The 62,129-nt window shown below is 43.2% G+C and overlaps 12 protein-coding genes, 1 long non-coding RNA gene and 1 pseudogene across 13 annotated transcripts; 8 read left to right on the forward strand and 6 right to left on the reverse strand.

Annotated features, from left to right (window-relative positions):
• The first annotated feature begins 454 nt into the window (after positions 1-454).
• LOC115560093 (histone H2A-like) lies at positions 455-838 on the forward strand (annotated as a pseudogene).
• Positions 839-13,152: 12,314 nt separating this feature from the next.
• LOC115559948 (G2/M phase-specific E3 ubiquitin-protein ligase-like) lies at positions 13,153-16,111 on the reverse strand. Its single transcript, XM_030379170.1, has 5 exons — positions 15,707-16,111; positions 15,351-15,529; positions 14,959-15,131; positions 13,855-14,069; positions 13,153-13,524 (listed from the first exon to the last, which is right to left on the reverse strand). Exons 1-5 carry the CDS (start codon positions 16,008-16,010, stop codon positions 13,259-13,261), a joined length of 1,137 nt encoding a protein of 378 aa, XP_030235030.1. The 5' UTR covers positions 16,011-16,111; the 3' UTR covers positions 13,153-13,258.
• A 13,480-nt stretch (positions 16,112-29,591) lies between these two features.
• LOC115559913 (uncharacterized) lies at positions 29,592-32,959 on the forward strand. The gene is made up of 6 exons (XM_030379110.1): positions 29,592-29,977; positions 30,536-30,976; positions 31,461-31,616; positions 31,763-31,974; positions 32,148-32,461; positions 32,554-32,959. Exons 1-6 carry the CDS (start codon positions 29,970-29,972, stop codon positions 32,770-32,772), a joined length of 1,350 nt encoding a protein of 449 aa, XP_030234970.1. The 5' UTR covers positions 29,592-29,969; the 3' UTR covers positions 32,773-32,959.
• Positions 32,960-33,087: 128 nt separating this feature from the next.
• On the reverse strand, positions 33,088-35,220 carry LOC115560191 (uncharacterized). The gene is made up of 2 exons (XR_003979707.1): positions 35,129-35,220; positions 33,088-34,086 (listed from the first exon to the last, which is right to left on the reverse strand). It is a non-coding gene; the product is annotated as an uncharacterized LOC115560191 (long non-coding RNA).
• A 1,062-nt stretch (positions 35,221-36,282) lies between these two features.
• LOC115560114 (histone H2B 1/2) lies at positions 36,283-37,307 on the forward strand. The gene has a single exon (XM_030379439.1). It carries the CDS (start codon positions 36,307-36,309, stop codon positions 36,682-36,684), a length of 378 nt encoding a protein of 125 aa, XP_030235299.1. The 5' UTR covers positions 36,283-36,306; the 3' UTR covers positions 36,685-37,307.
• Positions 37,308-37,995: 688 nt separating this feature from the next.
• Positions 37,996-38,441, forward strand: LOC115560006 (histone H2B 1/2-like). The gene has a single exon (XM_030379273.1). It carries the CDS (start codon positions 38,016-38,018, stop codon positions 38,391-38,393), a length of 378 nt encoding a protein of 125 aa, XP_030235133.1. The 5' UTR covers positions 37,996-38,015; the 3' UTR covers positions 38,394-38,441.
• Positions 38,442-39,456: 1,015 nt separating this feature from the next.
• LOC115560044 (histone H2A) lies at positions 39,457-39,909 on the forward strand. The gene has a single exon (XM_030379331.1). The coding sequence runs from the start codon at positions 39,487-39,489 to the stop codon at positions 39,868-39,870; it is 384 nt and encodes a 127-aa protein (XP_030235191.1). The 5' UTR covers positions 39,457-39,486; the 3' UTR covers positions 39,871-39,909.
• Positions 39,910-43,042: 3,133 nt separating this feature from the next.
• Positions 43,043-43,470, forward strand: LOC115560168 (histone H4). The gene has a single exon (XM_030379498.1). The coding sequence runs from the start codon at positions 43,057-43,059 to the stop codon at positions 43,372-43,374; it is 318 nt and encodes a 105-aa protein (XP_030235358.1). The 5' UTR covers positions 43,043-43,056; the 3' UTR covers positions 43,375-43,470.
• A 4,065-nt stretch (positions 43,471-47,535) lies between these two features.
• LOC115560013 (histone H2B 1/2-like) lies at positions 47,536-48,122 on the forward strand. The gene has a single exon (XM_030379286.1). It carries the CDS (start codon positions 47,562-47,564, stop codon positions 48,015-48,017), a length of 456 nt encoding a protein of 151 aa, XP_030235146.1. The 5' UTR covers positions 47,536-47,561; the 3' UTR covers positions 48,018-48,122.
• Positions 48,123-49,695: 1,573 nt separating this feature from the next.
• Positions 49,696-50,975, forward strand: LOC115559991 (histone H1). Its single transcript, XM_030379247.1, has one exon. The coding sequence runs from the start codon at positions 49,751-49,753 to the stop codon at positions 50,411-50,413; it is 663 nt and encodes a 220-aa protein (XP_030235107.1). The 5' UTR covers positions 49,696-49,750; the 3' UTR covers positions 50,414-50,975.
• Positions 50,976-50,988: 13 nt separating this feature from the next.
• LOC115560098 (histone H2B 1/2-like) lies at positions 50,989-51,629 on the reverse strand. Its single transcript, XM_030379416.1, has one exon. It carries the CDS (start codon positions 51,619-51,621, stop codon positions 51,244-51,246), a length of 378 nt encoding a protein of 125 aa, XP_030235276.1. The 5' UTR covers positions 51,622-51,629; the 3' UTR covers positions 50,989-51,243.
• Positions 51,630-54,353: 2,724 nt separating this feature from the next.
• Positions 54,354-54,590, reverse strand: LOC115557207 (histone H4-like; the record flags this gene model as incomplete). The annotated part of the gene is made up of 1 exon (XM_030374833.1): positions 54,354-54,590. A coding segment is annotated over exon 1 (237 nt), but the record flags the coding sequence as incomplete, so codon positions are not given.
• Positions 54,591-60,102: 5,512 nt separating this feature from the next.
• Positions 60,103-60,700, reverse strand: LOC115560124 (histone H4). Its single transcript, XM_030379449.1, has one exon. The coding sequence runs from the start codon at positions 60,654-60,656 to the stop codon at positions 60,345-60,347; it is 312 nt and encodes a 103-aa protein (XP_030235309.1). The 5' UTR covers positions 60,657-60,700; the 3' UTR covers positions 60,103-60,344.
• Positions 60,701-61,323: 623 nt separating this feature from the next.
• On the reverse strand, positions 61,324-62,062 carry LOC115560060 (histone H2A). The gene has a single exon (XM_030379356.1). It carries the CDS (start codon positions 62,039-62,041, stop codon positions 61,658-61,660), a length of 384 nt encoding a protein of 127 aa, XP_030235216.1. The 5' UTR covers positions 62,042-62,062; the 3' UTR covers positions 61,324-61,657.
• Between the last annotated feature and the right edge of the window lie 67 nt (positions 62,063-62,129).

The following is a 62,129-nucleotide window of genomic DNA, read 5'->3' on the forward strand; positions in this document are numbered from 1 at the left end:
GTCATAGCGGCTGTAGTTGCACTCTGTAAAGCGCCGCAAAAAACCTTTATCGATCATCCAACATATGTATTAAATTACATTTGCAACTAAGAGAACACACATGTGAGTTGTTTCACATGTTGAAATTATTTGTATGTGTAACGTCATCTTTGAAAAAGACGTTTAAAGTGTTTCAATCGACCCTGCTCTCCCTATTCCTTTTTTTATCAGCTTGGTTCAGGCGTTGGTTTTCGCTACTGATATAAATTATTTTAATCTGTTACTTTTAATTTAGGACCTTGTCTTTCTGTCCACACTGCCACCTTAAGGGCGTGTCACATATTTTAGTTTTACCGTGATTGGTCTATTTTACGGAAGTTTGAGCTGGCCAATGAGCAAAGACCTTGGTCTCTATATATTCCAGTCGGACCCTGATGTGAGCACTTTGGAACTTCAATTGAACTACTTATTCAACATGTCTGGAAGATGAAAGACCGGAGGTAAAGCAAGGGCGAAGGCCAAGACCAGGTCATCCCGTGCCGGGCTCCAGTTCCCCGTTGGCCGTGTGCACAGACTTCTTCGCAAAGGCAACTATGCTCATCGTGTCGGAGCAGGTGCTCCAGTCTACCTGGCGGCCGTGCTTGAGTATCTGAACGCTGAGATGCTGGAGTTGGCCGGCAATGCTGCCCGCGACAACAAGAAGACCCGTATCATCCCCCGCCATCTGCAGCTGGCTGTGCGTAATGATGAGGAGCTCAACAAACTCCTCGGTGGAGTGACCATAGCTCAGGGCGGTGTGCTGCCTAACATCCAGGCCGTCCTTCTGCCCAAGAAAACTGAGAAGCCTGCCAAGAAGTAAATCAGAAACCCAGCAACCCAATGGCTCTTTTAAGAGCCAACCACATATTCTCTTAAGAGCTAATCACTCAGTGGTATTAAGGTAGTCCCACAGCAGTTCAACTAAAATCAAGTGGACATTGAAATATAAGCCCTGTTTTGCAACAAAGTTTCAGTGATACTAATCCAGTAAGGAATTAATATCTGAGTCGCTAGTAGGCCTATTTGTGTCGATGGCCATAAGGCTAATCTGCATTCAATCAAACCATGTGAAATGCTAATTTCAGATATTTGGGTTACACACCAATTGGAGTGACCAATGTCCATCAGGCCCCCCTGTATATTAAACGTTGGCTCCTTCACTTTTAATAACTGACTAATTTAGATACCTATAGTAATAGAGTTCATGCATATCATTTAATTGTAGATAGAACTTTACACAAACAGAAACATGATCATGTTGAAAGGATATTTTCCCCAACAATCTCCATTATTTTAATTCTGAAATGCGTTCTTAAGAGTCAATGGGAGTGGCCTGTTCTGGATTCCACGCCTTCACCTCTCTCGGGTCCTCAGTAAGCCTTTAAATTTGGCTGGGTGCACCAACTACCTCATTGTACTGTTAAACTAACAGCTGAACTTGTCTGGACGCGGAAAGGGAGGAAGGCCCCCTCCTCTAGGCCCTCTCCCTGGCCCCTCCTCTAGGGCCTGTTAGCCCCTCCTCTGGGCCCTCTCCCTAGCCCCTTCTCTAGGCCTGTTAGCCCCTCCTCTAGGGCCTGTTCTCCCTAGCCCCTTCTCTAGGCCCTGTTATCCCCTCCTCCAGGCCCTGTTAGCCCCTCCTCTAGGCCCTGTTAGCCCCTTCTCTAGGCCATAGCCCCTCCTCTAAGCCTCTCCCTGGTGCCTCCTCACCAGCGCAATCAGTGAGTTATGCTAATAGATGTTTTCCAGTCATCTATTGTTGGAGACTTTGTGCTTAAACAGAACGACGTGAATGAAGTGTAGCGTTTCCACAGAAACAAGCGGTCTGCTGTAAATACAAAACAAACGACGCATGCTAGCCTTCTTTACAATGTGCTCTGGACTCTTAGCTCTGAGCTAAACGTGAATAAGTTAAAGGTTATTCTAAAAACATAAACTCTAGAATGTGCCTTAGACATGCTTCAGCTTTTGCTTTTAAAACGTGTACTTTTCAATTAGAATGATATGTGTTGAACCGGCTGTAACTGGTGAGGCACATTGTTTGTTTCATTGCACCAGTAAGCAATCTGAGAACTTTCTCAAATCTTTTGTTCTGGTTTATCTAAGTAAGAAGCCTGTGGACAATTCTAATTATGGTATCTCAAACACCAAGAAATCCGTCGATAAGACGGCAGTAAAGGGCGGCAAGAAGCGCAGAAAGACCATCAGGAGGGCTATGCCATCTACATAACATTTACATTTACATTGAGGGCATTTAGCAGACGCTTTTAACCCAAGCGACTTCAATAAGTACAAAAAACGATGACTTTCACAGAAGCAACAACACAACCTGAGTTGGTTTGCAGAGAACTCCTGATCAGGCTTCAAGTTATATACCTTAATTGTGTGGCTTCCCCCTACATGCAGTACAACGCTCTTTACTACGGGCAACCCGGCTGACAGTGTCTGACTAACCAGAGTATTGACCATTTAACTCTGTCCTCTAAGTTAGTGTAAAAGTACAATGAGACAGGGAAACCTGTCTCATTCCGTCACAAAGGGAGACCGCAGGGGGGGGGGGTCACCATTTGAAAGGAAAATGGTGTGAATGAGTGACACGTGTGAATGCCCCTCAGGATGTAGGCATTTGTTGACCTGTCCTTCAAAGATAATATATTAATAATACAGTGTTTAATGTTTAGCTTGAATTGTAGCAATGCTTACCTTATATACTTATATACTTATATACTCTATACTTAACCTATTTACCTAAGTGAACTGACTGAATTCATTGACTACAGAGGGATAACTGCTACACTGGCCATCTTCACCCTTGGGCCAGCTCTGATCTAGACATGAGGTAAGGGGCTCATGGCAGAGGGATATCTGGAGGTGTAATAAACGACACATGGAATTCCCTTTAAACAGGGCCCTTTGTTAACTCTGCCTTTATCAACACTGGTTTCACGATTGCAAGATGGCAAGATGTTTCTCATACTTAATTTAAAGTAATTTCCTTACATTCACACAACGATTCTCTACCCCCTGGGTTTTTGAAAGCCTTTCCCTGTAAGACTATAAAGAGGTTCTATGTCGTATAGGCTTCGCCTTTTAAGGCTATCGCTATTGGGTTATCCCAAGGCCAGTGTTGCCAACTCTCGCGACACAAATAAGCAACTCTCACATCAAAAAGAAGCCCAATGCCTAAAAAGGCCCCCAAAGCCGCCTATATGTATAATGAGTGAAATAATTACTTTTCCAAAGCCAAAACTTACTTTATTTTTCAAGTTTTACAAAAAAGTTACCTAAAAATCATGGTACAGACATGGATGACATTGATGCGAATACCTTTAGAAGAAGACTTTTAGATGAAGGCCTGGTTTGGTTACAAGTAATGAGGTTTGAAACTGAAAAAATATGGATTAGCTAGAATATTAACATAAAGATCAGACATAGGCTACTTATATCAAATTATACTTCATTAAAATAATCCATCTAAAGAATTATGAAAACTTTAACAGCATCCATCCACATGAGAATTAACAGCATCTATCAGAAGAAATAAACAGCATCCATCCAAAGAATGATGAGAACCATGAGAATGCTTTAAATCTTGAACCAATGTTTCGGTGCACACAGCCATCTCTGGAACACTAGCCTGCTGCACTACTGTACAAAGGATCCTTAATCCTGTCCTCTATCCATCTCTGACTGCAGCATAGAATGTGGCCTTAAGAGAAGAAGACAAGGACAGTACTGAGTGATAGCCTAACATACAGGACCACATATTTCTCTCTCTCCTAAATATAGGTTAATATGGCCTAAATGCACCCGAAAATCAATGCCCCCGTTTAGCCTACCTTAAAGAAGGAAATCACTCGCTTAGTCTGCTTCACTCGTCCCCGGAGTCTGCTCTCCATCGCTGTACATTCCTACATTGAACCTCTGAAGCATCTACGCTGTTGGGGCGAAGCCTTTGCAGCATATTCCCACTCGTCGCAGGCCGTAGCGAATGCTTAGGATGCTACTCAATGTTTTCTGGCCCATGCGGTTTCTGAGTTTGGATTTCACCTGATTCATTTGGGAAAAAAACCTTTCCACGTCGGCGTTACTGAGGGGCATTGCGAGGAATGAAAGTGCAAATAGTGCAAGGTCTTTGAAACATTGCTCCCCGCTGCTGTCCCGATAATTTAGGACATCGGCCCAGAACTCTTCCGCTTGGTGGTCTCCTTTTATGTCCCACTCATGGAAGTGTACAGCCTGATATTGGGTGTCCAGCTTTCCTAAATCTCCAGTATACAGCTTTAAAACTGCGACGGTGGATAGCGGTGGCTTGCTCTGAGATAGCATCACTGATGGGCTGAACACTGCCATGGACCTCCACAGGTTTATGTTGGCTGGCAGCCTGTTCTGAACCTGTCTCGCAGACTCGAAAAGAAAATCCCGACATATGGTCTTCATTCCCATCTCTAAAGCACTATAAACATTGGCCTCTCCAAGGGCGATGGGGAACTGCACCCCGAAGTTCACCCCAGACAGGGGCATATGATTGCTTGTGTCATCCAAATTAACATCAATCAGACGTAAACCGGACGGCGGGATGGCGTTGGGAGTCAGGATTTTTGACACCAAGGGACGGAAAAAAGTCTGCAAGCAGTCGAGCATTTTGAAGGCGTTTCCGATCTCCAACTGAAAAAGTTTGTTTACTCTTGAGAACTCCTGCAAGATAGGCATGAGGAACTGCAAATACAGCTTATTGATAGGGTCGCAGTACATCTGGTGCAGGTGCTCGGCTTCATAGCAGTGTTACGCGTCCTTGCACAATTGAAAATGCAACTTTAGGTCATCCCACTGACCCAACAATTGCACACAACAGTTGTAGAAGGAAAGCCACCTTGTGCCAGAGAGCTGTGCAAGTTTCAATGGTGTTTCTCCAGGGTTAATGGTTTCGTATATTCTGGCAAACTCTCGGAGTCTCTTCGCACTGTGAGAAAACCACCTGTGCGACTGAGAAATCAGGAACTCCAGATTTCTGGGCAGTGTTTTGACAGCGTTGCTTGCGCAGAGTGACAGACACACTTAACTAGTTGAAGCTTCTCATTTTTTGCACGGAGGTGTTTGTAGACGGAGTTATTATTCCCGACCATTACACTGCAGCCGTCTGTTCCTTGGCCCACACACCGCATGAAATCGATTCCCACGCTTTCTAGGAACGTAGTCAGAGTGGAAGCTATGGCCACGGCATTTTCTCCCTGCAAATCGATTAAACCTAAATAGGTGGAAACAATCTTCTTCAGAGAGGTGGTGAATTACCTGATGGCAGCACACAGCTGCTTAATACTACTGATGTCAGTGCTTACATCTATGATGAGAGAGTAGCGAGACTCCCCGATATCTTTCAGTAGGTCGTTGAACATGCACGGGGCAACAACGTTTTTAATTAGTGCTGCACATTTTGTTCGGTGAATGCTCATGTCCATGTCACAATCTGTGCCAATTATTTCCCCCAAGAAATCAATGCAGCATTTAGACGTGTGACATGCCACATAGGTTTGCGAGCCGAAGCTCTGTCACTTGGCTTTTGGTTGATGGTTTTACTACTGAGAATCCAAGATCCGTTAATCTTGATGATGAGAATGGTTTAGCATTCCTTCTATGCTTTTCTGTGCTAGCATGCTGCTTAAGGTCTGCATGGAGAGCCTTACTGTTATCCCCTGTAACGGGACGAATCCAATCTTTGAGCTCTCTCTCCCTCTCCCAGTCAGGATTGTATTTTTTTCCATACTTCGACCACTTTGTGGCCATTACACCAATTCCCACTATGAACCACTATCGCTAAAACAATCTCTGTAACTTGCATGCTATGCCAGCCAGCTTGACTTTTTTTGTTGTTGGGATTTACCCGCGTCACGTTAGGTATCATGCACGACGAGTTTGCGTGCGCATCAGTTTCATTCGCGCGTTACTACGCGCAAATGAGAACTGATTAGATAGATATATACTTTATTGATCCCCAAGGGATTAAATCCTAACGTAATAAATATGCCTATAAACATGCCATATTTTTGGTTTTAAGCAACCAAGTTTCTAAAAATAAGCCCAAAAAAACGCAACCCGCAACTCCACATTTTTCCAAGCGACTTCTTGTAAATACAAGCCCAAAGTCGCGTATTATAACCGGACTTGGCAACTATGCCCTAGGCGTGAGCCGTAGCACTGAAAAATTTGTAGTCCCCGCCCACCAACAGCGTGGGCCTCAATCACGGCCGCAGGTCGCAGATATACGCGGGCCCCGGCGGACGTTCTGTTAACATTCTCTTCAGGACGATCCTGTAGCATACTGAAGTAAAAAAAATATATCTGCAAGACATGCAACACGTGTTACATCTTGCCGTATGGCGGCCATGAGGTGTGCGAGGGCTGCCTTGGGCATGAACATGCCGTCTTGGCGCTCTCGCCGCTCTGTCTGTGTCGGCATTGTGCGGCGCTGCCGTTGGACGTCAGACAGCGCAGAGCCGACACTGCCGCCGCCATTGCTGAATGGGCCGACGACTTTACTGTTCCGCTCGACGATGTCCTCTCTCTCCTAGTGAGCTCGGAGATGGACGACTCCGACCGTGACGAGGAGGGGGCGTCTCCCCCGGCTTCCCCTCTCCGAATGGAGAGGCCCCGGGCAGCAGCATTGCCCGTCTCTGCCGCCACCTCACTTCCAGTGGTTGGTGCTTTGGTGGCAGAGCTAACTAGGGCAGCCGCAAACCTTGGCCTTGCGGTGCCCATGCCTCCGGCCCCCCAACGCCTGGACAAGCTGCATGGCATCTGGGGGCTCCAGGCTGCGACACACCCCGCCCGTCTCGACCCGATCTGGCCGATGTTTCCCGCCATCAGACCGTACTTCAATGGGCCTGCGGCGGAGCCCGGGAAGCACAGGGCCCCGGGGAAAACATTTATCCAGGTCACGAAGACGGAGGGTCTGACAGACCGAGGTTACAGGGCAGTACCGCCGCTGGATCCCGCTCTGTGTGCTGTCTTTGGAGTGAAGCCGGGGCTCAGCGACCGCTGCCCCACTCCCAAAGACCAGCTGATGGCCAAGCTTACAGACAGAGCGCATCAGTGTATGATGCAGCAAGAGGTTGTTATGAATAACATCGCCCTGCTGGAACATAACATGGTGGCTGACCCTCATCGTCTGGCCGAACAGGCAGTCGACGTGGCGAAAACCACCCGGGCAGCAGCGCTCCGCTCCAGGCTCCCCTCGCCGCCATAGGCACCCGACAGCCACTGTCACGGAGCCGCCGGCAGATCCTCCTCCTGGCCCCCAGGCTTACCAGCCCTGCCCGCCTCCATCGCAGGCTACGGCGAGCGGCCCGCGGGCAGTGGGCTCATGGGGCTATGTCCCGCCCAACAAGCGCCGGCTATTACGGGGCGAGGGAGGAGCGTGTGACAGCGAGAAACACCTCTGTACTAAAGACGGCTGTTTTCTCCCCACACAGTTAACGCCGGAGCCTATCGGCCCGGCCATAACTGTTTCACATGCATCTCCCACCACAAATAGGCAGTAAGTAAGTAAGTAAAGTAAGTAAGTAAAATTTATTTATAAAGCACATTTCACACAACTTTCACTGACCAAAGTGCTGTAGGCAGGCCGTCAATAAACCTCGTATTATTGATCGAGCCAGCCCTACATTACTTTCCCCTCACCACATCATGCCTGGCATGACATGTTGCGAGACGGCCGCTAAAACGAGCTCTCTGTCTACGAATGACAGCTCGTTCACTGTGTCAACACTCTGCTGCCCAGTCACATTGTTATTCCTCTTCGCGTCCAAACGCTCAGGAGAGAGGAGGCTCTTGTCACAAGCTGAGCAGGCAGGGCATGCCTCTGCTAATGACACACAAACCCAGCCCTTTCGGGCAGAGCTCCCCATGGGCTGCGAGGAGGACTCCTCCCCTCGCAGCGGCTACAGGGGCTAAGGCGTGGCTTGTTTCCATGACAGCCGCATCAAAACAAGAGACTGCACAGCCGTTTTCAGAGCATTACTCAGAATGGCTGAACGCATGCACCCTGGCCAAATGGATGGGTGGGCTGATCAGCAAGGGTCACACCCTGCAGTTCAGCTGCGTCCCGCCAAGATTCAACGGGATTGTGGAAACAACGATGTCATCCATGGATCAACAGCTGTCACTTTTGGCAGAGCTCCAGCAACTTCTAGCGTAAAAAGTGATTTCCACTGTCCCGAAGGGAGAGGAAATGCAGGGATTCTATTCCCGTTATTTCCTGGGACCCAAGAAAACAGGAGGGCTGAGACCGATTCTCGATCTAGCCCTATTCAACAAATGCATCGCGGAGAGGCCGTTTCACATGTTAACAATCAGACACGTGTTACAGTGTGTAAAACCGGGCGACTGGTTCACCTCAATAGATTTGAAGGACGCCTACTTCCACGTCACAGTGATCCCCAAACACAGGAAATTCCTGCGTTTCTCATTCCAAGGGTCACAGTACCAGCACAACCGTCTCCCGTTTGGCTATTCTCTAGCCCCACAAACGTTTTCCAAATGCGTAGAGACGGCTCTCCGGCCGCTGCACACAACAGGAATGAGAGTACTGTTCTACTTGGACAATCTGCTTTTGATGGCTCGCTCCAAGGGGGAAGCAGCTATTCAAACAAAAAAGCTGGTAATTCACCTGTCGAATATAGGCTTCGCCATAAATTGGAAGAAAAGCTCCCCCTTCCCATCACAGAGTGTGATCTATTCGGGGGGAGAGCTGGATTCAGCTGTAATGAGAGCACGGCTCTCACAGCAGAGGATGGAGACGCTGTGATCTCTTCTCCGCCGCTGTTCCCCAGGCAGCGTTGTGACAGCCCTCTCTGTCATGAGGCTGCTGGGCATGATGTCAGCCACTCACACGGTGGTGCCGCTGGGACTGCTTCACATGAGGCGGCTGCAGAGATGGTTGTCTTGCCTGCGCATCGACCCGGTGCGCCAACGGCGGCGCAAAGTGACCATTCCCCTATCAGTGGGCCCCGAATTGACCCACTGGGGGCCCCGATTTGACCCAATGCACCATGCGTGACGTTGAGCAGAGCAACGTCACGCATGTCAGTGTTCACAGATGCTTCTCTGTCGGGCTGGGGAGGAACATGCAAGTTTCACGTAATGGGCGGCGTTTGGCCGCCCCCCGTGACCAAGCATATAAACTAGAGCTGACAGTTAAACGCGTTATTAACGGCGTTAACGCAAACCAAATTTAACGGCGTTAAAAAATTTATCGCGCGATTAACGCAATTATTTTATATTAAAAAAAAAAAAAAAAAAAATAAAATTCTTTGGCTCAAATCAAAGAAGCAGTAGCCTGACTGCTATGTTCAAAGCAGTCGTTTAATTGCACTATAGGCTCTTTTTTTGTATCGTCCTGTTTTGAGTGTATATGCCAATGTTGTTATCAATAAAAAATCATTTGCACAAGGCAAGCCGATGCACTTCACCATGTTGATAAGAGAATTAAAATGAGAAGAATTATGGGACAAAAAAATCAAGGGATATTTAGCATAGAAATAAAATTTGCGATTAATCGCGATTAATTAGAGTTAACTATGACATTAATGCGATTAATCACGATTAAATATTTCAATCGCTTGACAGCTCTAATATAAACGCATTGGAGCTCCTCACTGTGTTGAAAGTGATCCAACACTTTGCCCCAATGCTGACGAATCAACACGTAATGATTCGCACAGACAACAAGGCGACAGCAGCATACATAAATCTCCAAGGGGGCGTGCGCTCGGCACAGCTGCTGAGCATAGCGACACAGCTGTTATACTGGCCGCACACAAACTTGCTCTCCATCAGAGCAGCGTAGATCCCCGGTGTCCTGAACAGAGGGGCCGACATAATGTCGAGGGGGGGTCCCCAACCAGGAGACTGGACGCTGCAACACGATCTGACCAATAAGATATGGAGCGAGTTTGGGAAGGCGGAGGTCGACCTATTCGTCACGCGGGAGAGCTGTGATTCTCCCTCAGCGCGAAGGACAATCCCCCACTCGGGGTGGATGCGTTCGCACACAGACCGTGGCCGAACACACTCCTGTACGCTTTCCCACCCGTCCCTCTGATTCCCCAAGTCTTGGACCGAGTCCAAGAGGAGCGGCTGTGTATGATTCTCGTAGCACCACAACGCACGAGTGCACCGTGGTTCCCCTGCCTCCAGCGTCTGCCCTCGGGGCCGCCGAAAGGACCCCCTTGGCGGCGAGACGGTCTCTCACAGGCAGGGGGAGCAATCAGAGTGCCGCATATGGCGAGTGGATAGTGCCAAACCTTAGGATTCCCTGGAAGAGGCGAAGGAGCAGCCTACCCTACGTCGCCGTGGGAACGTGTGAAATTTTGAATGGGATTGATTGGGACTGCAGACGAGAGACCAGCAGCGACGTCACGGCGACGGCATGGAAGATCCGCCCACCGGCGGCGGTGTCACGGCGACGTACATAAGGAAATTGTGACAAAATATACGTCTACTCTCGACGTGTGGATAAGTTCGTCGCCACTAAGACGCCTGCTACCCTACGTCGCCGTGAGAACGCCTGAACTAGAGAGAAGGCTATTTAAATATATTAAAGATTTGCGTGAGAATCGGTATCTCTCCAGCAAAAAGTCATCCGAATATAGCCGTGGTCTTACAAATCTCTCCCGGTGGATTGCACGAATAATTGGCGCTCCGGTATCAACAGGGCATGCCATTGTGAACACATGGACTCTGCGGTGAACGCAGCTTTAAATCCCCAAAACCGTTATGTTCCAAACTTAACCTGCACAAAACCTGGTCCGACCAGGTTTGATTCAGAGCATATGTTGCTATAGTAACTAACATACCGTGTCCCTTTTGGAACGGAAACCCTAGGGTTACCGCAAACCCTGGGTTAATTTGCCCGGTTATGTGATAAAACCGGCTTTGTGGAATACCCCTCTGCATCAATCATCAAAACATTTTTGAGATCTGTTTTAAAACAGTTTGTCTTTTTGACACATAAAAACTAACGTTTTTTATAAAATGTCATCAACTTATTCATCAACAAGTCATTTGATACATTAATATCAGAAAATAATGAAGAAAAAATTATATATAGAGACTGGGAATCGATCCCCAGTCCCAACGGCGGCGGCGTGCATATCCTCTCCACACGGCGGCGGCGTAGCTTCTCCACACGTTCATTTCACACGTTGTCACGGCGACGTACATAAGGAAATTCAGACAAAATGTACGTCTACTCTCGACGTGTGGATAAGTTCGTCGCCACTAAGACGCCTGCTACCCTACGTCGCCGTGAGAACTCCTGAACTAGAGAGAAGGCTATTTAAATATATTAAAGATTTGCGTGAGAATCTGTATCTCTCCAGCAAAAAGTCATCCGGATATAGCCGTGGTCTCTCTCCCGGTGGATTGCACGAATAATTGGCGCTCCGGTATCAAAAGGGCATGCCATTGTGAACACATGGACTCTGCGGTGAACGCAGCTTTAAATCCCCAAAACCGGGTTATGTTCCAAACTTAACCTGCACAAAACCTGGTCCGACCAGGTTTGATTCAGAGCATATGTTGCTATAGTAACTAACATACCGTGTTCATTTTGGAACGGAAACCCTAGGGTTACCGCAAACCCTGGGTTAATTTGCCCGGTTATATGATAAAACCGGCTTTGTGGAATACCCCTCTGCATCAATCATCAAAACATTTTTGAGATCTGTTTTAAAACAGTTTGTCTTTTTGACACATAAAAACTAACGTTTTTTATAAAATGTCATCAACTTATTCATCAACAAGTCATTGGATATATTAATATCAGAAAATAATGAAGAAAAAATTATATATAGAGACTGGGAATCGATCCCCAGTCCCAACGGCGGCGGCGTGCATATCCTCTCCACACGGCGGCGGCGTAGCTTCTCCACACGTTCATTTCACACGTTGTTATCCTTCTCCAGGGAATCCTGGCACTATCCACTTATGGCGAGTGGATAGTGCCAGGATTCCCTGGAGAAGGATAACAACGTGTGAAATGAACGTGTGGAGCTGCTACGCCGCCGCCGTGTGGAGAGGATATGCACGCCGCCGCCGTTGGGACTGGGGTTCGATTCCCATATATATATAATTTTTTTCTTCATTATTTTCTGGTATTAATATATCTAATGACTTGTTGATGAATAAGTTGATGACATTTTTATAAAAAACGTTCGTTTTTATGTGTTAAAAAGACAAACTGTTTTAAAACAGATCTCGCCAATTATTCGTGCAATCCACCGGGAGAGATTTATAAGACCACGGCTATATCCGGATGACTTTTTGCTGGAGAGATGGATTCTCACGCAAATCTTTAATATATTTAAATAGCCTTCTCCACAGTAGCGTGCAGTGAATACATTAACGCCTCGACATGTTTCGATTGGTAGTGATTTTCACCTCTTGATATTGATTTATTTTCATTTTGAAAGAAACGACACATCTCTCGCACATCTCAACGCCATCTCTCGTTCGGTTGTTTAGAACTGAAAATCCGGTTCCCAGGACAACATGACATTTTCACTTTCAAGCGGCCCGTTTCCCCATTTCGATCAGGGTTTCCATGATCCATAAATCACTTCTTTATAGGTTTGGCGTGGACGCGCACAACCCTGTGTTAACCAACCCTGTGTTGATTGAACTAATGCATAACCGGTGCCGTGGAACCGACAGCTCTGGTTTAGTTGGCACAGGCTCACTCAACCTAGAGTTCAGCGTTAACTCTGTTTGTTAAACGTCCGTTCGTGGAATACCCCCCAGGCCTATACCCCCTAGGCTATATTATTCACTTACCCTTTTTCAAAAGTTGTAGTTAATATATAAATCAATGTAACAATGTAAATGATCACAATGGAATTTCTTTGATGAAACAGAAAACATTTGTGAATTAACAACCGCATTTATCTGTGTTTCAAAGTAAATTTTAAGCATCAACCATACAAATGTTGAATTTGAGAAGGCAAGAAAGAAGAAAAACATTATCGGGCAGATAGAAGACTTAATTGTAGTCACTAGTTGTAAGCCAACATGTATTATTTTGGCAGACGGCCAAACAAAAGCTTTGATTGTAGTCATCCAATAAGGGTCTGGCAAAGCATAAAAACGTGGAACTGGAACATTGTTTATTTAAAGATGCAGAACATGCATAACAACATATTTAAAGATGCAAAACATGCAAAAAAAAAGTTTAAATAGCAGCAAAAAATTAGGCATAACCAAAACAGGGGGACTGGATGATTCCTGATATCATCGAATCAGAGAAGGATTCAAATGTGTTGTGTAGCGGCAACTTTAGAATCATAGCACAGGTGTTTGCTTCCGGGAAGACCGTGACAGTGTGCAAAAAGTTTATAGTTGGCTCTCCTGGGAATCCCAGGGGAGGAACTCTGTCTGCCCCAGTGACGAACATGAGGAGCTGGTTCAGCGTCACTCTGTTCTCCGTGTCCTCCACCACCAAAACAGCATCTCCAGCTGCAATGTAAAAGATAAGACTTCAGTCAATATAATTACTCAAGGCAAATGTTGGGATTTCTGTGACCTACATTTTTTATTGTGGACCAAAATGTCTGACGGGATAAAAGAAAGTCAGAAGTCTGTACACCGCTAGGCTCCCTATGAACAACTCAGTTAAGAAGGCAATCTATCGGGCGTAGTGGATAGAGCGCGTACCATATTGGCTCCGGTGTTCGTTGCAGTGGGCGCAACGTTTGATGAAACTTAAACGTCCTCAGGCACAGTTGGTTGCCATGCCCTATTTCATCAATTCCCATTTTTCATTTCAAGTTACCAAAGTATGCATACCTTCAACATCGATGAGCCAGTCCCTCCAGTAGCCAACTGCCCGCTCCTCCTCTGACCTGCGTGAGCTCCCTCGAACCGAGTAGTTGACTGCAAACATATGCATCACCTGCTCTGCTGTCAGTGGGGCAGGGGGTCCACCTGAAAACAGCCTTCTAAAAGCAGTGCTCCCTACTGCCGCCTGCAGCACCCCCAAGCACTCCAAACCTTGCCGCAATCTTTGAAAGAAATTCCAAAAGATTGTATTAGTGACATTACTACTTGAATAGGAAAACAGTGCCTTTTTAGGTTTAAAACATTATTTTAAAAGATTAGGGTCGTGGAATAATTACATTTGGCATTGTTTTAACAAATCCCATGAAAACCTACCTTACTCAAAGTAACAAAGGAAAAATTAATGTCAGCAGTAGGGGAGCGATCTGGTAAGTGATCTCCTGTATAACACTGTTAAGACTGTGGCCGTAGTTTTTGCATTCTGTTGCGTTTGTGTGTGTGGCTTTGTGTTTCTTGTCGATCTCCTATGTAAATAGGAGTGTGCCATTCCTGGGTGGGGATTGGGCCACTCATTTCGGCCGGGGACGGTGATTGGCCGAGGCAGGAAACCCCAACAGGAATAAAAGGAGTCAAGATGGCCACCGTGGCAGCCAACACTTCCATCCTCCTCCAACAAGCCACATGTTTACTAAGTCCTGTATTTCAGTTTAGAAGTTTCTCTGTGAAATAGTAGGGTTGGGCTGCTATATCGGTGTGTATTGTTTTCTCTTGTTATTATTAGAAAGGGAGCTGAGTTGATTGTTGATTGTCCATTTTGTTTCAGATAGGGAAGTTTGGTTTGTTATTTTGGACTGGCCCCACTCTGAAGCCTACCTTACTTACGTTGATAATATTGTGTGAAAAAATCCTGTTTTCGGTTAAAACTGAATAACGTGTGTGCTCGTGGCTACTTGGGAGTTGGGGAAGGTGGGGGTTTTTCATGTTGCGTCCTAGGCCCCTAGAATGGGGCGTAACACCCTGCCTACCTGCTTGACCTGGTTTATGCAGTGCATTAAGCAGACACTTTTCATATTAAATGAATCTACATATTGGGCTAAAATGATAAACACTTACTGTTGGAGAGGGACATGTAGTCGGTTGTCCAAATAGAACTTTAGCGCAGACTCCACAACCTCATCCCTGTCTGTCATCGTTCTGATAACCGTCAGGGATCCCAATAGCGCCAGATTTGAGGCTGCACTGGCTATAGCAGCATGGACCTCCAGTATGGATGATGCCTGTTTGATCTGTAAGGAAAAGATAGTTATTGAGTCCTTAAGAAATAATGACACAACTCTATGACCATTAAGTTCCATCAAATGTGTTAAAATATATTAGACAACCAGTATGTTCAAATAACTTGACATATTTTTGAAGGTGGATCCATTAATGATCTGAACTGTGCAAGCAAATTATTATATGGTCTTCAAAAGGAGGAATATTTCTTTCATTCATTTGTAACTTGCCCTCAGGATCTGACTCCTCAGTTCCTCGTCATCGATCTCCATCACATCAACAGGGGGAGCTGGTTCCCCTGTGAGCTGGCAGAGCAGTCTCGCTGAAAAGACATGGGGCCCCACTCCTCCATGGACAATACAAATGGAGATCATCTTGCCAATGGTGACATAGGTCCCCCGGTTAAGTCCTGAAAGTACAAACAACATTTTAAATATTGTAGGAAAGTTTCAAAGTTTTTTAATGTACTGGTACCTGAGGTTGAAAACCAATATAACTTTGCTAGGATATCTTATTACCTTGTACATGTTTGGGCCATTTTTTTTATATACGTTTGTGTGTCTGCAATGTCCTGTCATCAACATACCAATGGAATCCAGGCTTAGGTGCTTGCTGTCTTCTGGTCCAACGAAGAATCTGGATGCCAGAATTGCCCTCATAAGAAGGGTTAGGAACTCCCTTGTTGGTCCCCCAGTGTCGACGGAACCTTCTCTGGACCCGTCTAGTGTGTCCATGAACACCACATCTATTTTACATGTCGGGTTAAATGCCCTCCTCTGTACTGTTCTAATTGCACTCTGCAAAATGTCTGACCTAACTACGTTAAAACAGTTTGCAGTTGGGGTCAGCTCGGCTACATTTGCACGTAGTGCCTGCAAGATATTTTTCATGCCTTGCAGGGAATCTGATCTGGGTGGAGAAGGGGATCTGGGTGGGGAAGGGGATCTCGGTGGAGAAGGGGATCTGGGTGGAGAAGGGGATCTGGGTTGTGGAGAGGAGCCGGGTGGAGAAGGGGATCTGGGTGGAGAAGGGGATCTGGGTTGTGGAGAGGAGCCGGGTGGAGAAGGGGATCTGGGTGGAGAAGGGGATCTGGGTTGTGGAGAGGAGCTGGGTGGAGAAGGGGATCTGGGTTGTGGAGAGGAGCCGGGTGGAGAAGGGGATCTGGGTTGTGGAGAGGAGCCGGGTGGAGAAGGGGATGCAGCCACCCTCGTTACTGCAATGGGTGAATGCTATAAACATAAAATAATAGTGTGTGGTCAGCAAAATCAGTCACATATATTTGAACAAACAAACCAACTACAGACACATGCAGCGTTGTATTTTTAGGTATATATACTGTATATGCTGTATATTACGGCTGTCAAACAATTAATAATTAATTAATCTGATTAATCACAGGGTAGCTGTGGATTAATCATGATTCATAATGATTAATCACCATTCAATATACAGCTCTGGAAAAAATTGAGACCACTGACCACTCCCTGACCACTCAAATGTTCAGTGTCTCGTTTTGCTATTTATCGGCATATGTTTGAGTAGAATGAACATTTTGGTTTTATACTATAAACTACCGAAAACATGTCTACCAAATTCGCATTAAGAATATAATCATTAAGAGCATTTCCATTAAGTAATGTAGAGATGAAGATTTAAGAAAAATCCAGACTGGTCTCTTAATGTTTAACAGAGCTGTATGCCCAAAACATTCAAATTTTCTCTATACATTGGTGTAGGAACCGAAAACAGAATAAAAGGGGGTGGATATATCACTCTATCTATAAATCAAGGAAAGACCTTGATTGGCCCTTCAGTATATACCTGGCCAGAGATTGACAGTCATTTTTCTCATTTGTCATTGCAATTTTTCTTTCTTTTTTTGATTTGTGTGTTGTATTTGTGCTACGATCACTGCCGAAAATCAAACAAAGCAGACAATGTTTCTCCTCCTGTTGCTCAAGGTCAGTATGGTTGTAATTACTATGGCTTTCTTCTTGTAGCACTTTAACTACCATTCCTATGCATTAGATTTAATTTGAATAACTCTTAGATCTCGCTTGCTTTACCGTTTGCTCTTCATCCTGGGTCAGGTCTACTTCTCCATCAGACAAGTCCTGTAAACATATCTAGAGTTAAAAAAATGCTGGACCTTGTTAACTGGGGTGCACACAGTTAAGTATACTTTCCAATCTGTTAACCCTTCAGAAGTTTTAGTGAATTAAATACATATGCCTTCTAATCATAAATGATGTATGTTGGCTATGGAGAGAAAATAATTTTGATTTACTGGATAAATTTGTCATCCTTACTATAAGGTGGTATCTAATTTACTATTTGCCAGTTTATTGTACTATTTCATTTACTGTATGTCACGGATAATAACAGCTTAGTTAAGTAAACTTACCAGCATTCCTTCATCCTCATCACTTGTCTGATTTGATGTTCCAGATGCATAAAGGGTGAGATTACACACAAAACAATAGTTATAATTTATTTGTATTGTGCACTTCAAATACATCACTAAGTGCATGACAATTTCTCATGTATGCTTTTGTGCAGAGAAAGGGAAAACACCATTAATTATTTTCTCTTGGAACTCACTCTCTATCTATCTAATCTATTTTGTACAACAACAGAAAAATTCAATAAAGAACAATACTTAACCTCAGGGCGAATATATAGAGCCGAACGACCCAACACTCCACTGGAACGTAATTGTTCAGGGGTTTTCTCCTCAAGGGAGATCAGGACCCTGTGGCGGTTAACTTTGCAGAACTGAAAGTTTCTCCTCTCCATTTGGGGGTAAACTGACTTTAAGTAGGCGACAAAGCCAGCAGCAGTCAGGCCCTTTGGAACCTGCCATGTTTTAACAGGTTCAGCTGAAAAACACATGAAAAACAACAACAAAGTCAAATGGATTCTGGTTTAATAATACAATGAGCCTTCATCTAATAGAACATGAAAGACTAATTTGTTTATTACCTTGCCGGCAGTTGAAAAGCAACTGATGATTCTGCAACAGGCAAATCCTCATGGACCATGTGCTCTGCTGCTGAATAGTCCTTAATGACACAAAAAAGAGAACAAGCACACAACATAGTACAGTTCAAATCTTGTTTTTAAAAAGAACACATTTCATGTGATATTAATCATAATCAGTCCTTTGATTCTTCACTGTATTATAATAATTAGGGCTGTCAAATTAATGTGTTAATTTAGATTAATAATGATTTGACCTGTTGTTGGACTTTCTGTCCTGTGAAACCTACACATGTTCTAGTGTGGTACTGAGATGGTTGGCGGATAGACACAAGGGGAAAGAGAAATATTGTTGTTGTTTTTTGTGGAGGTGAGGTGTAAGAGTAGCCTTGATAACCTTGTTAGTTAAACCTTGTTAGCTATTTCATTTGCATTACCTCAGGAACCTCTGCACATTGGCACATTTACATTTATACTCAAAGTCATATTTTTTTTTTAATAGACAAGTCACTAAAAAACGGAGAGTTACATGTAGTATAGTATGTTATCTTTATTCTAATAGTTTAATTATATTTTATTTCAAATTGGTACATTTATTGTATGCATACTCTTGTAGCACTCTCTTTTCCCACTGTACTGCTGGTCACTGCGAATTTCTCCTAAGGGGGATTAATAAAGGAATATCTTATCTTATCAAAAAAATGAATGTTTGCTGACAATTCCAAAGAATTGGTTCACTGGGCACCGGTTCTGAATAGGAACCGGCGCTCGATTCTCATCCCTAATGACCTCTCTTATGTTTTCTGTGACGTTGTAATCTATCTTGAGCAAAAAATAATATGTAGATCACATTTTTACTCACGTCCTGCTGGAGTCGGTCCCCATTGTTCCAATGCTACAGAACATAACAAAGATGTAGATTAACATAAATATGACAGGTTATGTATGAAAAGTTGTGTTAAAAGAGATGTACTGTATAAATATACATGGCTGTGTAAATGTTATCAAGCAAAACATTTTATTTTTGTATTCTTCTTAAGGGTGGAGTCAGCTATTGTGGAGAACGTTTCTTGTGAAGATCACTTTGTCAGAATCTGTGAATATCTCCTCATGAGCCGCTACCTGTCCTTACTGTGTGTGTGTGCTAAACAAAACAACATTGTTATTACGACACCTTGGCTCTGTAAACTTGCATGTTAACAGGCATGTTGCCAGCTATGGTGGGCCCCTTTGTTTACATACCCTTTGTCTACATACAAGTTTACAGAGCCTTGGCTGTGTATTAACAACATTAGATTTTCTTGGTCACAGCAGTCAACACTATCAGAGTGCATAATAATAAGAACCACCAACCAAGATGATTGATAGTCATTTAATCAACTATACGTAGGAAAAGTTTAGCTTTGGCTCACATATGCTCACTAAAAAAAATCTGTACTGGAACTGAAAAAGTAACGGAATAGTGACATTTGCTTACCTGCTGGTGCAGTTCTGCAGGTGGCTCTGCAAAAGATGCAACGGAACTGCAGAGTTACACCTGCAGCACATCTCCTGAGGGTAGAGATGCCCCACGTCGTCCTCCTTAAATGTAATGTACAGAAATGATGGTGTATCACAGCTAAATTTAACATGTAAACAAAAGAGAGATTATAAGGTATTTCTTACATTTTCAACCTCCTTTAAAGTGATGTTATGCTGCATGGGGACTATATAGGCCACTGCCTTATTTAGGCTGCTGTTGTTTTTCAGAAAGCTCACTGTATAGCCCCCTGCAGGCATAGGAATGTCAATCAGATCCCTGCTGCGGCAGCTCCTCATGATCTTGAATCCTCCCGCTAGTTTTAGGGGTGGAAAAACATCTTCTAAGACTGCAATGAATTGCCCAGATGTGCATCGCACATCTGGGAAGATGACTTGTTTTGTTCCAAGGCCAGCTGCCTGGAGGCTGGAGGTCTCCTCTACCGTTGGAATTTGAATTTGGACTGTAGAGGCACAACAAAAAAACCTATGCCCCCATGGTTGTGCAAAATCTTTTTTCTTTTTTTTGTAGGGCTGAAAAAGCCTTCCAAGACCCGCCCTAACAGTGTCAGGGCGGTTGAGTTGATGAAGGGAGGGGAATGAGGGGAAGGCAGGTGGGGTGGCTTGAGGCAGGGAGGGGAAGGCAGGTGGGTAGGCTTGAGGCAGGGAGGGGAAGGCAGGTGGGGTGGCTTGAGGCAGGGAGGGGAAGGCAGGTGGGTAGGCTTGAGGCAGGGAGGGGAAGGCAGGTGGGGTGGCTTGAGGCAGGGAGGGGAAGGCAGGTGGGGTGGCTTGAGGCAGTGAGGGGAAGGCAGGTGGGGTGGCTTGAGGCAGTGAGGGGAAGGCAGGTGGGGTGGCTTGAGGCAGTGAGGGGAAGGCAGGTGGGGTGGCTTGAGGCAGGGAGGGGAAGGCAGGTGGGGTGGCCTGAGGCAGGGAGGGGGCAGGAGGTGGTCCATACTGCTGCAGGAGCTGGCTCAGCTCCGCCATCAATGTTCTCGCCCTGTTTTGAAGAAAATAAAACGGCGGGACCCACATTAAATATTTGTAGTTAATTTTTTAGTTATATATTAATAGGTTTTATTAATGCACACCACTGACAAAGAAAAAAAAAAAAAGACTGTGGGGGTTCCCGACTGATCGAATCATCGACTTTCAGGTGGCAGCCCTAATGTGCACGCAAAATACTTTTGCATCATGGGGTATGCTTTTTAACTGGTAATATCTTTTCTAAATAAATACATGATCTCATGATAGCAGCTAGTAGCCTGACATCTTTATTGGCATATTTAACCTTTATATTTATATCAATAATATATATTGATATATATATATTTACATTTAACCAGTGCATTCTTTAAAAAGTCACACTCAATTTTTTTTTTTACTTCAGCCCTTCCTAGCCATAACATAGGCCTATTCATCTAAATGTAAAATGGTTAAAACTTCTGAAGTTATTGAGCCAAAAAGTTACGGAATAAGATGAAAAACTTTAATAATGATATGAATTGCAATAGTGTAAATTACGACGGAGTAGTAGGGCCACACATGAAGAAAATAAATATTTTTGCCGTGACGAGATTAAAGTCGACACGTCGACTTTAAACTCGAAATGTCGAGAATAAAATTGTAATGTCATGTCGACCATAATCTCGACATTTCGAGATTAAACTCGAAATGTCGAGAATAAAGTTGAAATATTATGTCGACTTTAATCTCGATTGGTCGATTTTAAAGTAAACTCGAAATGTTGAGGATAGTTGAGGCCCTGTGCAGGTCCCGCTCCACAGGGCCTGCACTGAATCCAATGGATGTGTGGATAACTTGGTAAAATTGTATTTCAGAATCGGGTTTAACAATAAAGAGATCCTCGCTGTTTTAGGGCAGAGCCAGTGTGGTGATTAGTGTTGAAAAGCTGAAAAAGTTGTGCGGAAAAATGCGTCTGTTCAGCAGGGGGCCCTGAACAGACGTGTTAATTTACTAGTCGATGTGTCAAAAATATTTTTTTCTTTAATACTCCGTCGTAGTAAATGCTGACTCACCATTCAAAGTCAATTTTATAATATATAGGACAAACTTACCGCTGATCTGAATCTTGTGAATCCGCCATTGCCGTCAATTGCGTGCAGTGCAACAGTCAATGTGAACCTATAAGATGTCTATGATGTGAACGGTCATGTGGGGGGAGGGGGGGGATGCTTCCTTCCTGCAGGCCTACTCATCTGCATAGATGTATTTACAGTAGCCTATCTCCGATTACGAGCACATCATTTTTAATTGTGAATTGGAAATTGCTGCTGTAACAAAAATGAGCTCTGCAGTAGATACGATACAAATCCTAAATGGAGAAAAAACTTTGTATCGTCCATTGAGGTTTTTTTATTTACGACCAGAGCACTTGAATGCGACAAGTCGTAATAACGGGAGCGTGTCTTCCCCGGGTCCTATGTTCCCCGGGTCCTATGTTCCCCTCTTTGTATGAGACTGGGGAACATAGGACCCTTTTTTTTAAAAAAGGGTCCTATGTTCCCCGCTTTTCCCAAAAAGGGTCCTATGTTCCCCGATGTAACTGTCTCAGAGACAGTCTGGACATTACAGAGATTTAAATATGTATTTAACTTAATTGTTTAATTCATGATTTTGTTATTTGTTGAATTCATGATTTTATTATTTGGTTAAAAATGATTGAAGTTGTACTGTTAAAAATAGATATTGTGTCATTGCTTTGTGTTAAGTTTGTTTAAATATCTATCCCAGGGAATTATGGGAAAACGCGCCATCAGAGATATAAAACCAGTCACGGACTCATGGGTTTCAGAAGAAGATGGACTCTGTATTAGGTTTATGGCGCTAACGTTGTCACAGCGTTTTTTCTGTTTATTAAAGTTTACTGTTTTTCAGAGAGAGTTTAAAAGAAAATAAATATTCAAAAAGACATCAGTCAACCCAGTCTCACCAATATGCGTACAGATCGCACGGTTTGACACTTTCAAAATGCGTACAGTACATACGCCAAATGACCTTTTCGCGTGCATACGCAAAACCCAGCATTAACTGAATGGGAAATGCAATATTTTAGGACAGATTCACCATTAAACGTGTTTCTAATGACATTTCTAGCGAGAAATATACTTTTTCCTTGAATAATCTTCAGTCAGTGAATGTGTATGATCTTTATTAATCTTTATTATCTGAATGGGAAATGCAATATTTTAGGACCGATTCACCGTTAAACGTGTTTCCAATAACATTTCTAGCGAGAAATCTACTTTTTACTTGCATAATCTTCAGTCAGTGATTGTGTCTGATCTTTAGTTTTATAGTTATTAGGAAGATTTTATCGGCTCGCATGTTTCAACGACGTCAGGTTGTTAGGGACGCTGCTTTCGCTAAACTATCAGCTCACGTGTTTCCTGCGTTTGTGTTATTAAACCGTTACTTTATGTAACTTTTAATGATATCATCTTGTTAGAAACACGTATATCTGAGAGAGCCAACCCAGTTGCCAAAAGCATACGTTGACGGTGTACGTTTTCGTGAACACTGGATTACGTCGCATTTCAACATAAAATAGCGTTTTATACACACACACACACACACACACACACACACACACACACACACACACACACACACACACACACACACACACACACACACACACACACACACACACACACACACACACACACAATGCATTTCGCTGCTAAATAAATAAATAAATACTAAGGCAGAATAAAGAATAAATTCATTCATCATCATTCAACTTGAACATGTGTTATTACAGTATAGAGTGGTGGAGGGATGACGTATGTTGGCCAACCCGGAAGTGAGCGTCGCCCTGGGTTCCCTTGACAAAAAGCCAACGGGTTTTTCCATTGGATTTTGGATTATTGCAGAAAAATTTGCATCTTTGAAGCACCTCCTCAAAAACTGAAAATAAATAAAAATGACCGTGCTCCAAAGAACGAAATGTAAACCAATGCATTCTGAATGGGAGTGTTTCTCCGATTTTTCCATGCTACACAGAACAAAATGTAAACCCATGCAAAAAAAGACTTCATGGTCATAATAATTTAAATATCATTATTCTCCTCAGTGTGTAGGGTGGTATTCTATTTTTTTCAACGGGGCTGCATCCAGTCACTTGACCGTTATGGTTGCTATGGTGGTTGCTATCGATCGCCCCCTCTAATCTTTACATGGCTCTAAAAATCACGCAGCAAAGGAGCTGCCCTCAATTGTGTGTTTTTTGTCGTAAACTAGGGTCCGATGGTTAAAAAAGAGACAGATATTCCAAGGTATCCTTAAAAGGCAGCTTGGATGGGTTTTTTCTGCAGTTTAGTCTTCTTCTATAACCTATTTTCTAAAGCAAAACACCAAGCTCATTGATTAAACGAGGCAGGGTTATTTGAAACAATTTATTCAATAAATATTTGTGAGAGGTCATTCCTTCTCCTGAGTTTGCTTCCTATTTATGTCTAGTGTACAACCCTACTGTCCACAAGCATCACCCCCCCCTCCCCATATGGATTTGGAGAATTGTTGCCACGTCCCAGTGGTGGAGGTATCATATATATGAAAGACGGCATTCAATTATACTACAATGATCAATTAGGAGGCCGAAGCCCTAAAGGAAGTGATGCAATAGGTGACTGGGTCGACAACATTTAAGTAAGCTGAACCTTGAGGTCTATTATACATCAAAGGGGGTCTCAAAGGACGCATACGCTTCAACCTGTGGCTCCAGCCCTACAGGAAATGACTCAGCAAGTGCTCCATCTCGTTGCACCTGCACCCAGCGGCTCGCTTGCAAGATTTTGGCCTGAAGTTCTTCCCAGACCTATACCCTAGCCATCCAACATGCATATCTGAGAATCAGGCGTCTCTTTAATAATGACAACAATTTAGGAGAGAAATGAACATTCACTTTTTGTTGTCTCATAAGCAGCGTGGTGCCGGCTCCTTTGGACCTTTTGACCCCAGACTTCAAAAACTTGGCCACAGGCCAGCTGTGTCTACACATCTTAAAGCCCATGGTGCAGGTTAACCGGAAGTTTCAATTAATGGGTACATAAAGCACTCAAAATATGTATATAAAGTTAGAAATGTCTCCAAAATGGTGTTAAAGTCCAGTTTTTGTCGTTTTTGGTTAGTAACGGTTATTTTTTACGCAATTCGGCGATGATGTCACATGAGCAGTGTTGTATAGTAGCGAAGTAGAAATACTTCGTTACTGTACTTAAGTAGTTTTTTTGGATATTTGTACTTTACTTTACTACTTATATTTCTCTGTACTTTTACTTTTACTTCGCTACATTTTGCGAAGAAAACGGATACTTTTACTCCGCTACATTTCGCTTGAAACCTTCGTTACTCGTTACAAAATCAACTCATCTTTAGAAAAAAAAAAAAGAATCATGAGAGATATGAGAATAACGTCGGGGACTGTGGTAGAACACAGACTGCGAGCCTGTTTGGCGAATCAGCTGTCCCAGCGCACGTTCGCAAAGCCCCCTTGCTTAGTTACTGTTGCTACGTCGATCAAAACTCCTACGACTGTCAACACACAAATGCATGGCTAGGACGAGGGCAAGGGCTATCAAAATTCTACTATTTGTATCAGGCTGGTTTGTACACGCAGTATTACAACACTATCTTATACACTTCACACTCTACTTGCTGCTGACTGAGCACAGTAGATCAATACGCCGCTTGTATCGTTTTCTATCACATACATTTCAAACATGAGGTCCGTTGTAAAAATAAACCAAGGAGTGCATGTTTGATCGATCGTCATTAAAGCTGACTTGATACGAATGTAACAACGTTGTTAAACTAGTGAGATCAGATCCAGCCTTGTTTGGTTGCTATAGAAACGCGTTACCTACAGTTGAGCTAACGTTATTCACCGAAGTTCTAAAGGGAACTACTTTTCGAGGGAGATGAACTTAAGCAGAGCATACATTTAATAAGCATGCAATACGAATAAGAAAAAGGCTAATTATTAAAGTATTTGAATTGTTTTATTATGTTGGCCGGCGCGAAGTAGAATAAACGGAATAATCACCTCAAGGCAGGGCAATAAACAGTTTGATATGCCCGGCTCGCGGAAGGTTACCGCCCTCGACTTCGTCTCGGGCGGTAAGCCGTCCACGAGCCGGGCATATCAAACTGTTTATTGCCCGGCCTCTCGGTGATTATTCCTTACTTATTCTCAAAATTCTGACCCTTTGCTTTTTTATTAACAGCGGTTACTTGTACTTTTACTTTCAGTACTTAAGTACATTTAATATCAGAAAAGTACTTTTGATACTTAAGTACAGTAAAGATCAGATACTTTAATACTTTTACTTAAGTACTATTCTAAAAGGTGACTTTTACTTTTACTTAAGTAATTTTCCAGTAAGGTATCTGTACTTTTACTTAAGTATGGCTTTTGAGTACTTTATACACCACTGCACATGAGGTAGACGCATACTAGCACTAGCACTATGGCGTCTGACGGGGATGAGACAGTGATTATGTTGATTATGTCGATCTAGAAATAGAAGGCATATTATGCGTTCTATTTCTTCTAAATATGGGCTAGCTTGACAGTCCCACCTGTGAACCCCTAGTGTTTATTTCTAAGCTTTAACCTCTTTCTCCGGTGAAAACGTTGTTTGCATCAGGCCTCTCTTTAATAATGACTAAAAGTTATCAGAGAAATACACATTAACTTTTGTCTCATAAGCGGGGTGGTGCCGTCTCCTTTTGACCTTTTGACCCCAGACTTCTGGGGGAATAGCTGAATCAATTCATTAGTCAATCAGAAGCATGTAAATATCTTCCCGGTGGTGTAAGAGGATGAACAAGGTGTCCTTCAACATCTACGCTTCCAGGCGATTGCAACGGTGCCACACATGAGCATATTCGAACATGTTTAATGGTAGTAATTAGCTGTCGAAATTGGAGGCCTTAATCAATAAGGAGCAGCTATTGATTTGCTTCCCGATATAAATTTGTGACAAATGACATGTTATTTAGCATCTACACATTGAGCTGAGTCCAATGACACCAAGCATGACACTCTGTGGGCAAATTGTAACATGTATTTTACATGGTACACCTATGGTCTAGGTCTCTAGGACATGATCTCGGTGTGGCAAGAGGGCGAGCTTGATCTCATTGGAGTCAGCTCAACGTGTAGATGCTAAATAACATGTAATTTGTCAAAAATCTCCATCGGGAAGCAAATCTATAAATGGTCATTATTGATAAAGGCCTCCAAAATCGACAGCTAATTACTACCCCGAAACGTATTCAAATATGATCATAGGTGGCACTGTTGCAATCGCCTCGAAATGTAGATGTCAAAGGACACCTTGTTTGCCCCGTTACGCCTCCGGGAAGATATTTTCATACTTCTAATGGATTGATTCATATTTTAAGGTTCTCGGAGTGAGACTTTAAGCGGCTGCAGCAGAAGTGTTGAGACGAAAGGTGATATAAAGACATTTATAGAATATTCCCATTCACATTATGATTCTTTGTCATAACATCCGACCAAACATCCTTTACATTCACCGAGCGAAGATTATGAAAGTCCAGGCCCCCCCTTCCTGCACTCGGGGTCCGACTGGGCCAAGTTTCGGGAAGGAAGGGCCCCCCCTTCCTGCTCTCGGGGTCCGACCGGGCCAAGTTTCGGTGCGGGGGTCCCAGTTAGGCCCTAGAATAAGGTATTCAAATTTCAGGGCGGTAGGACCTTCCTATCTCAAAAACTGTTTTTCCACCACATCCGCCTTAATGAGTGCCCTTATAGTCCCCTTCTGCCCGTCTGGTGCCCTTTTAGTGCCCCCTTTAGTACCCTGATAGTGCCCTTCTGCCCATCTGGTGTCCTTCTAGTGCCCTGTTAGTCCCCTTCTGCCCCTCTGGTCCTTCAAGTGCCCCTCTGCCCATCTGGTGCCTTTCTAGTACCCTGATAGTGCCCTTCTAGTAACCTGATAGTGCCCTTCTAGAACCCTGATAGTGCCCTTCTAGAACCCTGATAGTTCCCTTCTAGAACCCTGATAATGCCCTTCTGCCTGTCTGGTCCTTCTAGTCCCCTTCTAGTGCCTTTCTAGTACCCTAATAGTACCCTTCAGCCGTCTGGTCTTTCTATTGCCCTTCCAGTGCCCTACCAATGCCCTTCTAGTGCCTTTCTAGTGCCCTGATAGTGCCCTTCTACTCGTCTGGTCCTTATTCAATTCAATTCAATTCAAAGTGTTTATTGTCATATGCATAAATGAGACGTTCTCAGTTGTGCAGTGAAATTCTTCCTTTGTTTCCACAGACTGAATGCCAAGATTTGTTTTACAAGATAGATAGAACAAATAATACATTTAAGTTAAAATAAATAAATAAATAAATAAATAAATAAATAAATAAATAAATAAATAAATAAATAAAAAATAAAAATAGTGCCCTTCTTGTGCCCTGATAGTGCTCTTCTGCCGTCCGATGCCCTTCTAGTGCCCTTCTGCCAGTATGGTGCCCCCATGTTTGAAAAAGTGTGCTAAAGTGCCCTCTATGGTGGTGAAAATTAGAGAAAGTGCCTTATTGGCTGCCCTTTACACGTGACCAAAAATTAAGGAGTGCCCTAGGTTGCCCCTGATGATGATGTGCCCTCTGGAGCAAGAATATGGCAAACCGAAAAAAACATTTTGTGGTTATCCATTGAGGTGCAGACGTTCCTCTCTTTGGTAGCTGACGAACGGGGAATGCGAGGCGTTGCTTTCATGTGGCGTCGCCATGACAAACAGCTACATCGAGTGGTACTTAAATCTCCACTGGATAACGGAGCAAAAAGCGGATAAGAGTCAGTACCCATAGTGGAAAAGCGCAATTAGATGCCAAGTTAGAAAAACGCAATATTTTCAGTTTGCATAATCCGTTCAAAATGTATATACATTTTTTGAGCGTTCAAGATCATTCAAGTGTAGGTTTTTTCATGCAAGAGAGACGATAATGGTCAGCTATCACCTCAACCTGAAGGAAAACTTCCTTAAATGTTTCCGTAGCTGGCTTTCAGCGGTCAAAGACTGTATGGTAGCGGCACATTGAATTTTCTCCGGTCAAATTTAAATGTTAGTAAAGATGAAATCAGTAAGGCATCCTCCTTTCTTTGGCCAAAATGGAAAGTGCACAATGATGTGAACAACTAATTTTGGTGTTTATAAAGTCGCTAGAATAAGGGAAAACAGTGTCTTTGAAGCTATTTTTTTTCTGAGATCCCCCAGACCTCCCGTTTAAATTATGAGCCCAACTATTCTTTTAAGTGCTACATGGAGATGTAACAAGTGCCCCGAATGGGACCTTCAAGGCAGCGCTTGCTAAGGTTAGGGGATAGGACCTTCCAGGCAGCGCTGTCTTTAAGGCTCCATTGGGGGAACCAAATACCATCAAGTTAGAAAAGCCACTGTGTCCGCTGGTGGGGCCCCTTGTTGTCCAGAATGTGCCCTTTTTATTTTTTCGCCCCTGCCCTTCAAACAGGCTGAGTCCTCCACTGTATCATATAAAGAGCTACGGGAGTCGTAAACGGCAACAATCACTTTCTCTTCCATGCTGCAGTTCACCCCGGATATCTAACTGATTTGTTTTGTCTTGTTTTTGTTTTATTTATTTTTTATTTTTTATGTTTATTTATTTCCAGAATGTCTTGTTTTTTAAACGATTTATGATGACTATATGCTCTGTAAGGTGACCTTGGGTGTCTTGAAAGGCGCCTCTAAATTAAATGTATTATTATTATTATTATTATTATTATTATTATTACTGCACTGAGTTGGCCGGTTGAACGCTGATTGGCTGTTACGTTACACATGTCACTCAGTGGCCACGCTGTTGAACGCCGATTGGCTGTCATCACGCGAATATCGCGTCAAAATTTAAATATTTTTAAAGATTGATAGATTGCGGGGAAAATAGGACCCATTTTTCCCAGAAAAGGGTCCTATGTTCCCTGCTTTTCCGAAAAGGGTCCTATGCTCCCCGGTATGTATGGCTACAGGGAAAAATAGGACCCTTCTTGGGAAAAACGGCGAACATAGGACCTATTTTTTTTTAAAAAAGGGTCCTAACATAGAACCCGGGGAACATAGGACCCGGCGGGGAACATAGGGATGACCCCGTAATAACGACTGCACAAATGGGAATACCCTTACTTCCACGGAGCACATGAAGCGAATGCTTCTAAAACAGTGTGTTTGACGGGCCTTTATTATGCAGTAATAAAGGCCCTTTAAAATAAACAACTAAATTTGCTGTTGCCTACGTTGCGTGGCGGTGTGACTAGCCTACTTGGAACAGACTTGGAAGCATTGGAAGGCATCGACAAAATGGCCGGGTGAGTTTCAGACCGAGTTTGTTAGCCGCGGGACGAAAACGGTAGTCTCCCGGCAATATCGGGAGTGTCCCGGGAAAATCGGGAGGGTTGGCAAATATGACATCAGCTGCTGATGTCACCCTAGTAGGTGGAAGACGTATCTTAAAACTGGATGGATGGATGATCTACTGTCTTGTTTGCACTTGGTTGGCCTATTCAATTCAGTGTGTCCTAGAACTGGAGGTGCTACAACTGCTGGCTTTGGTAGGCTACTGCAGCTAGTTAGCATCTATCTATTATAGGCTATTTAGCCTATTATTGTAAGGGTGGGTTCATATCATAGGCGTAGCCTATTATAAGGACACCGGGGAAATGTCCCAAAGATATCCATTGAAAAGCTGCTCATTGGCGCACGGTTGCATTGGTACATGGACCTATTAAAAGGACACCGGATTGAAACATGGCGTCCTTTACATTTCTATGGAATGGGATGCACAGACATTTTCAACTCTTGCAAATCAGTAGAAAGAATAAAAATAATAAAGTAATGCTGGCTAATGTCATGATTTATTTTTTCAGCCTGGCCCACATCGCAGATGCTATAGATGAAATCCTGAGGACTGAAGTTGGGACCGATCACCTTCTCCTATTTCTCGAAAACATTAGCCATGTGCTGACAATTGAAGCAGCCGAAGGGGATTTGCCCGATGAGCAACGGGTCTGTCAGCTTTTATCCATGGCCATTCATGAGCTCGATGGAGCACGTATGCAAGCCATGTCAAGGGAGCAGCTGCTTTATCTCCTGGAGAGCCACTTCAAAGTTGGAGACATTGCGAAACAGCTTGGAGTAAGCAAGCGGACCATTCGAAGGAGGATGACTGAATATGGTCTGTCTGTGAGACAGACATATTCAAACATTACAGATGAAGAACTCTGCAGAGTTATATTCCAGTTCATCTCAAATTGCCCAAATGCAGGTATAAGGACTGTGACTGGACATCTGAATTCTCTGGGAATAAGGTGAGGACACGTATTGTTGAACTCATTCAACATTCATCCGACATGCTTATGTAAATGTGCTCACAAATCAAATAATTGATGCAACCTCATTGAAAAAGAGACTATTACAGGACAATTGATTGGAAGGTAAACACAATAGGCTACTACCTTGTAGAGCCCGATCCATTAATATGCCGGCCGATTTTAGTTTATCTCAGAATAATCGTCATCGGCCAAAAAAATTTTTTATCAAGCAATAGTGTTTCGTGAAATGCATTGCTGCCATGGATGTAGCATAATGAATAGCATTAATGCTATAGCCTACTTACAGCAGCAGCAGGTGTGTTGTAATACATTTGATTCATTTACACTACATTGAGAGTTAGTTCCCCCTGCAACCAATAGAAGAGGCATTGGTCATCTCTTGACTGTTATTGATTTGCAAATTATATAATAAAGTACACTTTGTAAACTGCTATGTAAACAAGTATCTGTCCTCCTCAAGAGTCACACAGCACAGGGTTCGTCAGGGTCTGAAAGCTGTTGATCCGGTTGGTAATTTTCTCCGTGGGCTTCAGTTAAACACGGTTCCAAGGGTTCCATACAGCGTTCCGGGTCCTCTCTCCCTGTGGCACATTGATGGGAATCATAAACTGATACGGTATGACCTTTAATGAGGCATTTTACAAATATTATTTATTAATTTATTTATTATTAATTTATTATTGTGGTTTTGCAAGAATGTAGTGCCAACATTGTATTACCCATATTCCCACATCAGATAAGTGTTTTCGTAACTCTTCACAGGTGGAAAATTGTAATACATGGAGGTATTGATGGATACAGCCGGCGGATTATGTTTCTCAGTGCCAATACCAACAACAGGGCTTCCACTGTACTCCAGTGTTTTCTGACTGCTGTCGCTGAACATGGTTTGCCACAACGCGTACGAAGTGACAAGGGAGGAGAAAATGTTGAGGTGGCCAGGTTCATGCTTGAACATCCAGAACGGGGCCCTGGTAGGAATTTATTTCATACTGGTTGTATACTTGTGATTTCGTTGAAACATTTATATAAAGCTGTTTAATCAATAATGCAGGGACAAACAAATGATGAAACTTTACCGTGACAAAACAAACCCCAAAAAGTATTTTTCTCTTTCTTGCCCATCCGTCCAACTGATATAAATCAGACAGACGTAGCCACATCACAGGGAAGAGTGTCCACAATCAGAGGATTGAAAGGCTGTGGCGTGATGTGTGGGTCATGGTGGTGTCAAACTACTACCACACCTTCAGGTACCTGGAAGAGGTTGGATTGTTGAATCCCGATGAAGATAGCCACATCATCTGTCTCCACTACATCTTCCTACCAAGACTGAACTGGCATCTGAGGGAGTTCATCAGGATGTGGGACAGGCATCCCCTTTCAACAGAGGGAAACAGGTCCCCACAACAACTATGGGTGGCTGGCTTGCTTTTGGAGCCACAACAGGATCTTCATCTGGTAACACTGATTTCATTGTAAAACACCTGATCATAAAAAACAAACATATCCAATATTACGATTCTTACAACATGTGGTCCATATTTCCACAGGCTGATGCTACAAACTGGGGCATTGACTGGGAAGGACCTGTTGCAGAACCTGACCCAGTGGCTGTGGTTCAGGTTTTACCAGTCCATTCAGACCTGCAGCAGACAATTGAGGAGCATTTAAGGGGTACGATTGATCCATACATGACCAGTGACGTCTTCGGCATGGACCTTTACTGGCAAGCTTTGTCACTTGTTGCACAGCTTCACTTACCGGACTAGTTCTGCTATTTTGTGCCATAAGTGAGCAAACTATTTATGTGACAGTTTGGGTTGATGCATCCAATTTGGGGTTGGCTCATTTATGCATTTGCAAAAAAAAAAGAAGCCTTTTTTATATTTCCAGTTTTATAAATGCATTGTCTTATTATTGTTTGGTATTTGTGAAAAATAAATGACATCAAATAACTGTTCAAGTTCTTCATTTTTAAATAATAGAAACTAGAAAATAATTACATTAATATTCTCAGCCCTCGTGTCGTTCATATATGCCACCGAAACACTGTGAATGTATCACACTTGAATAATGAAAGTCAGTGCTTTGAAGAGTTTCTCTTTACTTACATTTCTGCAAATATACACGGACAAAGACGACACATTAATAACGACACTTTTTTGATAAACATTCATGTCAGTACTGAACTACAAAGTGTTAAGGTTTCAGAGGACAGAAAGGTCAAATCCACCCTGTGGTACTACACAAATCAATACTATGCCTGTGTAAAAATAAGTGGAGCACAATGTATACTGCACAATGAAATCAAACAACAAGAAAAAATGACTTAAACAATTAATGGCAAAAATAATGACTAGACAATACAATTATGTAAGTTTCTGTAGGGGTGTACTTGTCTAAAATACACTTCTCACATGAATATGCTCAACATTCAGAATTAATTATGCACTTATACACTCTGGCCCCTAGAGTAATTCCTCTCTATTTTGCCAGTCTTCTCCTTGCCTCCTGTCTTTCATTTTTGTGGTAGCGCTGGGTGGTGTAAGGGACATCAGAGACGCTTCTGCAGGTTTAGAACCGGAACCACAGGAACCAGAATCTGGGAGGCAGGCAGGAGAAGTGGAGGTGTGGGCAAGTGGTTGAAGAGCTGGTTTGGTTGACTGGAGAGGAAGCTCAGGAGCAGGCCTCAGAACAGAAGATGGAGCCTCTATGGGCTCGCGACAGTTCTCCCTGTGCAGTGCCTAAAAGTATTACCTTTTTTGTATAACAAAGCATAATATCAGATGACAACATGGCTACACAGGAAATGGCACAGATACTAGGTTATTACTGGCTGGGTAAAGTGTTTATAAACTCAACATCTTGTGATTGTCGCAGTATTTATCACTTGGAGCCGGGTGGTGCTTTTCTCCATCACCATGATATTAATAATAATGACTTGCCGGATGTGGGGGTATGGCTCAAACAATGGTGCCTGACTCCACATACGCGCCTTGATCCACAGTACTGCTCGTAGAGTTGGATGAAAAGTGCCTCAAACACACGATTGCAGTCAGGTCACTGTGCTGGGCTTCTCCCTCCTGCAAAGTATTTGCAAAGGTATTGAGTAGCATTAGTGTAGTACAAGACATGATGTAATGGCTTGCCTTGCAGTATTGTCATGCTTGCTCAGAGTATTCATTTAGAATATATTTGTTTGTGAATGTGAGCTTAATTCAAATTGTATTCATGATTGTAATCATATACTCGTGAAAATCTGTTTATTCTTGGTATTGTACGGATAATAAATTGTTGTGTTGGTAGATCTATAGTCTCCTGTGTGTACAAGGAAATATGAAAACAGGCAAGAGAGGAGATTTAACGCTGGTTATGTTGGCTGCCATTGTCATCTCCTTTATTTTACACCACATCAGATATTCTTAGCATTGTTATCTCAATCAATGAATAATCTACACAATTTCTTCTGTATGACTCTGATTAAATAAACCCAATAACCAATAACCAAAATAAACCTTCAAATCAAATTCATTTATCTAATTACATTAATATAAATATTAAGTATAAATGTGACTCTTAACAGATATACTGTAGTAAAAGATAACACTTTCAGTGGTGTTTAATGCCAAGTCTGTAGACCTACCCATTTTAATTACAGTAAATTACCCAAACAAATTAGCAATTCATTATCTCAACTAAAACAATAATAGGTCTACTTTGAGAGTGAATAACCGTATCAAAACAGGCACCATCAAAATAGCCTACATTTAAACAACACTTTATCCGTCCTACAACATTATACATTGCTGTTCCAAGTGATATAAATGTGCTGGTTGTATAAAACACTAGTAAATCCTAAACTAAGTCATAAAATCACACGGAAGCGCTTTACCCAAACAAATGAGCAATTCATTATCTCAACTAAAACAATAATAGGTCTACTTTGAGAGTGAATAACCGTATCAAAACAGGCACCATCAAAATGGCCTACATTTAAACAACAGTTTATCTGTCCTACATTATACATTGCTGTTCCAAGTGATATAAATGTGCTGGTTGTATAAAACACTAGTTAATCGTAAACTACGTCATAAAATCACACTGAAGCGCTTTGTGGGCACATACCAAGTTCAGGCGTTCCCACGGCGACGTAGGGTAGCAGGCGTCTGAGTGGCGACGAACTTATCCACACGTCGAGAGTAGACGTACATTTTGTCTGAATTTCCTTCTGTACGTCGCCGTGACACCGCCGCCGGTGGGCGGATCTTCCATGCCGTCGCCGTGACGTCGCTGCTGGTCTCTCGTCTGCAGTCCCAATCAATCCCATTCAAAATTTCACACGTTCCCACGGCGACGTAGGGTAGGCTGCTCCTTCGCCTTTTCCAGGGAATCCTTAGGTTTGGCACTATCCACTCGCCATATCCACTCGCCATAGGCCAGCGCTTGTGGGCCTGGCTGCTGAACGCCAGCGCCTAGAGCAGGGGTGCCCAAATTCTTCCCAGTGGAGAGCCCAAATTTATTCGGGTGGAGGCTCGTGGGCCAAAATTTAAATTTTTCAGTATATTAAGTTAAATATGGGTATAAATATTATGCGTGTGCAAAATCAACACTATCACAATGTCATTTTGAAAAATGTATGATAATGTTTATTGTGATTCACATTAATGTTCAAAAAATAATAAATAAATCATAAATCTGTCTTCTTTAAATTAGAACAATACAATACGTAGGCCTAACTATCGATTTGATTGTTGAATTTAAAAAAACCCGCGCGCGGTTAATTTGTTCCTCCGTCAACTGAGACGTAATCGAGACGGAACAGAGCTGGCAAGAATCAATGAAGTAATAGCCTACATAAATGGTTTGACTGATGCGTCTTTTTGGAGGATGGGATCAATGTAAATTGTTAATGAGAGATGTCATATGTATGTGCTGTATATATACTCATGATTTGAGTGGCTTCCATACATAGTAATGATTGATGTATTGGATTAGACTATTGAACCGTAGGAAGGTAGGCCTACCTCCTGAATCGGCTTCTTACGAGTTGTATATTAAAAGAGATATAAAATATAACCTATACAAATATGTATAAAGCTTTTAACGTATGATACGGAAGGTTCTCTCTCTCCTCGGATACTGAACTCTGCTTTAATGCTACAATGATAGGTAACTTAACCAATAGCAGATACCCAGGAGTCTTGTATTCTAGCCAATCGCACACATGGACTGCCCCTTGTTGATTTGCATGCTCCTCCTATAAATGTGGCAGTCGAACGTGGTTACTTCATTCGACTGACAGCATGCCTGCTGACGTTGCCAAACCCGCTCCCAAGAAGGGCTCCAAGAAAGCCGTTTCTAAGACCGCAGTCAAGGGCGGTAAGAAGCGTCGTAAGACCAGGAAGGAGAGCTATGCCATCTACGTGTACAAGGTGCTGAAGCAGGTCCACCCCGACACCGGTATCTCCTCTAAGGCGATGGGAATCATGAACTCCTTCGTCAACGACATCTTCGAGCGCATCGCCGGTGAGGCCTCTCGTTTGGCTCACTACAACAAGCGCTCCACCATCACCTCCAGGGAGATCCAGACCGCCGTCCGCCTGCTGCTCCCCGGTGAGCTGGCCAAGCACGCCGTGTCTGAGGGCACCAAGGCTGTGACCAAATACACCAGCTCCAAGTAGATTCGACCTCTTTTAACTCAAACGGTCCTTTTCAGGACCACTGAAATACGTCTAAAAGAGCTATACCTTTAACTATGCAGACGCTGTCCATATTTCAAGCAGTATTTTGGGGGTACGGAATGCATTTAAACCAAGCTTAGAAACGACGGGCTTTGGACAGGACTTATCTGAAACTGAACACACACTCACGGTACAGTTTGAATGCTTCGGAATAAAAAGCCTTTTTGAGGATTTTTTTTTTTTTTGTATAGGGGTAGCCTACCGGCAATTCAGCGGCGTTAAACTCACTCCCCACACACAATCAAACGAGTCTCTGCTCTGCTCCTTGGTTGGGAAGTCTTTCCCCGCTCCTTATTTTTCTAAGACCATCCGTCTTTTGAAACAAATGCATTTGAAGTGTTTGAATCTGATAACCTCACTTTGAGTTTGTCTTATTTGATTATGTTTATTGTTTTCATGGGGATGCCAAGTTGGGTTGTTATCGAAGTCTCCATAATGCTGCCGGCATGCTGTCAGCAACAACTGGCAAGCCAGTACATCTTCTATTTCATTTCTTTATCTTTTTTGTTTTTGTAAAAGACCAATAATACTAAAGATCCGTGTAAACGGTGTGTTTCAATAATTATTGCCTATGAACTTTATTTAATGAACTGTTGATTACGTTACATAGGCCTATGTATAGGGTATTCTGATTGATTCTACTGACTGATGATAAATAGTCTGATGACTATCCGTGGGGAGACTGTAGGCCTACATAGCCTACTCCTTGCTCGATCGAAAACATGCTCGAAACTCAAGAACAGGGAGAGAAAACAGCAGAATAACTGCTTGATATGCATGTTCATAATTCATAATTCATGTTTCTGAGTTTAGTCGACCAAATGTATTTCCTTTTTTAAGCCCAGTGTATGTGTGTGTGCCTATATGGCCATACCTATATGGCGATTAACTGTGACCAAAAATATTTGAATTTAACGAACTCAAAAATTAATTAATTAATTTAATTCAAAGCAGACCGGGTTTTTAGCTACGGCAACGTAAAATATTCGAACAAGGCAGATAGCTCTTGATATTCTTATTAAAGCAAACACAACCGTAATGAGCAACTATGAATGCGTATAAACCACCAATAACTCACACAAAAAGAGATGGCCCATACAATCGCTGAATTCAAAAAAGCCCGCGCGCGGTCACATCGTTGCGCGTTTAAAGAATCTTTGCCTCAAGGGTCCTGTATTCTAGCCAATCGCACAGATGCCACTGCCCTTGTTGATTTGCATGCGCCTCCTATAAAAATGGCAGTCGCGCGCTGGTATTCATCCTCAGCCATCATGCCTGCTGACGTTGCGAAACCCGCTCCCAAGAAGGGCTCCAAGAAAGCCGTTTCGAAGACCGCTGTTAAAGGCGGCAAGAAGCGCCGTAAGACCAGGAAGGAGAGCTATGCCATCTACGTGTACAAGGTGCTGAAGCAGGTCCACCCCGACACCGGTATCTCCTCCAAGGCGATGGGAATCATGAACTCCTTCGTCAACGACATCTTTGAACGCATCGCCGGTGAGGCCTCTCGTCTGGCTCACTACAACAAGCGCTCCACCATCACCTCCAGGGAGATCCAGACCGCCGTCCGCCTGCTGCTCCCCGGTGAGCTGGCCAAGCACGCCGTGTCTGAGGGCACCAAGGCTGTGACCAAGTACACCAGCTCCAAGTAGACTCCACCACCTGGTCTCAAACAAACGGTCCTTTTAAGGGCCACCCAACTGCACTACAAGAGCGTTTCCTTATTTGCATCAAAAACATTTTATTTTCGTGTTATTTGCTTGTTAAAGCAAGATTATGTCATGATTGTTACTACCCCTCTAAAAAGTAGATATTCTATACTGAACTCAGAAAACACGACTCGATGCCGAAGAATAGATGTGCAGTCTAGCCGTGAAATATTTCCAGATTACCTCCTAAACTGCCTATTAAGTTATTTCGCGTTTGCTGCACCGCTTGCATATTCCATGAGGCTCGACAGATCGATTGGAAAATGTAAGCACTTAGATTATTTTAATAGCTTGTCATACACCTTCCAGATCCTTGTTAGGCCCTTACATCTGGTGGAAATGAAAAAGGGAATAAGTATTGTGTTTCCTTCACCTGTTTCCAATTTGCTCTATCGCAGCCTATTCATAATCAAGTGCTGCAATGATAACATTTTTGATACTGATACACTATCGAGTAAACACTGTTCCGTCACAAATGGGAGGAAATGTTGATTATTGACATCACAAATCAATATTGACCATCCATCTCCTTTATTATTTAAGTTGTCTTTGGACCTATTTTCCAAACTGCGAAAATGCCAACTGAATGTAAATTTAAACATGTCATGCTGTGTTGGTTAACACAATGGATTCAGTTAATAGTGTGAGTGCGAGAGGCCTTGCATGCTGATATTCTTCTTCTTGACACGTAGCCTACTTATGTTAATTATTGTAAGTCACTTGGGATAAAAGTTACTGCGAAATGCCCTTAATAAAAATGTACTATTCTGGCTGCACACAGGAAATAGTAAACACTTGATCGCTCCAGCTGAAAAGGAAAGAAAGGGGCGGGCACCATTGCGAGAGCGGGACTTCAGCCCCGCAGAGAGCGGGACTTACTGCTACCCGGGCATGGGGAAAAAAGCCCGGGTGGTACGTGATTGGTCCGTTTTATAACGTGTGATCTGGCCAATGAGGAAAGACATTGTTGGGTATATTAACCAGTTGGCCGTCGATTCTATGTCACTGCAACTTCTGAATTCAAACCTTGATAATCATGTCTGGACGAGGAAAGACCGGAGGAAAAGCCAGGGCGAAGGCCAAGACCAGGTCATCCCGTGCCGGGCTCCAGTTCCCCGTTGGTCGTGTGCACAGACTTCTTCGCAAAGGCAACTATGCCCATCGCGTCGGAGCCGGAGCTCCGGTCTACCTGGCTGCCGTGCTTGAGTATCTGACCGCTGAGATCCTCGAGTTGGCCGGTAATGCCGCCCGTGACAACAAGAAGACCCGAATCATCCCCCGCCATCTGCAGCTGGCCGTGCGTAACGACGAAGAGCTCAACAAACTCCTCGGTGGAGTGACCATCGCTCAGGGCGGTGTGTTGCCTAACATCCAGGCCGTCCTTCTGCCCAAGAAGACCGAGAAGCCCGCCAAGAAGTAAACTGAAAACCCATCTACAATCCACGAAAAGGCTCTTTTAAGAGCCACTCAAATCTACTAAAAGATATTCCGTCCAAGTCAACTGAAATGTTTATCTCAAATGTTAGAAGCAGGAGGCCCCATTCAGATCATCTTTAAATCTTTACATTGACCTAACTGTTTATTAGGGTAGTTTAAGTAAAGGCGGGAAATAATGCATCAAAACAAGATAAAAGCAATCATCTGAAAATTCAAGTGGCCAATAATAACGTTGATATGGTCCCTGAGGTTTGCTCAAGAGCATCACTGTTAAGAGAATTATTTTCTCAAAATGTAAACCCTTTTTTGTGCTCAACATGATGAATAGCATAACATTTGCTACAATGAGCTTTCAATGTCTTACGTCTCCAGTAAAAGCAAGAGGTGCAAAAACGCCCGTTGTGAAAGGGTAATGTTTAATGGGGTAAAGCTTTGCTAGGTATTTATGTTTATTGATTCATTTCTATTTATTTATTTTTATGCAATGCAAGTATGCTAGATTCCTCCCCCCCACTACGACGGCATGTAGCCAACTGTTTCAATCGATTTAGTAGCCTAATTCCAACTATAATTTGTAAACTCTCCAAAATTACGAAACTATGGCCTATTATGAATTTGATAGCATCATTTTCTTTCTTCATGCACCCACTAGGATACATTGCTTGATTACCAAAAACAAAAACCTTAAAAACTGAAACTGGTTCAGGTGAAATAACTTTATTTTTTGTTTCTTTGTAAAATGCCGGAAGATTTGTTTTAGACACTCCACGAATATGCCAAATGAATCTCATCACACTAATTAGGAAACCCTTATCTTATTCTTCATATAATTTAGAAATAGGCCTATTCACTAAACAGTTATTTTGTATATGCTGTTTTATCGATATGCTACGAAAGCCATCGCCCGCTCCAAGTTATATTGATAAGTGGGTCATGACTTTATTTTTAATCTAGTTGTGTAAAGGGATGGTTCTGTGCTGAATAAAGGGCAATGGGAGGGGCCTGTAGAGAATGGGAGGGATCTGTAACAGTACCCAGATAGCAAAATGACATTGAATCAACGTTGAAACATGGTCATGGAGGTTGATTATTGGTTGTGGTTGGTTAAGGTTGAAAAATCAACATTGAATCAACATTGTTTTATGGTTGAAATTGCACATTGAAATGCCAACGGTGGATCAACATTGAATCAACATTGTTTTATGGTTGAAATTGACCATTGAAATTGACATGAAATGCCGACGTTAAATCAACGTTATTTCAATGATTGTTATCTTTTGTTTTGTTATGTGATTTTGTTTAAAACTAACGAAAATGTAAAAGAAATGAATGCATGTGTACATCTGTTCTTGTTCTAGTGATGTTACATTGTATGAAAAAAAAAAAGAACATTCACTGTGATTTAGCAATTGGAGAAGTCTATGATGTGGCAGGGTTTGGAAGGGGGGAATGTAGGTGTACACGTGCATATATTTCTTGATATGTAGCCCCTACGATAACCTTTCCCTCAAAATAGCCTCACCCAATCGCACCTCTGAACTTGGCCATAGGCTCGGCCAATCAATGACTAGCATGCAGGTGCCCTGGCGAATGGGAGGAGAGGAGAGGGCGGGACTAGAGGAGGTCGGCGGGAAACACGGAGAGGAAGACGGCGGTTGGGCGCGGTGCCATGGCGGACGGAGATTTCGAGATAATAGATCAGTTAAAGAACAGTTTAGCTCTTAGTTATTGCGTGTGCCTGTGCGACATATTTTTATCTGAGCAACGGAACCTTTACGGCTTGAGTGGCGAGTGGAAGAGTGGAAGACTCCACGCCATCAGTGCTGAAGATTCATCTGGTGTTAACCAGTATAGTTCGCATAGTGCGAGGCGACCGTCCTTGCTAGGTATTGCAGTTTGTTTATTCACCACTCGTTTTTCAACTGTTACACTATTGCTTTTATTTTTCCATCTTCTCTGAAGTAGGGGCGTCTCATCCTCTGTCCATAAAGTATAGTTAGGGGGAATACAGGGTAAGACACACCGATACCTTCTGATATTCCGTCCTTTAGGTCTTCACCGTGAGAGGTTAAAATCCTAAAGCCTAAGCTATTGTATTTCAACTGAGCAGGTAGAGCAGACACGAGACCATAGGTCTGGGGGTTAGGGACCTAGATCCTCTAACTTCCAGCCATTCAGGGAAGAGTGATTTACCCCTACCAAGCGGACGTAGGTCCCGTCCGCTACACATATCTTGTTATGTTACTGTACAGACGAGTGGTAGGCTAGGCCTATATTGTGTTTTCTACTGTAGCCTAAGTCTTTTATTTACTTGTAGGCTATAAATAAGAGAACGTTTTATTTATCTTTTATTCATTTAGTTTCTTGTCTCTTTCAGCCGCTGCAAGACAGTACGATAAAAAAAATTCTCATTTGGACTTCTCCAATACTGTAAAACGGTGGCTACGGTACGCTCCTGAGCGGGTGGGAGGGGTGAAGAGGACTACTATCTACTTCACCGGTGGAAATATGAATTTGAAAAGGCAGAAAGAGTGTTTTATGGTCTCACTGTCTAAATAAAGTTTAAATTAATTAATGAAAGTGTGATTGGTCTTATTTGATTTGATTGTTGCCATTCGTGTGGCCGAGAACCGTGAATAAAATGAATACATTTTTGAAAAAAACATGCTTACCAACTTTCAGGTTTCCCTGCATTTCGTTTCAGTCTTCTTCGCCTCAAATAAAGCAGCTGACAAATGTTTAAATTATGGTTGAATCAGTAACATTGTTTCAATATTAAATCAACCTAAATTAGATGCTTACCATTGTTTAGATTATGGTTGAATGATGGTTGAATCAGTAACACTGTTTCAATATTAAATCAACTAAAAATCAACCTTATTAACAGTGTTTAGATTATGGTTGAATGATGGTTGAATCTCCGTCAGTTATGGTTGAAAATCCGACGTTGATACGATGTCGGACGTAACGAGCGCTTTCAACATCGAAACAATGTCGGGCTTCAACGTCTTTTCAACGTCAGTGCCTGATCATATTTCAACGTTGATTCAACGTCATTTTGCTATCTGGGTAGGCTGCCCTGAATCTCTCGAAGGTCCTCAGGAAGCCTTTTTAAAGTCAGAGCGCTCGTTCAGTGGCACATTGAATAGACTACCAAAGCTTCTGGAAAATGTCCGGACGCGGGAAAGGAGGAAAGGGGCTCGGAAAAGGAGGCGCCAAGCGTCACCGTAAAGTTCTCCGTGATAACATCCAGGGAATCACCAAGCCCGCAATTCGCCGTCTGGCTCGTCGTGGCGGTGTGAAGCGTATCTCCGGCCTCATCTACGAGGAGACCCGCGGTGTCCTCAAGGTGTTCCTTGAGAACGTGATCCGTGATGCCGTCACCTACACCGAGCACGCCAAGAGGAAGACCGTCACCGCCATGGATGTTGTCTATGCCCTGAAGAGGCAGGGACGTAGGCCTACCCTGTACGGCTTCGGCGGTTAAACCAGACTCAACAAACTATGACCCCAATGGCTCTTTTAAGAGCCACTCAAATCTTTCTAAGAGTCTCCTACCTTGATCTAGGTATAGCCTTTAAGTCCTACTCAGCATTTGCTTGGCTTTGAAAATGCCACAATATCAATAAAGTAGGCCTAGTATAAACGGTCAATCCAAATACATTTGTCGAAAAAAATGAATGAATTGCACTGGCGTTATAACGGTCAACTGACACGAAGTCAGATAGTAGGCTACTTTACCAACACAGTCTCACTCCCTACTCGTCAAATGTGTGACGCATGGCCAATGATCCCTGGCGTCCATTTCCGACGAAAAATGGGTACCTTTTTCGTCGTTTTTCAACGCGGGGGTCAGTCAGATAGACATTGATGTTAATCCCTCACCGTCGCATATAGACGAAAGGAAATCAATGTCTATCAACGGTGATGCCGTCACGTTATGCAACTATTGTCTATTGATTTGTTTGACAGATTCACCATTAAACGTGTTTCTAATGACATTTCTAGCGAGATGTACTTTTTCCTTGAATAATCTTCAGTCAGTGATTGTGTCTGATCTTTAGTTTTATAGTTATTGGGAAGATTTTATCGGCTCGCTCGCATGTTTCAACGCCGTCAGGTTGCTAGGGACGCTGCTTTCGCTAGCTCAAGTGTTTCCTGCGTTTGTGTTATTAAACCGTTACTTTATGTAACTTTTAACGATAGGATCTTGTTAGAAACACGTATATCTGAGAGCCAACCCAGTCGCCAAAAGCATACGTTGACAGTGTACGTTTTCGTGAACACTGGATTACGTCGCATTTCAACATAAAATAGCGTGTTGTGTACACACACACACCCACACACACACACACACACACACACACACACACACACACACACACACACACACACACACACACACACACACACACACACACACAGACACACACACAGGGCCGTTGCACCAAATCCTGGGCCCCTATACTATTGTTGACGGGGGGGGAGAAAGACGTGGCCGATAGGTAATTTTCTTCTTTTTTTTTTTTTTTTTTTTTTTGCCATGGGCCCCCCCTCTGCCTTGGGCCCCCCCACAACTGTCCCCCTTGTCCCCGCAGTCCGTCGGCCCTGCACACACACACACACACACACACACACACACACACACACACACACACACACACACACACACACACACACACACACACAATGCATTTCGCTGCTAAAATAAATAAATATAAATCGCCTCAAATATTATTACTTATTATTACCCCCCCCCCCCCCTTAAATAAATACTATGGCAGAATAAAGAATAAATTCATTCATTATTCAAATGGAAATTGAGCTGGCCAAATTAAATGATGTATCATTTTGCCTTCGCCTACAGGCAGGTATAGGGGACACAGCATGTCCTACCAATGTACATAACCTGGCAAGTATGCAACAAAAGAAACTCGAAAATAAGCATGTGGGCCCAATACTAAATGAAAATGGTATTTTAATAAAAGATGAGAAAACAAAAAGGGAAACGATAAGAGAAATGTGTGAAAAAATGTATAGAAAATGTGATATTACAGTTTTTTTAAATTGCTTGAACACTATAGACACATGCTTAGACCAAAGCAACACAACTTGAAGTTTTTGTTTCTATACCTTGAAACATGTAACCATTCCTTAAACAAAAGCACTGCTTTGCACTTTAGTTGCAATTGTGCAACACAATTGCTCCTTTCTGCAACACACTTGCTCCTGCAGACTACACACTATTTCATACATATGACACTTAATTAAAAAATGACGTCTCATTGTACCATTGGGAAAACACATCTATTCAAAATCCTAAAAACATTGGTTAATTGAGCATACTTAATTACACACCTGAAAACACCTTCTTCCAAAACTGAACACCAACAGTTTCATCCATAATAAGGACATTCCGACTCGAAATCAGGTATGTCTTCAACTCTCTACTTTTACTCTACGTACGTAGTACGTAGAGTAATACGTAATATGTACTGTATTGCAGGGTGGCTGATGCTCCTTTTTGAACGAAAGTGGTAGTTTTGTGATTGCCTACATTGAGATGTTTCAGTACTTTCTATGGTATATACAGTAAAGTACATTATATACAGTACTATAAAAAAGAAGCAAACCAATACAGTATCATTTCGTCGTTGCTTTTTTCTATAGAATGACTAGAAGACCTTCTGGGGGCGGACGCCAAACGCCTGTTCACCCAACAGCAGAAACTTGCCATTGTGGACCTGGTCCGAGCAAACAATGCAATCCGTCTCAACCAGCTACAGCAACAAATAATTGCAGATAGAGAAGTATTGAATAACATAGAGCGAGTGAGCATTTCCACTATCAGATGCATCTTGGTAAAGCACCAAATTACCATGAAGCAATTGTACAGGGTCCGATTTGAGAGAAACAGTGTCAGGGTCAAAGGACTTTGACGTGAATATGTACAGGTAAGTGTGACAGTCCTTTACATTTACAATACAGTATTGGTGTCATCCAGTTACAGCTGAATATGTGCCATTGTATCAGTACCACATAGATACATTCAGAGAGGTACCAGGTACCTGTTCGATGGGGTGGGGGTTCTGTATGTGTAGTACTGTAGTTGAGTGTTTTGAGTAATGCATCTAAAATCTATATTGTATGTATTTTGTATTGTTACAGCGCATCTTGGAGATGGATTGAGCTGCACAGCCTCATGAATTTATTTACATTGATGAGGCTGGATTCAACCTCAGCAAAATAAGACGACGGGGTCGTAACATAATTGGCCAAAGGGCAATTGTGCAAGTCCCGGGGCAGCGCGGGGGAAATATCTCATTGTGTGCTGCCATAAGCCTTCAAGGGCTACTGCACCATCAAACAAAACTAGGTCCCTTCAATACCGAACATATAATAACATTTCTGGATGCACTTCACGATGCAGCTGTACAGGACAGACCAGAGCAGCCCAGGTTTGTTGTTGTCTGGGATAATCTTAGTTTCCATCGGGCTGCTCTGGTCCGCAACTGGTTCACCAACCATCATCAATTTGAAGTCCTATACTTGCCCCCTTACACACCATTTCTAAACCCCATAGAAGAATTATTTTCGGCTTGGAGATGGTGCGTATATGACCGATGTTGATGAGATCCTATGGCCAGACCCCAACAGACGGCAGGGTCCATAAGCCCACCTATGCACAATTGCCATGTTTTTCTGTGTTCACAGTACAATAGGGTTTATTTATTTTGCTCAAACTGTATTTACTGCACTGTAATGTTCAGTACTGCAATGTACAGTATTTAGTATTTATTTTGGTTGTGGTGAAAACGTGCTCTCTGTGGAACTGAATAAAAACAGTGAACATGAAAGACAGCAGTGTTTTATATAAAGTAGACCAGTGTGTTGCTGCTGATCTGAAAGTGTATTCATATGATGGAAGTGTGTTTCATTTTGACATCAGAGTGCCATTTTTACAAAGAATTGTTAGGTTTCGATAGCCGAGTTTCAATTTGACATAGATGTGAATGGTTTATTTCCCAGTGTTGTTGTCTTATTTGCTTGTGTGTTGAGTTTTGACACAATGAACCACCTATAAACCCAAGGGCTCTTCTAAGAGCCACCCAAATAAGTTTGATGGTTTTCACATTGATGATAGCCACATATCTCCAGATAGGGCATCCTCATACGTTTTGCATAACTTTTAAGCCAAGTTGTAAACATGATCAAAAACGACTAATCTCTATCTTTAGCTCTGTTGCCGAAATATACAATTCCAGGGGGAAAAAAAAGGAAATGTTCTCTATAGCCATTCTCAAAACACAGGAGTTGAACGTTACACTTCCACATGGAAAAAACGTTGGCTGGGGCCTTTTAATTTTTTCGGAATTCCATCTTATAGAGTATAGGTACTGGCTTGCTCTTTAAGATAAAAAACAAATACACTTACTACACTTAATATCAAAACAAATGCCTAGGAATAAATTAATCTAACACAGAACTTGAAATACGAGAAAAAAAAAAAGAAAAAAAAGAAATATATATAGGCCTATATATATATATATATATATACGATCATATTATTTAGAAAGCCCGCGCGCGGTTATTTTGATGCGCGGTTAATTATTTGCTTCATCAACTGCGACGTCATCCAGTCGAAACACTCCTGCATTCTAGCCAATCACACAAATGCATTTCCCCTTGCTGATTTGCATGCTCCTCCTATATATACTGAAGTCGAACGCTGTCTCATTTTCTACAGACATCATGCCTGCTGAAGTTGCCAAACCCGCGCCCAAGAAAGGCTCCAAGAAAGCCGTATCTAAGACCGCAGTGAAAGGCGGCAAGAAGCGCAGAAAGACCAGGAAGGAGAGCTATGCCATCTACGTGTACAAGGTGCTGAAGCAGGTCCACCCCGACACCGGTATCTCCTCCAAGGCGATGGGAATCATGAACTCCTTCGTCAACGACATCTTTGAGCGCATCGCCGGTGAGGCCTCTCGTCTGGCTCACTACAACAAGCGCTCCACCATCACCTCCAGGGAGATCCAGACCGCCGTCCGCCTGCTGCTCCCCGGTGAGCTGGCCAAGCACGCCGTGTCTGAGGGCACCAAGGCTGTGACCAAGTACACCAGCTCCAAGTAAACTTGCCACCTTATCTTAAACAAACGGTCCTTTTAAGGACCACCTAACTACACTACAAGAGTTTCCTTATTTGAATCAAAAACATTTTATTTTCCGATTAATTTCCTCGTTAAAGCAAGATCAAGTCATGAATGCCTTTCACCCTCTCTAAAAAAGGGGCTAAATTATGAACAGAAAATGACTGGATGCCCACGAATATATCTGCAATGTAGCTGTGATTTATTTAGACTACCTAAACTGCCCAATAAATTATTGCGCTGTTCCTGCACCGCTTGCTTATTCCATGAGGCTTGGAAAATCTATAGCTAAATGAAAACACTTAGTCTATTTTAAGAGCTTATCATACAGCTTCCAGATATTGAAAACCTTTGTTAGGCCTGGCTGTCACCAAGTACACCTGCTCCATGTAAACATAAATTAATCTTAAACAAATGGTCCTTATAAGGACCACCCAAATACGCTACAATATAGCCTACGTTTATTTGCATCAAAGATGCCCACTAAACAGAGGTGCTGTTTAGACGCTATGTTTTCAGAGTGACTATCCAGATAAGTATTTGCGCAGTTGGCAGTAGGACTAAACATCTTTACTTAATCTGAAACCTATGGTCCTTTTTAGGAACACAACCCTACTATAAGAACTCTGAGATTTGATGTCCAAGGGGAATCTTCTATTAGGCCTGTACACTAGTGATAACTCATTGAGTGGTTATTAGAGTAGGCCTAAACGCAAGTGTTGTGAAAAGCCAGACATGTGAAAACTTGTCAGTGTAAAATATTTTAGTTTATTATTTAGAACTTAAATACATAAAACAACTAAACGTAAAGACGAGTAGGCCTACTGCATTGCACTCATTGCTTGTCCTTGTCGGGCCTGATTGACTTGCATTTACAGAGTTGAATGAAAAGGGTTGTCATTTATTTGCGTAGGCAATATATTTTAATGTGTAGTTTCACTCATATTTGGAACTCAAATAGGCCTATTACCACTACATAAATAAATACAACTATTTGACGGCAAACCTGTCCTAACTGAAACGAAAAGCAATGATTCATTAGCCTGGCTTCGTGGTTTGGTTCATTATTGATCTGGAACATGTAAAGTTTTCACAATATAAACGACCACGTCTTATGTTAAACATGCAATGTTAAGCCTTATAATCCTGATGACAAAGATAGGCAATGTATTTTAAATCCACGTGTCTGATTGTCCTGGCTGCTATATGCAACCCTACATTAAAGCCTGTGTTTACCAGCCACGAAATACGTTCATTTTAGCCTATACTACAAACACACAGGACATATTCAGCCATACCAACAGTTTCTCTGAAATATCAGTCATCTTAAAAGCCCTGCCGGAATTATTTAAGTCTTAACGTATTGTTATAAACGAATCTCAAATAAACCTAAGTGATATCACAACCACGTCACGTCACAATCTACGATGTTTAAGAAATATTCCCGACATCGACGGTTCATAAAACTTGGTACGGTAAAAATATAACTTGTCTTCTTGTTGTTTGTTACGGTGTCGTGTCTAATATTGACATAGTGTATGAATTTAATCCGGATACAATTATGGAGGAAACACAAACGAGGCGACATTTCTTCCTCACCGGGAAAACCTTCCGTGGTTGAGTCTCTACGGTTCTCATCGCGTGTATAAGGACAGCCCACTGGCGCACCAAGGACAACTTTTTGATCCGACCCTCGAATCATACCAACCGAAGAAGATGGCTGAACTTGCTCCTGCTGCTGCCCCCGCTGCCGCTGCCGCCGTCCCGGCGAAAGCAACGAAGAAGAAGACGGTGGTGAAGGCTAAGAAGGCCGGACCCAGCGTGAGCGACCTGATCGTCAAGGCGGTCACTGCTTCCAAAGAGCGCAGCGGAGTTTCCGTGCACTCTCTGAAGAAGGCTCTGGCCGCCGACGGCTACGACGTTGACAAGAACAACTCCCGCGTCAACACCACCATCAAAGCACTCGTCAAGAAAGAAATCCTGGTCCAGACCAAGGGCGCCGGTGCATCTGGGTCTTTCAAGCTGAACAAGGAGGCCAAGGCGAAGAAGCCAGCAGCCAAAAAGGCTGCCGCCCCAAAAGCTAAGAAGCCCGCTGCAAAGAAGCCCGTTGCAAAGAAACCCGCCGCCGTAAAGAAGGCTACACCGAAGAAGAGCAAGAAACCCGCAGCCAAGAAGGCTGCTGCCGCAAAGCCCGCTGCCGCTAAGAAAGCAACTCCGAAAAAGGCGAAAAAGCCAGTCGCAGCTAAGAAGTTGGTGGTGAAGACCCCCAAGAAGGCAGCGAAGAGCCCCAAAAAGGCTGCCAAACCAGCCAAGAAGACGCCAGTGAAGAAGGTGACCAAACCCAAAACCGCTAAAAAGGCAGCCCCAAAGAAGAAGTAGATGTTCCCGCATGGGTTATTTTGAACCCCAGCCCCACAAAGGCTCTTTTAAGAGCCAACCACACAACTTTAAGAGCCTTTATTCTTGTTAATTCTAAGCCGTTTGTTATATGCTCTTCATCTAATGCACTACCTCATGAATCGACCTTATCTTCTGTTATGTAGTGTATCTACTTGAGATCCAATATGTTACTTACTGGTATTTACTATACTAAATAGCCTACATAGTTAATGTATGATAGCTGCCAACTACTTACTGTGTAACAAAACACGTAGGCCTAGTTATCCTGCATAATTAATATTAATATAGTCCTTCTTATTCGAAAAGTAAAACGCGGGAATGGCAAAGGTCGTTTATTTTATGCCGCAGTCCCACGTTTTGACAAAAGGAGACTCGCTGAGTGGTAACGTGGTTCAACCAACACCTCGTCGTCATAACAGGAGTTGACATCTCGTGATGGAGATGTATACAATCGTACATTTATATACTATCCCTACATAAAGGTCCGTCTCAACATGTCAATATTGTGGGTAGTTCATTAAATTAAGTGAAGTTCGTCATAGACCTATTGCATTCAGTGATTTTCCGACCTCACGTTTGCATTATACTACTGACGCACCTATGTTTAAAAACTCATTCAGAAAAAAATCGATTGCTAATCCCAACAGGATGGCAATAACAGTAGCAACTAATGCTTCAACACATTGAACTCCATATAGAGAAACGTTGCATATCTGGTTGATACAGTGACAAATGGTTTGGTACGGATAAACTCTTGGAATGTATTGGGTGGTCCTTAAAAGGACCGTTTGTTTGGATCAAGTGGTAGTCTACTTGGAGCTGGTGTACTTGGTCACAGCCTTGGTGCCCTCAGACACAGCGTGTTTGGCCAGCTCACCGGGGAGCAGCAGGCGGACTGCGGTCTGGATCTCCCTGGAGGTGATGGTGGAGCGCTTGTTGTAGTGAGCCAGACGAGAGGCCTCACCGGCGATGCGCTCGAAAATGTCGTTGACGAAGGAGTTCATGATTCCCATCGCCTTGGAGGAGATGCCGGTGTCGGGGTGGACCTGCTTCAGCACCTTGTACACGTAGATGGCATAGCTCTCCTTCCTGGTCTTTCGGCGCTTCTTGCCGCCCTTAACAGCGGTCTTGGAAACGGCTTTCTTGGAGCCCTTCTTGGGCGCGGGTTTAGCAACGTCAGCAGGCATGATGTCTGTCTAGTGGTCAAACCTGCGACCTGCTGGCGTATTTATTGGAGGCGTATGCAGATCAACAAGGGGCCGTCCATTTGTGTGATTGGCTAGAATACAGATCCTTTGTATCCTGTCGGTTGGGATGCATATTCGTTCAATAGTAGTAAAGATTCACTATATAGGCCTACATAAAGCCCCTAAAACCATGCATATTGAATGGTACATTAAACTATATGAATCCTATCCTCAAAAAAAAATGTGTTTAACTTTTGATTTCCACCTCTTAGAAGCATTACTTTAGCGATCCTACTGACTGTGTGGATATTCACATAGGCTACGGAATTTAATTTAAATACATTTCTTTCCTTTTTAAATTTGGAAAAAGGCGTAAGATAAATAAATGTAACGCTAAAGTCCGTCAAAGTATTATTCACATCCAGTTTATACAAAAAGCTCCTTATGTAGGCTATGTTAAGGACAACATGCATAACACAGTAAATGACAGTTTGCCTTCGTTAAATGGTACTTATTAAAATGAAGGCTCATGAAACTGACTGCTGCGTTCAACTACAAGTCGCGTCATTTGTAAGTGCGACTTTACAAGTTATTATAATATGATATAGGCCTACAAGCACACTAGTCGGAAGCTTCTCAAATTAATTTGGGTGGCTCTTAAAAGAGCCTTTGGGTTTATAGTTGGTTGAGGGACTGGTTTAACCGCCGAAGCCGTACAGGGTACGTCCCTGCCTCTTCAGGGCATAGACAACATCCATGGCAGTGACGGTCTTCCTCTTGGCGTTCTTGCCTTTTTTTTTTTTTTTTAAATGTCTCATTACAAAGAAATGGTAATTGGAAATAAACGTATTAAACTCACAACTGTCGATTTCCATAACGTTTTCGTTAGTTAATTAACATATTGTCATTTGGCCTTCCCCCTGAGCTCTTGCGAAATGGTTCAGCCGCAACGCACGATGCGTTGAATCGAACAGCATCCGAAATGTGAGATGCTGGCACTGGCAGCAAGTGTACAGAGCGGCTGGGCTGGCTGAGGTCAGGTCTTAACCACATGATGGTGAGCTGGTGGTGACAGCTACAGAAATGAAGTCAGGTTGGCAAAAACTGAAGGAAAGACGGGAGAAAGAGGAGAGGGCCAAAAGAGGCAGGCAACTGGTCACTCAATTATTCGCCAATAAAGAAGGTATGCTCACTCAATGACCTTGCGTTTTCAAACTCTATCAAATGGTAGGCTAACAAGCAGAATTCTTGGATTAGCCTCCAAGAGAGCATGCTAGTTAGCATAGTTTTCTATTTAAAAACTCCACCTTTATTGTCACAGCGAACAAACGGCAAATGTGGACGAACGACCGTGATAAACTAGTCTTTTAATACAAAATATTTTTTTCAAAAGAACCTAACGTGTCTTAAATATGTGCATTTTCAACTTCAGGAGGAGGACTAGATCCGCCCACGGCCACCACGACTGGATTCCATTTCGGAGAAGGAGGTAAGCAACATTAGTTTGGCAGGATGTTAGTTGCTTTAGGATGAAAGTTTTGAATGAGGGTGCCTTCTAGGCTAGATCATATTTCAGTATTTAACGGTCAGTCGTTAGGTTCGAGAAAACAGAATGTTTTTCTTTCTTTTACTGTAACTCTTGTTACTTGTATATTTTTATTGATGTCTACAATGTGGATCCATTGATATTGTATGCAATTGCACTGTAAATTATGTTCTTTGTTTACATTTTGATTGTTACTTGGAGCTATTTTTTGCACTTTAGACTTCAGCAATTAAACTTTTTATTCATGAACAGTGTAAATTGAGATTTTTTTTCATATTGTTTGAAGCTGAAGTGTAAATATTTGTGTTGATGTCAAGCAATTGTAATGTTAATTCAGTTCCTATAAGAGTCTATCTTTTTAATGTATCTTTTTTATGTACTATTTATGGAATTTGAAATTGTACTTGCATAATAAATATGTGTTTAAAGTAAGAAGAAACGGTGGATTTTTTTGCAGTGCATCATGTCTTCTGAAAAGACTATTGCAGTTATACAAGGTATGAAATTGTGAGTACTCTTATGGTTTCTTGGGGCTCTGGCTGTGAAGCATCCACAGGCTTATGCTGCCATGTACTGGTTTAACATTGTAATGTACTCTCAATTACAAAGCAAGGTCACTAACTACATGAATGGGTAATCAATAATCAAACTGACAATTGTAGTACAGTTTCAAGCTGCTTACAGACAATTTTAGCATAACAATCAAATTTCTGTATTTGTGAATCTGTACACACAGCTTTATTTTCAACACAAAATTCCATTGGATTTCCATAGGTATTTGTGTTGTGTGGAAAACAGTGTGTTTGGATTTGCTGAAAAGTTGATGTGTTGAAACCAAACTGGGTCAAGTCCAATTTTAGCATGAGAGAAGGACATTGTTGTAAAATTGTGTTTAAGCAGCTATTGGACAATATGTATAAGACTGCTGCCTAAAAGACAGTAGGCTATAAATACTTAGTTTATTACTTGAATTACATGATGTCACTAACTGAATGAAATACGTTTAATAAGTAAGTTCATACCCTTATTTAAAGTCACACAAACCCATACTCCATGAAGGGGCAACGAAAAGTCTAACTGAAGTGCTATTGTGATGCTGGGCCATGTTTACCAAAACAGTCGATAGATGTTGGGGGGGGCCCAAAATTAGAATCTTTCATAGGGCCCAAAATTCCTGGCAGCGCCCCTGCTTGGCGTGCTCGGTGTAGGTGACGGCATCACGGATCACGTTCTCCAGGAACACCTTGAGGACACCGCGGGTCTCCTCGTAGATGAGGCCAGAGATACGCTTCACACCGCCACGACGAGCCAGACGGCGGATGGCGGGCTTGGTGATTCCCTGGATGTTATCACGCAGAACTTTACGGTGACGCTTGGCGCCTCCTTTTCCGAGTCCCTTTCCTCCCTTGCCGCGTCCAGACATTTTGATGCAGAATGATAACGTAACAGAGAAAATCTTGCTTCTTGTAGGGACAGCTCCGGGGGAGGGGCCAAAAGAAGGCGGAGTTGACAAAGCGAGGAGGAGGGGGAGGAGGAGGGGACAAAGGGAGAGGGAGGGGACTCAGCTTACCTCCGGGTCCTATCCGAATAGGACGATGTCCATCTTCAACGTAGAAGACTATACAAATATGTCTTGTTAATGGTCGATGACAAATATGAAGGTGTATTACCGCCGTGCAGCTAGAATGTGGGAAACAACGAATCAATTAAATATATATTTATTAAACCTGTTAATTTGAAGAATTTAAACCAGTGTTCGTATTTTCCTTCCACAATGCTCAATACATTAAGATTCAATACTCAATAACATGTTCAACCGTACCACACCCTCCATCTACCCCCTCCTCCTTATCAAACCTCACATGGGTATAATTAACAATTCCAAAATTCAGATTAGGTTTTAACAATGTGAATTGCACACAAACATCTTCTGGTACACTTGTAACTGTTGAACCCATTTCTAAGATCCAGTCCATTTGCCATTTAACGAGTTGCGTTCCATTCAACAGAAGAACCATGATATTGCTATCCAACCCCAGCTGTCTCTCGACTTGTCTCAGTTGCCGGGGTACTGAGATCCAGCACCACCCAGGAATGGACACAATGAGAATTTAATAATCCCGTTTTCATGGGGAGAAATAGGTATGGTTCTTTTGTGTGTGATGAATTTACCAAACAGTGCAGATGAAAGAGGAAATTGTGAAACAAATCCCAAGTATAGAAATTATTTTTTAAAACCAAAATAAAGCATAGAATGCAGCACAGCATAGGCAACTATATATAGTCAAAAAAGGGCAAAATCCAAGCAATATATAAAAAAAGTGCAGAATCCAAACAATATATAAAAAAAGTGCAGAATCCAAACAATAATTAAAACGTGCAACGTCTACTCTGTGTGCCAAAAGTGCCTATGATGCAAAATTCTGTGATCGGTCCAGTCTTGGGGTCACAAACGCCCGTCCCGCATTGCCTCCACAAGCTGCCCCAGCACACCTAGGAATGACTGGTTGAAGGCTGCCGCAATTTCATTCCTCCTCAACGCAGTCTCCATCTCCCAATGTCTTTCCGTGTTCTCCAACCGTAACTTGAATTGCTCCTTCTGCGGGATCCAGGTCAGTTGAAAATCACGTTCACGCAACATTTCTAGTGTTATGAACTCATTGGTGAACTAATTAGAGAATTACTCCACGTTTGTATTTCTTTGGAAATGGTGAACTTTTGCATGGTACCGGGATGTTTAAGCAGGACAAGGAAAGGGCAATTGGTAAGTTTTCATCTCCTACCTAGAGATTTGGAGTGTTGCCAACAGTGGCTACGGGCTATCATCACCCAAAGTTTGGACAAGACACAGCCGTAATACAAAAGACGGTTTGCAGTCTCCATTTCAAGCCAGAAGACTTGTTAGGCATTCAGTAGAAAATGATCCAATTGCAGACAGAAGGCTTGGTTTCAAAAACTTTCTCTGGGTTTATTTCGAGCAAGGCATAGGGAACATACTGGTACGATCCAACAGAGACTGATTGGCACACTGAGCTTAAATACCCACAAACCAATCAACACACATTATCAACGGCTGTTTTCACAAAGAGGCAGCAATTCGAATCAAGACAGGAGTAACAGGGTGGAGTCAAAAGTACAAAACAAACAGAAAAGCACATGACCCCACCAACAGACCTACAAAATGTAAGTAAAAGCACATGTTTCTGAAAAAACAGGAACTTGAATATCAGGATCCCTTACAGTACCCCTCCTCCTCCGGACGCATCCCGGCGTTTTAAGTGGGGGAACTGGATGTTTCTCCAGAAAGTCTTTATTGGGTGAACGGTCAAAAATGTCACAAGGTGGAACCCAGCACCTTTCTTCTGGACTGTAACCCTCCCAGTCGACTAGGAACTGGAGGCCGCGGCCCTGGCGACGGACCTCTAAGAGCTGGTGAGCAGTGAAGGTCTCTGAGCCATCAATGACTCGCGGTGGAGGAGGGGGCTTGGGGGCGGGGTAGAGCTGGCTACAGACAAAGGGCTTAACCCTGGAGGCATGGAAGGTGGGATGGATGCGGCGGAGGTTGGGGGAACTTTTAGACGGACAGCAGCGGGGCCAATAATTCTCTCAATGGGGTAAGGAACAATGAAGCGGGGTGCAAGTTTCCGAGACTCCACCCTGAGCGGAATGTCCTGGGTAGACAGCCAGACATGCTGTCCCCCACGATAGGGAGGAGCCTTAGAGCGATGGTGGTCAGCCTGACACTTCATCTGGACCGAGGCATGCTGCAGAGCCGTCCGTGTCCTTCTCCCTGTCTGACGGCGACGGCGGATGAAGGCCAGGGCTGAAGGCACGCTGAACTCTGCTTCCTGAGCAGGGAATAGGGGGGGCTGGTAGCCGAGACAGCATTCAAAAGGAGAGAGCCCTGAGGAGGCAAATGGGAGGGAATTAATTGAATACTCAACCCAAGGTTGCTGGAAGCTCCAGGAGAGAGGTCTCTCAGCTGCCATGCAACGCAAATTAGTCTCAAGTTGTTGATTTGCTCACTCCATCTGGCCATTGATTTGGGGATGGTACCCTGAGGACAAACTGACCGAACCACCAATGAGAGTGCAGAAGGCTTTCCAGAAGTGAGGCGTGAACTGTAGGCCCCTGTCGGAAACTACATCCACAGGCCATCCATGGTACTTGAACACATGTACAATGACTAAGTTGGCCGTCTCCTTGGCGGAAGGGATGTTTGGTAATGGAACAAGATGTACTGATTTGGAAAATTGATCACTAACTGTGAAAATAGTGGTGTTACCATCAGAGGGTGGAAGACCAGTAACGAAATCCAGAGCAATGTGGGACCAGGGTCTCTTGGGTATGGGTAGGGGCTGCAACAGGCCGGAAGGAGGTTGTGTGGAGTTCTTACTCCGTGCACAGACGGAACAGGCAGAGACAAAGGCATGAACATCACCTCCAATGGTAGGCCACCAAAATCGAAGGCGGATGAAGGCTTGGGTGCGCCTAGTTCCAGGGTGGCAGGAGAGTCGGGATGAATGACCGCACTACAAGTCCTGGGAACGGAGGGACACAGGGACAAACAGGCGGTTTACAGGGCACTGACTGGGTGCAGCATTGTCTGGTTGGGCGAAGCACACCAGAGACTCTATGTCCCACTGGACTGCCCCAACAATACAGCGGCCAGGAAAGATACTCCTCGGTTCATCTGGGCTACTTGAGGCAGGGAAGATGTTAGAGATCGATACGGATCTCTCCGGTCTCCAGGGAAAATAACGGAATTATGCACGACCCTTCAAAAATATGAGTGAGTTTCTAACGATACAAAGCTTAATGCAAATGGTTGACGTTTCCCTTTAACCAAAGAAAAGCAATCAAAGCAAAGTTATAAAAAAGAACATTGAGAACACAAGAAAAGCCCCTGGACCTGATGGAGTGCTTGGTGAAGAAATCAAAGCTTGTGCTGATCAGCTGGCAGTGGTCTTCACTAAGATATTCAACCTGTCCCTGACACATGCCACGATCCCACCATGTCTCAAGTAGGCTGCCATAATCCCTGTCCCCAAAAATTAAACTATCAATTAGCTCAGTGACTACATCCCCATTGCACTAACACCATTGGTTGCAAAATGTTTTCAGAGGCATATGACTCATCACATCAAAGAATACCTCCCTTCAACCTTTGACCCCTTCCAATTTGCATACAAAGCAAACCGATCAACTGATGATGCCATCTCCACAGCCCTCCACACAGCACTCAGCCACATGGAACACCCGGAGACCTCCGTAAGGATGCTCTTCGTCGACTACAGCTCTGCCTTTAATACCATCATCCCTGACATCCTTGTGAGCAAGCTGGCTGCCCTGGACTCCCCCCCCCCACCCTCCCCCCGCAACCTGTGTCGGATAAAAGATTTTCTTACAAATCGACCGCAGTTTGTCAAAATTGGCAGCCACAGCTCCTCCACCCTCATGCTCAGTACGGGTTCTCCACAAGGCTGCGTGCAGAGCCCACTCCTGTATGCCATCTACACACATGACTGTACTCCCAGCCACCCCCAACACAATAGTCAAATTCGCGGATGATACAACTGTGGTGGGGCTCATAACCGGAGGAGACGAGTTGGCCTATAGGGATGAGGGGCAGCGGCTGGTGGAGTGGTGTGGCGCAAACAACCTGACCCTTAACACAAAAAAAACAAAGGAGGTTATAATGGATTTCAGGAGACAAAGAGCTGCTCCTTCCCCTCTCTACATAAATGGTGACTGGAGGAGAAGCTGCTGGTGACCTTTTACCGCTCCACCATCGAGAGTGTGCTGGCCTTCTCCATCACTGTGTGGTATGCTGGCTGCACAGTGGCTGACAGAAAAAGGCTGCAGAGGGTGATAAGGTCAGCTGAAAAAACGATTGGCTCTCCCTTGCCCACCTTGGATGACATCGCCAGCTCTCGATGCATCTCAAGAACAAGAAAGATCATCCGTGACCTCCTCCATCCCGGCCACAACCTGCTCAGCCTACTGCCCTCTGGTAGGAGGTACAGGAGCCTGTAGAGCAGAACCAACAGACTGAACAACAGCTTCTTTCCTTGGGCAATCAGGACACTTAACACTCATAAAACATAAAACATTAAACACATACACCTCACTTTCTATAAAGTGGAATATGCTTACGGCCTTTTACATTTTGTGTTTATTATTCACCACGCCTGTCCTTGTCTTGTTCCCAATGTTTTTCTTGTGATTTCTGTCTTGTTTTTTAAAATTTTTTACTTAAATTGCTTGTTGTTTTTTTGTATGTGTAATGCACCTCCAGTTGGAACTCCCAATTTCGTTGTAAAGGCGACTGTACAATGACAATAAAGGCTGTCTTATCTCATCTTATCATGGATCAGCCGACTAAGAAGAGAAACCGTGCGATCGTTGCCGCGCGATTTGAAGCCACTGCAGTGGGCGTGGTTCCCTTTTCCTACTATGTGAGGAAATTGAGCTAAATGTTGAAAACGTATCAGCTAAAAAATGTTAACCAAATTTTTACAATAGTCACCCCGCATATTATTTCTAAAGAACCCAAGCTGACTTTAAACTTGCCTAAGAACTGAGATCCATTTTCACGTTAATGACAGATGATTTGCTGACTACTTTGAACATAATTTGTATTATTTCAGTTTATGAGTTTCCATTGTAGCATCTAAAACTCTCGCTATAAGTCTCTTTAAATCAATCCACACTTAACCTTATTGGCAGATTCTAATGCTCGTTAAGTGGCCTTATTTCAGTGGCAGCGCTACTCTCTATTCATGTCGGATTTCAGCAGCCTAAAATAATAAACTTTGATGAATCAAAAACACATTAGTGTTCAAAAATGTTTGTGTCAAGATTCGAAAATAGGAAATCAAATTGGATTATCGTTTCTAGAATTAGATGTATCTAGGCATTCGTCATACGTCTACCGCCATAACTACTCTCGGTATTCCGTTTAATTAGTCTAAATAACCATCTGACTTCAGGTCAGTTTACTATTTTCACAACAGGCAACACAAGTTATTAATATTGTGGCATTAACACCAACCGATACTAGGTCCATAACAATTATTCAGCGCAAACTAAAACGTAGATCATGGTAAGAATCTCTTAGAATTATTTGGTTGGCTCTTAAAAGAGCCTTTGGGTTTATAGTTGGTCGAAAAATGGTTTAACCGCCGAAACCGTACAGGGTACGTCCCTGCCTCTTCAGAGCATAGACAACATCCATGGCGGTGACGGTCTTCCTCTTGGCGTGCTCGGTGTAGGTGACGGCATCACGGATCACGTTCTCCAGGAACACCTTGAGGACACCGCGGGTCTCCTCGTAGATGAGGCCGGAGATACGCTTCACACCGCCACGACGAGCCAGACGGCGAATGGCGGGCTTGGTGATTCCCTGGATGTTATCACGAAGTACTTTACGATGACGCTTGGCGCCTCCTTTTCCGAGCCCCTTTCCGCCTTTGCCGCGTCCAGACATGTTCGAGAAGCTTTGGTAATCTACTCAATGTGACGCTGAACGAGCGCTCTGACTTTATAAAGGCTTCCTGAGGACCTTCGAGAGATTCGGGGCAGCCTACTGTTACAGATCCCTCCCATTCTCTACAGGCCCCGCCCATTGCCCTTTATTCAGCACAGAACCCTCCCTCTACACAACTAGATTAAAAATAAAATTATTAATATAACTTGGAGCGGGCGATGGCTTTCGTAGCATATCGATAAAACAGCATATAAAAAAAATAAATGTTTAGTGAATGTAGCCTATCCAAATTATATGAAGAATAAGATAAGTGTTTCCTAATTAGTGTGATGAGCTTCATTTGGCATGTTCGTGGTGTGTCTAACACAAATTTTCCAAACAGGATTTATACAAAGAAAACAAACAATAAAGTTATTTCACCTAAACCCGTTTCAGTTCTTAAGATTTTTGTTTTTGGTAATCAAGCAATGTATCCTAGTGGGTGCATGAAGAAAGAAAATTATGCTAGAAATATCAAAATCATACCAATAAAGTTTCGTGAATTTGGAGATTTTACAATTTATAGTTGGAATTAGGCTACTGAATCTAGCATACTTGCATTGTATAAAAATAAATAATAAACACAAATGAATCGGCAGTAGGCTAAACCTACAATGTAATAAAGAACAAATAAATACCTAGCGAAGCTTTACCCCATGAAACATTACCCTTATACAACCGGTGTTCTAACACCTCTTGCTTTTACTGGAGACGTGAGACTTTGAGCGCTCATTGCAGCAACTAATTGCTAGGCCATTCATCATGTTTAGCATAAAAATGGGCATGAAACTACCCTAATAAACAGTAAGGTCCATGTAAAGATTTTAAGAAGATCAGAATTGGGCATCCTGCTTCTAATCATTTGAGATAATTATTTCAGTTGACCTTCTGGACGGAATATCTCTTAGTAGATTTGAGTGGCTCTTAAAAGAACCTTTTGTTATTGTAGATGGGTTTTCAGTTTACTTCTTGGCGGGCTTCTCGGTCTTCTTGGGCAGAAGGACGGCCTGGATGTTAGGCAGCACACCGCCCTGAGCGATGGTCACGCCACCGAGGAGTTTGTTGAGCTCTTCGTCGTTTCGCACGGCCAGCTGCAGATGGCGGGGGATGATGCGGGTCTTCTTGTTGTCACGGGCGGCGTTCCCGGCCAACTCCAGGATCTCAGCGGTCAGATACTCAAGCACGGCAGCCAGGTAGACTGGAGCTCCGGCACCGACTCGATGAGCATAGTTACCCTTGCGAAGAAGTCTGTGGACACGGCCTACTGGGAACTGGAGCCCGGCACGGGATGACCTGGTCTTAGCCTTGGCTCTCGCTTTTCCTCCGGTCTTACCTCTTCCAGACATGTTCAGGTACTCTCGTTGAGATTACTGAGGAATAATGCAAATTAAGTGAAATGCTCTAGTATATATCCCCATCAAGGTGTCTGCTCAT

Source organism: Gadus morhua, chromosome 2 (genome assembly GCF_902167405.1).
Source record: "Gadus morhua chromosome 2, gadMor3.0, whole genome shotgun sequence".
NCBI classification, from domain to species: domain Eukaryota; kingdom Metazoa; phylum Chordata; class Actinopteri; order Gadiformes; family Gadidae; genus Gadus; species Gadus morhua.

What these genes read in the sequence shown, in the direction of transcription:
- LOC115560060 (XM_030379356.1), bottom strand. Translation starts at nt 62,041, where the DNA reads ATGTCTGGAAGAGGTAAGACCGGAGGAAAAGCGAGAGCCAAGGCTAAG.
- LOC115560124 (XM_030379449.1), bottom strand. Translation starts at nt 60,656, where the DNA reads ATGTCTGGACGCGGCAAAGGCGGAAAGGGGCTCGGAAAAGGAGGCGCC.
- LOC115559991 (XM_030379247.1), top strand. Translation starts at nt 49,751, where the DNA reads ATGGCTGAACTTGCTCCTGCTGCTGCCCCCGCTGCCGCTGCCGCCGTC.
- LOC115560044 (XM_030379331.1), top strand. Translation starts at nt 39,487, where the DNA reads ATGTCTGGACGAGGAAAGACCGGAGGAAAAGCCAGGGCGAAGGCCAAG.
- LOC115560114 (XM_030379439.1), top strand. Translation starts at nt 36,307, where the DNA reads ATGCCTGCTGACGTTGCCAAACCCGCTCCCAAGAAGGGCTCCAAGAAA.
- LOC115560098 (XM_030379416.1), bottom strand. Translation starts at nt 51,621, where the DNA reads ATGCCTGCTGACGTTGCTAAACCCGCGCCCAAGAAGGGCTCCAAGAAA.
- LOC115559913 (XM_030379110.1), top strand. An exon ending in CTGAATTCTCTGGGAATAAG is followed by an intron (nt 30,977 to 31,460) that starts GTGAGGACACGT and finishes GTCCTCCTCAAG; the next exon opens with AGTCACACAGCACAGGGTTC. An exon ending in GGGAATCATAAACTGATACG is followed by an intron (nt 31,617 to 31,762) that starts GTATGACCTTTA and finishes AACTCTTCACAG; the next exon opens with GTGGAAAATTGTAATACATG.
- LOC115559948 (XM_030379170.1), bottom strand. Translation starts at nt 16,010, where the DNA reads ATGAAAAATATCTTGCAGGCACTACGTGCAAATGTAGCCGAGCTGACC. An exon ending in CCTAAGCCTGGATTCCATTG is followed by an intron (nt 15,530 to 15,706) that starts GTATGTTGATGA and finishes TTGTACTTTCAG; the next exon opens with GACTTAACCGGGGGACCTAT. An exon ending in TGAGGAGTCAGATCCTGAGG is followed by an intron (nt 15,132 to 15,350) that starts GCAAGTTACAAA and finishes TTTTCCTTACAG; the next exon opens with ATCAAACAGGCATCATCCAT.
- LOC115560006 (XM_030379273.1), top strand. Translation starts at nt 38,016, where the DNA reads ATGCCTGCTGACGTTGCGAAACCCGCTCCCAAGAAGGGCTCCAAGAAA.
- LOC115560013 (XM_030379286.1), top strand. Translation starts at nt 47,562, where the DNA reads ATGCATTTCCCCTTGCTGATTTGCATGCTCCTCCTATATATACTGAAG.
- LOC115560168 (XM_030379498.1), top strand. Translation starts at nt 43,057, where the DNA reads ATGTCCGGACGCGGGAAAGGAGGAAAGGGGCTCGGAAAAGGAGGCGCC.